Raw genomic sequence first — 60,288 nt, 5'->3', positions numbered from 1 at the left:
TTGCTTCATAGGATTGGAGCCTTCATTGATATCAATTCTGTGCTTAGCCAACTCTCTTGGGACCCCTGGCATGTCGGCTGGCTTCCAAGCGAAGATATCTTTGTTGTCTCAAAGAAAGTTGGTGAGCGTGAGTTCCTATTTTGCCGACAGGTGGCCGCTGATGGTTGCCGTTTTTGAGGGATCATCGGTGCCCAGATCGATTTGCTTGACGTCGGCTTCTTTTGGTGGTGCCAGGATGCTGGGTTTTTTAGCTGGTATCTCTAGCTCTTTTGGGCTCATTTCTGCTGCAACAGTGGTTATTTCTTTTCTTCCATCATTTGCCTGTGCTTTTGCTGCAATTTGGATTGCCTGAACATCATAGTCAAATGCGCGCTTTAAATCACTCTGAAGAGAAAGAACACCATTAGGCCCTGGCATCTTAAGCAACAGGTACGGATAATGTGGTATTGCCATGAATTTTGCTAGTGCTGGGCGCCCAAGGATTGCGTGATATGATGAGTCGAAGTCTGCGACTTCAAACTTGATGAACTCTGTGCGGTAGTTCGAGGGAGTCCCAAAAGTAACCGGTAGAGTCATTTGTCCAAGTGGCATTGCTGCCTTGCTGGGTACTATGCCATAAAAAGGCGTGTGTTGGTGTGATCATCCCAACGAGTTGTAGTCCCATCTTTCTTAGAGTTTCTAAAAAAATGATGTTGAGTCCGACTCCTCCGTCGATTAGTACTTTTGTAACAGTCATACTGGCAATGGTCGGATCTAGAACCAGTGGGTAATGGCCTGCGTTTCCTATGCTGGTCCATTGGTCTTCTCTTAAGAATTGGATTGGATACTCTGACCAATTGAGATATCTTGGTGTAGCGGGTTCTGCTACCATGATGGTTCGTAACGCTAGTTTTTCTTGATGTTTGCTTCTGGAATCTGGAACCCCGACAAAAATTACTGCCACTGTCCCTCTAGATTTTTGGAATCCCTTGTCTTCATGGTCGTCTCCTTCTTTTTTCTGATTGTCTTCTTTATTTTTCCCCTTACTATCTTTTCTAGTGTATCTTTCATTGAAGGTGTAGAAGTTTCCAATGGTGTGCTTTCCATTGGGGTGCAAGGGGCAACGTATGTTCTCAATGTCGTCATATCTTCTGGGTTTTGAAAACTTCTTTGATTTGTCGCCATTGCTACTGTGGTTGTCTGGACATGCTTTCTTTCCTGATGTCTGTTGTTTCGAGGATTTTGCCTGATCTAGGTTGTCTCTGTTGTTTCTATGCAGGAATCTTTTCTCATGTCTTCTCCTCTGCAGTATCATCCTTTCCACTGTTCGTCTGAATTCTTCGTTGTTTCTTGATTTTCTTTGTAGAAGTCTTGAAATTGCCACCTAGCCATAATTCCATGAGAGAAACCTTCGATTACTTCTTGTTGTGTGATGTCATGTACTTGAGCTCATAGTTCGCCAAATCAGTCGATAGTAATTTCTAAGACTTTCACCTCCTTTCTGCTTGAGTCCTTTAACTCTGTCGTGGGTGATTGGGTGTGTAATAATACCCGCTGAAAATTTTCACAGAAAGCTCTTGCACGTCCTCCCAATTTCTGATTGATCCTAGATTCAATTTGTCAAACCATTGAAGTGGCATGGTTTCTAGGGCCATGGGAAAGAACAAGGTTTTGATGTCATTGTCTCCTCTGGCCAATTCAATCGATTGCGAGTAAATCCTAAGCCATTGCTTTGGTTCGGTCTTGCCATCATATTTGGAGTGGTTGGACGCTTGAACTTGTGAGGTAGTCGTATTGAAGCAAGTCTGTTCGCAAAACAGGGGAATCTATCATGCATTCTGGCTTCTATGTATTCTGATTCAGTGCCCCTTCTTGCCAACTGTTGTCTTGGTGAGAGTAGCTTTGCGTGGCAGTCCGAGTAGGTGCTTTTCTTCTAGCCTTTCTTAGTTGTTCGACTCGGTCGTTTTGACTATGATTTCTTTTACTTTCTCTGTTGTGACTTCCACTTGGTCCAAGTCTCTCGAAGGCGGACTTCCTTTGATTTTGATCTTCCTGTTCATGAGATATTGCCCTTCCATCGTGCGTCCTAAGGACTATTGATCAAAGGAAGTCCCAGAGTTGTTCTTGTTTTTCATTGGGATATGAAGTAGCCTTGAGTTCTTCTAGTGCTTCCCAAATCTTATCGTAAGGTGTATTCGTTGCTCGTCCTTCTTTGACCTCTCGCTCTGATCTTCTTCTATTGTACTTGGCTAGGTCTGACTCATATTTGATCCAAGTGTCCTTTCGCTGTTTAGCACGATGTTGACATCCTTGTTTCAATTTGTTCTTTCTCTCTGGCTTGCCTCTGACTCTCAGTCTCACCATCGTGCCCCTGGATAAACAGTGATATGTTGGATTCAGATTCATCTAAAGACCTGACATCGGGTGCCTCTAGGGGGACTAATGGTGATTGAGGATGGCGAATCATGAATACTTCTCTAGCGTGAGTTGTTCTATCATCATCTTTGGTTTCTGTATTATCAGAGTTGTTAATAACTTCAGAAGGAGCTTCAAGGTCACAAATCGAGTCTCCTTGGTAGGGTAGAGCTGTTGTTGATGCGTTGTCGACTAGTTGAGTGCCACTATCCTCAGGAATGGAACCTGGCCGGTGGACGATGCAGTGTTGGGAGGTTATAGTTAAGACGAGACCTTCCTAGGCTCCTTTCAGTGGCATTCTAAGCACGGGATAGGTGGATCCTTCGGGCTATGTCTGATAAGATGTTGTCATGTTGTGGAGTCCGAACAAAAGAGGACCCGACTTCTTTGAAGTACTCCGAGTGCACTCCGAGTAGTATTCTTGATAGGTCGATGTCGTGTTTCGGAGCTTTGTTAGAAAAAAACTCGGTTTTCTAAAAGAACTCGGACAAGACTCCGTCTCAGAAGCAGAACTTGAGTTTGAATTAGATGTGTGAAGTCGCGAGATTTGAGTTGGATCACGAGCTACGCGAATCTTCTAGCAAGTTGATCTGTCGTTGTCGCCGAAATGAGAAAGTCCTGATGATGATCTGAATCTTCGAGGAGACAGCCTTGGATCTTGCCATCATCGTCTGCCTCGCAGATCCATGAACCCTTTGAGAAGATCATGTTGTCGAGGTCCATCGAGCTCTCAGGTGCAAAGTCACTGAAAGCCCCTACCTGGCGCGCCAGCTGTCGATGTTTGACCACCGATACCCTGCCACGGGGGTCCCTGGAGCAGTATGTTCGGGCTTTAGCGTATGTAGAACTCGACGGTTAACGCAAGAGATAGTCGATTTATCCTAGTTCGGACCCTCGATCTTTGATCAAGTAATAGCCCTATGTCTAGTCGGAGTTAGCCTTTGCGTTGGATTGATTGTCAAGTGTTGTGTTGTGTACAATTGTTCTCTTCAACTCCCGATCCAAGGAGCCCTGCCCTCCTTTATATAGTCAGGAGGCTAGAGTCCTAGTCGATTTACAATGAGAGTTCCTAGTAGGATTACAGAGTAATACTGCTACTAAGATTATAGGGGAAGAATCATAATTAGACTAGGTCTTCTCCCTTCCTTGCGGGGTATCCTGTGGGTCCCGCACTGATAGGTACATTGAAACTAAAAACAGCATCATGACTTAGAGAATTTTTTGAAGTTCCAAAACAGTATTTTGTTAATACTTGTGAGCTATTTTTGAACATGCTATGCACTGAATTAGACCTTGACCCAAAAATAAAAGTTGTTACCCTAGTCAAGTACTACAACTTTTATTTAGGTCACACAGCCATGCAAATAATCTAAGCTACTGTTCAACTTTAGTCAAACTAGTATCATGAAAATGGCATTTCAAATGAAACCAACAGTTAGAAGCAACTTTGGCCTATGTCATGAAAACAAACATTGTTCCATTTACCATCCTAGATGTGTCTAAGGTGTTTTCATGACCTCACAACCATCTCATAAATTGGTCATACATGATTGCAAGCATAAACACATATATAAATCAACATTTCATGTGACAATGTATAAGAATGAGATGAAATTTCATATGCTCATGTTCATGAATGCTTGGATGATGCTTGTACTCATAAAATGTAGATGTCAAATGCAAAGCTTAACATTAGGGTGTTACAGCCCCTCCCCCTTATAGAAATCTCGTCCCAAGATTTGCAACACCTACCATTCTTCGTAAAAGGCAGGACAAACCTCACGTAAGTAATTCTCCCGTTCCCACATGGCATCTTGTTCATTGTGGTTATTCCACACCACTTTGTAGAACTTAATGACCTTCTCTATGTTACCCTTTCCATTTCTTCTAGCAAACGGATTGGTTTCTCTTCATAAGTCAAATCCGATTGGAGCTTAATGTTGGTGGGTGCAATGGCTTCCTCAGGTATGCGAAGACATCTTTTCAACTGAGAAACATGGAAGACATCGAATATCGCACTCATTTCTAGAGGAAGTTGTAACTTGTATGTGACATTTCCTTTCTATTCAATAATCTTGTATTGCCTTACATATCTAGGCGCAAGCTTTCTTTTACTCCAAATCTCTGCACTCCTTTCATGGGTGACACTTTTAAGTATACATAGTCTCCCACTTCAAACTTTAATGGTCTTCTTCTTTTATCAGTATAACTCTTGTCTTGATTGAGCTGCTTTCATATGCTGTTGGATAATGCGTACCTGATCTTCAGCTTCAGTGACAAAGTCAATGCCAAAATATCTTCTTTCCTCGGGCTCAATCCAATTCAAGGGAGTTCTACATTTCTGACTATACAAGACATCAAAAGGAGCCATCTTGATGCTCGCTTGATAACTGTTGTTGTAGGAGAACTCGGCCAAAGGTAACCATTTCTCCCATGAACCCTTGGAAGATATAACACGGGCTCTCAACATATCTTCTAAGATCTGGTTCACTCGCTCGGTCTATCCGGAAGTTTGTGGATGATATGCTGAACTTCTGATTAGTTTAGTTCCTAAAGCTTGGTGCAAGTGCTCCTAGAAACAAGCTATAAACTGTGGTCCCCGATCTAAGATTATGGTCCTTGGTACTCCATGTAGTCTCACAATCTGAGAGACATACAGCTCAGCGTACTTCCCTGTGTGGTACGCTGTGTTAACCGGTATAAAATGTGCTGACTTTGTGAGGTGATCTACAATGACCCATATGGAATCGTGACCTTGCTGTGTCATCGAAAGGCCGATAATAAATTCCATACTTATTTCCTCCCATTTCTAGCCTAGATTAGGCAACGGCTAAAGTAATCTAGTAGATTTCAGATGAATGGCCTTTACTCTACTGCAATTATCACACCTAGAGACATAGGCGGCGATATCTTTCTTCATCTTGGTCCACCAAAAATGGGTTTTCAAATCTTGATACATTTTGCTACTACCCGGATGGATAGACAACTTGGATGAATGAGCTTCATCTAAAATTTGATTTCTAAGCTCATGGTCTTTTGGTACCACAAGTCAGTCCTCAAACCATAGCACACATCTTTCATCCAACCTAAAATGGTTGGTTTCTTGTTCTTTCATGTTTCTCTTGATGTGAAATACACCTACATCTGTCTTCTACAGTTCTATAATTTTGCTCTCAAGTGAGCAACTGACAGTGATATTGTGTAGCACAACAGGATGTAACAAATTAAATCCATCTTCCAATAAGGCTTCCAAAGTGTTGCAATGAGATTTCTGACTAAGTGCATCTGCTACAACATTGGCTTTTCCTGGATGGTAGTGCACTTTCAAATTGTAGTCCTTGATCCGCTCTAACCATCTTCACTGCCTCATGTTCAGCTCAGGTTGGGTGAAGATATATTTGAAACTTTTGTGGTCAGTATATATGTGACATACATTTCCCAACAAGTAGTGTCTCCAGATCTTCAACGCATGAACAACTACTGCAAGCTCTAAATCATGTGTAGGGTAATTGACTTCATGCTTTCTCAACTGTCGAGAAGCATAGGCAATAACTCTTCCTTCTTCCATGAGCACACACACCAAACCTATACCCGATGCATCACAGAACACATCGAAAGGCTTTTCAATATTGGGTTGTGCTAAAATAGGAATTGTGGTTAACAAGGTCCTTAGGGTGCGAAAAGCAGCTTCACACTCTAGCGTCCAACTAAACTTTTCATCCTTCTTATGTAGTCTGGTCATGGGCTTAGCTATCTTGGAGAAATTAGGAATGAAACGACGATAGTAGCCTGCTAACCCTAGAAAACTCCAAACTTCATGAACCAAAGTCGGGGCCTTCCAATCCATAACCTCTTGTACTTTAGAAGGGGCTATAGAAATTCCATCTCTAGATAAGATGTGACCCAACAAAGGTACTTTGCTCAACCAAAATTCACACTTGCTAAACTTGGCATATAACTTATGCTCCCTCAATCTAGATAAAACAACTCTCAGATGCTCTGCATGGTCTGCCTCATTCTCTGAGTAAATCAAGATATCATTGATAAACACAACCATGAACTTGTTGAGCTCAGGCATGAATATCAAATTCATCAAGTACATGAAGTAGGCAGGAGCATTCGTCAGTCCAAAAGACATGACCAAATACTCATACAAGCCATACCTAGTGGAGAAAGCTATTTTAGGTATATCCTCTGGCCTGATCTTAATCTAATGATAGCCTGATCTCAAGTCAATCTTAGAGAATGCCTTTGCTTTTGCCAATTGATTGAATAAGATATCAATACAGGGCAAAGGATACTTATTTTTAATGGTCATAGCATTAAGCGGCCTATAATCCACACACATTTTCAAGGACTTGTCCTTCTTTACAAATAAAGCTAGACATCCCCATGGAGATGAACTAGGTTGAATGAGAACTTTGTCCAACAGTTCTTGTAACTGAATTTTAAGTTTAGCTAACTCATTTGGTGGCATCCTATAGGGTCTTCTGGAGATAGGTGTCGTACCTGGCACTAACTCAATCTTAAATTCCACATCCCTATCATATAGTAAACCCAGCAACTCATCTAGAAATACATCAGGAAACTCACAAACCACTGGAATATCACAAAGGGTAGTGGCTTGGATAGCACAAGAGAAGTTTTGGAGATCAAAACTTCAAGGAAGTGGTACTAGAAAAGCATTACCTCCCTTTGGTTCTCTCAACATAATTGTCTGAGTGGATGTGTTAAGGAGAACCCTATGATCACTCATTCAACTCGTGCCTAAGATCACATCTATGGCTAATCTGGGCAATACTATCAGATCCATCGTGTACTCCCTCTCTTGTATAGAGATGAGCACATCCCTGACAATCTAATTTGTAGAGATAGTAGCCCTAGCTGAACTTATACTATAACCACCCATGTTTACCTCAATTATTTTTTTATCATACTTAGATGCAAATGCTCGGCTCATAAATGAATAAGAAGCTCCCAAATCAAATAAAACAATGGCAAGATGTTTGTTAATAAGGAGCATACCAGCGGTGACAACTTCTCTCACAGGAACTTCTTCAATAGCGGTGTAATGCACGTATCCAGGATGTGCTTTAGGATTTGCCTATCTCTGATTGCCCTAGTTTTGATTGTTGTTCTTCTTAGGATGGGGGCACTCCATGGCCCAATGACCCAACTGATTATAGTCGAAGCATGGCTGATTCTCCTAGGTCCTGCTGAGCTTCCTTGCCCTCCGTTCCCCTTGGGTAGGGCAATGGTGAACGCCTTATGAAACACCTTCTAAGGTCAGTTGGCCTAGGCTTTTGGCAGAGGAGGCTTAAACTTAGGCGCTGGTGGACGAAACTATGGCCTAGCCACCACTAGAGCTCTAGACTGGGAAGATCCTAAGGTGCCTACCTCAGCTGCTCTCTTGCGGCCCTTCGCCGCTGCATGCAATTGTTATGGTTCTCCTGGGTCAAGGCATCACTGATGAACTCATTGTATGTGGTGCACCTCGAGTTAGCCATAGTTTTCATTAGCTTAGTGCTAAGGCCTCTCTTAAAGCTTTCAATCTTCTTTTCCTCTGTATCGATGAACCCTAGGGCATAATGGGACAAATTGTTGAATGCATGCATGTACTCTGTAAGGGTCTTGGTCCCTTGTGTGAGTCATATGAACTGAGCTGCTTTCATGAGCATTAGCCTAGGGGAATGTGATGTCCCCTAAAGGCCAACTTAAATTGCTCCCATGTGACCTAAGAGTTGGTAGGTAGAGATGACAGGAAATGGGTCCACCATATTCTAGCCAGTCCCTGTAGCTGATGGGATGCATATTCTGCCTTTTGATGCTCTGTAACCCTCAATAGATGGAACTTTCGCTCGATTGTGTTAAGCCATTCATCCACTTGAAGCGGTTCTTCGGCCACCTTGAAGATAGGAGGCTTGGTGTCCAGGAAATCCTTGAAAGAGCTGTATTGATTCGGTTTAGGCCCCTATTGTTGCTGATGGGCGCGAGCAGTGTTCTACGCAATGAGGCACAGTGCTTCCTCCATTCTTCTCTGACTACCCAAGAACTATGTGAAGAATTCATTCGCAGACGATGGTGGCGGTGGTGGTAAGTCACCGTCATTGCCACCTTGGCTGTTGCCTTCTCCAACACGAGTGCGAGTCATCTACAAAGTTGCAACAATAAGAGATTATTGGATGATGTCAGGAGATTGCAGATGAATTGTATAATCATGCCAAACTAAAAGTAATAGAGAGAATCTTAAATTCATACAATAAAACAGAGGCATAATAATTCATTCTTGCAACATGGCATCACTAATTTGATCACTTATCATGCTCGTAATGCGTTAACATGCATGTCATAATCCACCAGTAAAATGAAACTAGAATTTCATTAAAGTTCAACCCATAATGTAACGACATGCAAGGTGTCAATATTACATGGAAGTCAAATCACGAATACCAAACTTCAGGCTTCAAGTCCATTACATGAATAACAAGGATACATCTAGCGCTTTAACTAGTCACTAGGTGACTCTAATCTTTCGCATGCTCACTGTTGAGGTCGGAGATAGGATCATCCTCATCATCTAGCTCCACTTCTTCCTCCCAACCGTCATCTTCAACTAACATCTCTGGATCTTCTTCTTCCTCATCAAGTATCGGGTGCAGTTGGTTGTTCAGAAAATGCACCTCATGCTAAAGATCAACTACTATGTTCTAGATCTGTGCAAGCTACTAGCGCAAGTCCCTCTCAACACGGTCCTACTGTATGCTCAAGGCATGGGTCCTATCTCATTCTGCTTCTGCCATAGCTGCACAGTTGTCTGCTAGGATCCGCTGGAGCATAGCTGTGAGTGCCTTAGCACGGGCAACCTTTAGCTACTCCTATAGTCCTACTAACACTACCTGATCATCCGCTCTTGCCTCTTGGGTGGCAGCTCTTTGTTGATCAACTTGCTCTATTTGGGTGTGGAGATTTCCCAAAGCTACCATAAGCTTGATCAGTTTCCCAGCGAGCCTCACTTGTTGCCTTTGTGTGCTTGCGCACATGCTTCTTTAGCTTACGCTGTGTAGCTTCGGCTCTCATGAGCTTATCCATACAGGTGGTATAGGACTCCTGCTAGAAGTCCCTAGTGTCTTGACGAGTGTAGAACATCTTCATTACTACAAATATTGCGCTCATAGCAGGACTAGAACTGTCTGTCCGCTCATCCCGGTCTTGGATCAATGCATTGCTATTGCGTAGTGCCCATACTGTTGTGGATGGATCCACTCAAGGAAAAGTACCAGCGGCACTACCAGTAAGCTCATCCCCGTGCTACTGACAAATCAGACTCAGCACCTCAAAAGCCACTACTTGGACAGCTTCCCAAGGAGTCCTTCCTTTAGATTCCGCCTTCCATTCCTGGCAGAAGGGTGCTTGGTTACAAGCTGGTATGGTCAGCTGTACTTCATACCATGGTTGTCCCTCCAGGTATACTTCATTCCAGTAATAGAGGGGCGATTCGTAATACCCTGCATAATGCAAGACTCTCCAAAGTAGGGCAGGGGTACCAAACATCAACAGGAAATTCTCACTTTTAGCCGGTGCTGCCATCTGTACCAACAACATGGTGCAACTCTCGTGAGACAAAGTCATAATGGATAAGAGTTACATAACCAAGTAAGAGATTTATAAGGGAATGAACAATGCAAGTATGAAATAATAATTTATCATGATGCATGCACGTTCCGTACGTTCTCACAAACTTAGGAAAATTAAAGCTTCTAACGGCATACATGGTGGCATACATACGTTCTCTCATATATAACGTAACTAGTCGGTCTACATGTTTCGCTGTTAGTGTACCTACACAAGAATTTAATTTTAGCCCAACCCCACAAGTATATATGTAAAATGTAAATCTAGGCTCTAGGTTGCAATCTAAATACTTTCATATATATATACCCATATATATACTTCTATATCAAAGATACCCAAAAATAAATACGTCCTATATATACATATAAATATGCTTTTATAGTCGTATCAAAGCTAACCCTCAATATGCGTAGAGGCATTTGATCCATACATTACCACTCAAGTGAATGGCATCCATATAATAGCACGTCGTATGGATGATGAAATTTAAAACCCCCCAAGTTAGTAATTACTTAGCCACCTAAAGTCCTTAACTGGGCATAAAGGAAGTGATCACTGGCATACTTTAGATTCAAACTCTAGGTTTTAAACACCTATATATATATAACTACAAGTTGCTAAAAACTGGTTTTGGAAAACAAAAAACCTTTATTTTAAATATACATGTGGCAATTAATGTTGAACCTTGCTCTGCTGCTAGCTGTAGCAGAACCGACCAATTTATAAGAGCACAAGTATAATGGTAGCCCGCAAGCGATCGTACTGTCATACTTGAGCCCATATAAACCTGGTAGTCTATCGAGTACCACGACGGGTCTCGATTAACCATCAACATACAACCAAGATCGTACATGATTCAACATACATGTCACATGTTACATAAGGTTCACAAATACAGTTCATTCATCAGAGTACGAATTAAGGTTATTACAAACTAAGTTCAGTTAATAGTAGCGAAAGCAAATTAAAGTTTGAAGCTAACATCTACCATCATAGTTCAAACATAGTGCCGACTCATGATTACACTCCCACAAAAGCATGTAAGAAGGATTAATAAGGGATGCCTGCCCAGGGCTCACTACTCATCCACTGTGGGACAGAAGCAGTTCTTGCAATAGCCATAAAAAACTGTGCCATCTACAACAATGGGAATAAAACCATGAGTATGAGAAGATACTCAGCTAGACTTACCCGTCATAAACCAAAAATCAAGTGACTCCAAGGATTATGCAAGGTTTTATAAGTGGAGGTAGCTTGACAACATTTTGCATAAAAAAGCAACTAATTCAGTTGTACAATTATAATTTGGTCATCAAGTTAATTATAGCTATTCACCTCTAGATTAGCAACTAACCTGTGCCAAACATGTGGTATATCATCGTAACCATAGCCGGTGTAGTAATTCCATGTTCATTCGAACCATCATATTCCATAACACAGTTACTACGATGTTGGAGCTAGCCAAGTTTCTCACTGTCCGGAAGAGACAATGATTCGAATCGATTTCAACCAGCTGGGAATTTATTCCTAACACAAACCCAGGCAGACTAGATCAACAGTCACCTTTGGTACAACTTAGGTCCATATTTTGTGGGTTCACCCAGTGCCGCATAATCAGGGACAACCAGCTGCCAGGATGTTCAGGCCCGGCCTGCCCTTAGGCTCACATCTAGCTCCCCGCACATCCTTACTACCATCCAGAGTGCGTACTCTTACAGAACAGGGCCCGACCTAAGTTGAGCTACTCAGCTTCACGGTCAGAACGAGTTATCCGGCCAGCTAAGTGAGAGACATGCGTTCAATCTTGTCAGAAGTGCCAACAACGGTATGGTCCTTAACTAGCATAGACAGAATCACATGAGTCCACCTACATATAGACTCCGCTCGACCTCCTACACTACCCCATGGTTCTTTTCCACGATAGCAAATATAGCCAACCGTGCTTTGGTATCCACCTATATCTCATAGGTGACAGGAAATCACCCGACTTCTATTGGTCTTAGCATGTCTAAGCATATATTCGATCCTAGACCTACATAGGGTTAAAGGTATATGTAACTAGACAAGGTAGTTCTATGCATCAAGTGTTTCCAATCAACTCTTATAACCAAATGCATCAAACATAAATGACTCGAGTGATATTTTGTAAAACATGGGAAACTTAGAATGCTCCGGGGCTTGCCTTTGAGGAAAGAGGTTGGCCGGTGATCTAGGCACTCAAGGAGATCCTCAAGAGTTTGTTCCTCTTCTCCTGGAGCTACAGCTTGAGGCATCTCCTGATGATCCTCCTCTTCTTCCTCGTTGAACTCCAAAAGAGTTATCTCTTTGGACAATCCTATATGCATGAGCATGAAATAAGATATCACGAATGCATATATGATGACATGTATAATATGATATGATGTGATGAATGCATCCTCATAAGTGTTTTCAACAGCATGGTATTAGGATGATAACAAGTTACATCTTCTTTTACTTAGTAGGTGCATATCTCTTCTCTAGTACATAAGCAAACACTTATGTAAATCATTTTCTAGACTACAAGATAACAACCACTTATTTTGACCATAACTAGAGTTATAAACATCAAAATAATATGGTTCTAGACATTATTGAAAGCTTATGAAATTGGATACAACTTTATTTTAATACACTTAATGTGATTCAATAGTTATCTAAGTCAAACAATTCAATCTTTCAGATCTATCCAGAGAGCAAGCATTTCTGATAGCAGACTTCTAACAGCCATAATTCTTAAACCATAGGGCCTATGACTATGAAAATTTAACAAAAGGTAGATAAGTAAATTATCTACAACTTTGTTATTAACAAGTTTTACAGAAAAGACGATTATCATCACGATATTATCATCACAACCGAAACTATACTTGTAGCCATCTAGTTGAATTATAAAGCAATAATTAACTAGTTGTATATAACCAATTACTTTTCAACCTAACTAATAACATCAACATATCATATGCATCATAAGAACCATGGAACACATCACGGTTAGACATAACTAATTTATTTATATCCATTTTTTAATTTCCTTATATAATAAGGTATTTTAAAGGATAAATATTTCCATTCCTTAATAAATTCTAAGACAATTATAGTAGCCTACAAATGACCTTAATAGTCTACTATACAAATTTCATGCCATTTGGATAAATATAACTACCTCTACAAAAATGACAAGTTACATAGGCTTATTTTAGCAAAAAAAAATAGTTTAGCATAGTGAAAAGTGTCAAGCAATAGATTTAATATCTTTCTTACATTCCTCCAAGTATAAGAATACTGTCTAAAAATTTGCATGATCATTTATTATGTATTTTTACTCCAATTAATTCCACTAGGAACTAATAATTAATTAGGATTAAATATGAAGACCATATTCAAAGTATGCTTACTATAGCTTTAATATTTTTTCTAGCTAGACCATGTCAACACAAGACCAGAAAAATTGGAATCACAATTTAATCAACTTTCTAGCTCAAGTTATGCATTTTACAAGATAGAAACTATTTAAAAAGCATTTATCTAGCTACATTTTATTCTCCTAGAAAAATACCAGAAATAGTGCATCTCATATTTTTATCAAATACTATACTTCATGAGGAATCCAACAAAATTTAGTTCACCAAAATTGAACACTCCTAGCTTGAGATATGAATTTTTGAAACATGCATTCAAATCTGGAAAAATAAATTAGAAAATTAAACACCACACGGACTGACAACCGGGGCCCGCGGTCAACGGGGACCCACTTGTCAGCGAGACTATAAGGAAAATTGACCCTAGGCCCATTTACTTTGGGTTTTGGTATTTGATGACCAACACAACCAAATTGGACTAATGAATTTGAAAGTAATTGTTTTATAGTTCAATAGGGTGCAAGACGTGACTTGGACGAAGGCGACATGATGATCCCACGATCAACACCATAAGCAAGACCCTATAAGTACAAGAGAAGACCTAAGATATCAAGCAAAGTCCAAGTACGAAGATGAGAACCAAGCCGAATGCAAGATCGTGAAGAAACAAGCTTGGCAGAGGTGACCGGACGTGGCCCTATGAGGACCAGACGCGTCCGATCAGTTGCTCGGCAACAACAGGCATCAGCAGCAGTGATCGGATGCTGAGCAAGGCAGTGACCAAACACACGCACTTCACTATTCATCATTGCGGCAATAACTCAGTGAGGATCGGACTCAGTGGCATTGGATGACCGGATGCACAAAGTGTAGCGTCTGATCATGTCTAGAGAGGTTCTAGAGCGGCGCAAATGCGACCGGACATGACCGGTCGATGATGATCGGACTCAGGAGTGCATCTGATCTCTACATTGGATGACCAGACGCACAAAGTGTAGCATCCGATCATGTCCAGAGAGGTTCTAGAGCGGCGCAAATGCGATCGGACACGACCGGTCGATGATGACCGGACTCGGGAGTGCGTCTGATCTCTACGCACGTGATGACCGGATGCACAAAGTGTAGCGTCCGATCATGTCCAGAGAGGTTCTAGAGCGACACAAATGCGACCGGACACGATCGGTCGATGATGACCGGACTCAAGAGTGCGTCCGATCTCTACATTGGATGACTGGACGCACAAAGTGTAGCGTCCGATCATGTCCAGAGAGGTTTTAGAGCGGCGCAAATGCAACCGAACACCACCGGTCGATGATGATCGGACTCAAGAGTGCGTCCAATCTCTACACATGTGCTCAATGGTTGGGATGACCGGACGCATCCGGTCGGGACGACAGCAGCGTCCGGTCAGTAGTAGAAAGCTGGGTTTCATCCCCAACGGCTACTTTCTCCATGGGGCTTATAAATAGACCCCCCCAACCGGCCATTTGATATGTGGAGAGCTGAGGAAACATACCAAGGGTGTTGATACACCATTTTAGTGATCTCCATTTGTATAGTGCTTAGTGATTCATTAGGTGATTAGCGTAGGTGCTTTTATGAAGTGCTTAGGTTGATTAGAACACCACTTATGCGCTTGCTCTAGGTTTAGGCTTATTGTTTAGTGAGGTTTGCACACCTCTTATCACTCGGTGCTTTCATGCATCATTGTTGTACATCGGAGGGGCTTGTAGTCTTGCAAGATCATACCAACTGTGTTTGTGGTGTGGCCGCCACCGTGTACCAAAGGGAACAAGACCCACGGTGGTTTAGCCGGAAGCTTGATAGTGAAGAGGCTTGCCAGAAGGCACACCAGAGATCGACTTGCACATGGGGAAGGCCCGGGGCTATCCATGGAGTTACTCGACTAGGAGCTTGGCCCTTATGAGGGATTCCTTGCGAGGGGCTCCAACGAGGACTAGGGGGAAGCTTGAGCATTTCTCGATACGTCGGTAAAAATACCAGAGTCATCGATGGGAGTTTGCACCTCTACCTCATCTTTACCTTCTACATTTACATTGCTACCTTGGTTGTGTGCTTTACTTCCCTAGCTTAGTTGATAGGATTAGAACCTAGGTTGCATCATTCTTTTGCGGTAGAGATAGCAACACACCTAGCAAAACCGTAGTTACACATTTAGATAATTACTTTCCTACATAGGTTTTGACTAGGTGAAATTAGAGGCCTTAGTTAGAAGTTAGAGTTTTAAGTTGCCTAATTCACCCCCCCCCCCTCTTAGGTGTCACAGTCCCTTACAGAGACCAAAACAGGGGATAGCGCTGACCGGCGAGAACTCACCGATGGCGAGGTCTTCGGTCGTAGCGTCTTCACCACTGCACTCCTCCCACCCACGCGCATCGACTGGTAGGCTTAGTTGGCTTGGTGGCTCACTGGAGCAAGCTCGACGGCGGCCATGGCGGATGGCAGAGGTCGGTGGTGGTACGCCGGGCCTCTCTGGCTATGGCACGCTCAGGCGAGGATGGCTACTCCATCCTAGTGACCAAGTGAAGCTACACGGTGCAGGTGAGAGCTTGAGGTGGCGTCGGTGAGCTTGGCCACGTGCATGGCCGTGCGGCGGCGCATGGAGCACGGCGGTGCTCACACTGTTCTGGCTAAATGGCGGTGAAAGGTGGGTCTCCATCATGCCACTAGCTATGTCTAGGGTTACTCGACCTAAGGCACAAGAGAAAGGAGGGAGACAGTGAACCAGCTCGGCGGCGGTGAGCTTGAGTGCCATGGAGGCCATGGCGGACGCAGGCGGAGCGGTGACTTGTTCTGGCGCCATCAAGATGTGGTGTCATTCCTAGCCCAGCCTAAGCATATGGACTCTAGCGTGGTGCTGGACCAAAGAAAATGAAGGCAAGTGGTGCAGTGGAATGGTTGGGCCACGTTGAGCCGTGAGCGCGGCGGCGCTCCGGTGACAACGGTGGCTGTGGCGAGGCGAAATGCCACTCTACCTAGGGTTGGTGGGTGGTGCTGGTGGCTCAAGGAGGTGTAGGTGATGGCACAGCAGTTGTGGCTGAGATGAATTGGCCGACGAGGCGGTGGTGCTACGGCGAGCTCGGCGCTGCGCTTTGGAGAGGCAGAGCGAGAGGGAGAAGGTGAGAGTGGGAGAGTGTAGTGAGCAGCAGGGGCATGGCGCTTAAGTGCTCGCTCTAGCCTAACTAGCTGAGCCAACACTAGCGTGCTGCCGCCACATGGTCCGGACCACTGCTGTGCGCGTGGACGCGGGTTCAGATGCCGCAAACGAAACCTGACAGTGCGTTTTTAACCCCATGTATCTCCTAATCCGTCCGTCCATTGCAAAAACTCCATTAATGAAAGTTGTAGAGCTACATGCCATCTACAACTTTGCTTTAAGAACCATCATGTAATTCTATCTGGTTAACAAACTACATTGCTCCAAATTGAGGTACATTGAAACTAAAAACAGCATCATGACTTAGAAAATTTTTCAAGTTCCAAAACAGTATTTTGTTAATACTTGTGAGCTATTTTTGAACATGCTATGCACTGAATTAGACCTTGACCCAAAAATAAAAGTTGTTACCCTAGTCAAGTACTACAACTTTTATTTAGGTCACGGCCATGCAAACACTCTAATCTACTATTCAACTTTAGTCAAACTAGTATCATGAAGATGGCATTTCAAATGAAACCAACACTTGGAAGCAAATTTGGCCTATGTCATGAATACAAACATTGTTCCATTTACCATCCTAGATGTGTCTAAGGTGTTTTCATGACCTCACAACCATCTCATACATTGGTCATACATGATTGCAAGCATAAACACATATATAAATCAACATTTCATGTGACAATGTATAAGAATGAGATGAAATTTCATATGCTCATGTTCATGAATGCTTGGATGATGCTTGTGCTCATAAAATGCAGACGTCAAATGCGAAGCTTAACACTGGGGTGTTACATCCTACACCATAGTCGAACATGGGGGATTACAAGGGATGGATAGGGCTATCACCACTTGCCGCCTACCCCTCAATCATGGAAAGGAACAATGCATTCACCTGTCTCTCCATACCCAAGCACCATGCTTGCGTATACAAAAACTACCCAAATATCCCTGGGTCCCCGACGCTATGGATCGACAGGTAAAGAACTTGGGCACACCTAATGGCACGATGAACCGCCACCTCAACTTTGCTCTAGTTTCGATTATATAAGTTATATGAGTGTTTAAGCATAAAGTTAAGTGTGCTACTTTCATGACAATAAATTATAGACTAGTTCATATATCAAGATTATAACATAATAACTATACTCTAGTTCATAAGTATGACTATAAATATCATATGAGAGCATAACTTTGAAAGAACTCATATCTCTATTCATACCCAAAGGTCTCTTCTTCCAAGGAGCCAAGCTCTCCAAGGTAGCTTTGCCTTGCTCTAAAGCTACTAAAAAGTAAAACTACAACTACAAGAGAGTGAGGTGTGTGAGGCAATGCTCAAGTGAAGTGTGTATTTTAGAGGGAGGGGTACCCCTCTATTTATACATGGACCTAGGCGGTGCTGGAGGCTATTCCTGGTGTAAGGAGCAGCTCCCACCGCCATAGCATGGAGCCATGCCACCACCTGTCGAAGGGGTGGCTGAGTAGCGCCGATAGGGGGCCTGCCCCCTGACTGAGCCGTCTCGCCACCGCCTTCAGGTGGTAGGCTCTGGGCTGGACCTTGATCAGAGCCCGGTGGTGCTTTGCCTGGTTTGCACTAAGTTGATGGGCGTCTCCCTTGTTTCTTTGTGCAAATCAGCGTCGGAAAGCACCTTTCGGTGAATTATTCCATGTATTTATGTTTGTGACTTGCAAAATAATGTTCTCTAAATACATGTGGAACTTGGTTAGTAGTAAATGCATATGTGATCAAAATTGCTTATTTCTCCTCTTTTTGTGTCTTAATTGGCAGTCGGATTTGATCGGTAAAGACCGCCAACAGTTACTAGTTAGGCGCTTATTTGCATACTCTTGCTCTCTGTTATGTTGACATTCGCTAGAAGCTTTAGTTGATAAATACCTTTGTAATATGGATGAACAACCACTAACTGCTTTTGAACGAGAGCGGGAGGCACAAGTCACAAAGAATCATAGCAAAATGGAAGAACCAGGGGTGGTTGTTGAGGGATTTGGTGATACAGATGAAACATATTCAGATTTATAAGATGAGCCAGTGGCCCTTGCAGTTGAGGTGCTTGTTCTACCTTATATTGAGTTCGGGCGAGAGGGGCTGAGGGGGTGGGGTGTAGATAGCAATGCAATGCTTTCCTATCTGGATAGCAATGCAATTTATACATGCTTCCTGCTTAAATTTGTTTCTCTAATTTCAGCGTCTGGTTCGAAGAAGCCGTAGAGGAGGCTTCGCCAATAGGACAAAAGGCAGTGCTAATATCAGTCCTAGAGGAAGTCAGTCCAAAAGAGTGAAGTCAACATGACTTGAAGAGTTGACTCATGGATCTGAGAAGAACAAGCAAAACTGTGCAAAAGTGAAGTGCCACCATGCTACAAAATCTCGCTCCTATGCTGTACAACTACAATCATTTATAAGTGATGGTTGTGTTTTATTATTACTCTAGCCTTTGTATAAACAAAAACTCATGTGTACTGTAATAGAAGTAATAGTGGCAGGAGCCTAAGGCCCCCTTTGGAATGCAGGATCGGAAAAACATAGGAACAGGAAAAATACAGGAATATGATTGGAATGCATGTGAAAAACAGAGGAATTTTGTTAGAAGGGGTGTTTGGTTTTGTACAAGAAAAAACATAAGAAACCAATACAATGAGGTTTCACTGGATGTTTTTGCCTTTGTTTTTTTTATGAAAGTTGAAGGATAGGAAACTTTTCTAAGGTTTTCCTTCCCCCATTTATTCCTGTGAACCCAAGGCCTTTACGGTGTTGATTCCATAAGATTACTGATTCCTATATTTTTTCTTTGGAAATCCTATGAACCAAAGGAGCCCTAAATTGAGCATCATCATTTAATTTTGAAGTTGCAATACCTGTGTATTGTGCTGATGTAATCCATATTTGTAACCTATTGTTTACTACTTGAATTTCACAGTATGTAATCCATATCAGTACTTTGTGCGTTGTGCTTATGTCGAGGGTGTTTTGTTGAGGGCCACCAGCTGCCATGCCACAAACTGTGGCTCGCCACGGGAACCAGAGCAGTTGTTTGGTTGCTGACTTAAATGAGGCTACCACAGCTTTACTCAATAGAGAATGAGCAACAAGAGTGTGGCGGATGAAAACCCCACCACCGCCACAACTCACAACAACGTGGCTATGTGTGGCCAAGATCCAAACAGCCCCGTAATCCATATCAATATGAAACCTGCGTCACTTGTTATGAACTAATCTCTTGGGTTTTCAATTAAAGTCCACTTCCATTATCTGTAACCTAATGTTTACTGCTTGAATTTCATAGGAAGCTATGAAAACTATGCGAGCAGAACCTATTGCTGATGGACATGAACCAATGACAAGTGCTGATGTTGCTCCCACAGTCCTTTGCCTCTCCCATGGCTAGGTCCACTCCTAGGTTAGTGGCAACACCCTTTTTCGAAGAATAATAGTATCCCGACAGCTCCGCTAGAAGAGAGACATCGGCGGAGAGAATGCTTCGGGAATAGCTTGTTGCTGAATAGGAAAGTTTCGCTAACCACGTCGAACAAGTGGATGAACTGAAGAGGAAGACAGAAAAGACTGAAAGGGAGTTTGCGGAGTTCAAGATATAGCAACACGAGGAGTACAATAAGCTACGTGAGGATATCATGCACTTCAGCTCTTCTTCTGGTAACTCTCAGTCATCAACTCTGTTGGCTTGATGCAGTGAACATTTGTGGTTTGATGTGTGTACTCGTGTGCTGGTTTGATGTGGTGAAACTGTTAGTGGGTTGCTACTAATGTGTAAACTGTAATTTGTTGTATTTGATTGTCATGTTGAATCATTATGTAGACATCGTCGAATAATTATGTAGTCAATCTGTGCAACAGTGACGATCTTGAATTATTTTTATAATAAATTAATTGTTGGGCACGTGATAGAACCTAGGCAGGCCATGTGATTAAATAAAAATGCAACACGTGGATGAACCAGTGCATGACACGTGAAATAACCATGGTACGACATGTGGGCTAATAAAAATCCGACATGTGGAAGGAAGCCATCAAGCCACGTGGCCGAATCAAAAAATAAAACATGGATGGACAGCACCGTGACACGTGGTCGAATACGAAACGGCCACGTGGACCAATAAAAATATGACACATGGTCCAATGAAAAAATAACATGTGACCCAACCGCAACACAACACGTGTGCCAATAGAAAATAGACATGTGGAAGAACAGGGGCCCGACACGTGGTCCATTTAGAACCTGAAACATACAAGAACCAGAGATGGCCACATTGTCCAATAACAAGGTGACACGTACCTAAACCATCTTCAATGCAACCGGCTATAGTAGGTACACGTGGAAAGCATGTCCAATGGATGAAACTACCAGCATGGATGCCCCCTGCCACGCATGCCAAAGCAGTTCTATGACGTTTAGTTTTTGTCATATTTATCCACATCTATGACGAATTTCTAAAATTGTCATAGAATATCAAGAACGATGCGACTTCTATGATGAACCGTTTTTCATCATAAATTCATCATAAAACTAAAATTATGACGAATTTGGCTCCTTCAATGATGAAAGTTGTTCGTCATAAAAGTGGATATTCCTAGTAGTGTTAATTGGGAACAACCTGATTACAATATACAATGGCAAAAACCGCTACAAGCACCACCGCCGCACCCGCCAGCGCCACGATTGCTCGGTCGAGGGTGGCACACAAACAGGCACAGTGAAGGCTAGGCTAGCCTCCCACCCCACCTGTGCTTGGGAGTGCGCTGAGTTTGGGGGCGTCACCGCGCCAGCTGACCTTCACCTCGAGCCAGTGGCTCCCGACCAGGCTCACCGGCGTGAAAGACCCGCTGAGTCCCCAGACCGCTGGCTCTTCCGCTGATAAAATGGAAGGACCCCAGGCGACCCATGTCATAGGGATCCTTCCATTTTCTAGGGAAGGACAGCGGGATAGGGACTCGGCGGGCCTCAGAATCATGTGGGAAGAAAGAGGACAGGGCCAGACCAAGTCTACAAGCCACCACCATCATGCTTCTGAAAGCACAATGGGGGTACCGAGACATCGCAACATGTCTCCCGAGACTCAGGCAGCTTCCCAAGAGCATGAAACGGTCCTCACAAAGGACCATAGCCCGTTGCCAAGCTGCCTACGGGTTCTGGGAGGAGCTGATTGTAGCCCTCGGAGCTTGTGGTTCAGCGACCCCAAACCTAAGGGTTCGGGGAGGCACCAAAATTGCAAGGCCCAAAGGTCGTCCCGAGCACCGCCTCAAGCCTCCGCTACTCGCAAGACTCCTTCTAGCACCAATTGTTGGAGGGAGCAACGCCGGCTTCCAGCCAACGCAATCAACCCCTAGCAGGTCGCATGCTCAAAGTTTCACTACCTAGAAACTCTCACTATCTACCTAGAAACGCCTTTCTTCTCAAACTTAGCCTTTCAAAAAGTCTAAAAACAATTCAAAGACATGGATACAAGTGGTTCAAATGGTAGGAGGCCTCTATTTAAAGGCTCAAGGGTGGACTGAGCAGCCTGGGACCTTCGCGCCACGTGGCGAATTATAGGAGGTCACAGCCAATGTCAAATGCCCACGTGAGGTTGGAGAAATCGAGATCCTCCTAAAGGCAGAGCCGGTACAATGTCAACGAGACCACTTGGCCCTGCCTGGATCACGTACCCTGGCATGCAGCACACTAACACGGCCAGACTCGGTAGAGCAGTCGTGTACCACACCGTTAGAGCGGCCTAATAGGACGGGATGTAACAACCACCTAACGCATCGAACGCACCGGCCTGCAAGGGGTCGAGCTCTGAGTTTAGACCAGTCACGACTTCGTACCCTCACCCGATACGCGCAGATATCAGTGCCTTCATGATCATTTTGAGATCATAAAGACGCTCAGGGGCTACTATTGGGGTTATGATACCCCGAATATCTCAAGACACCGATTAGTTAGCCGCTCAGGCGGCCCACGACAAACAAGCTAGTACAAGCCAAAGCAACCGTGACCCAACTAAGCCATGCAGGCCTGGGCAAAGTGCTGAGACAGGGAGACGGCCACAACCTCTTCATTCTCCTTTCACCGCATGCTGCTCAACTCCACACGACCTCTCCTCCGTCTCGACCCCTAGAAGGAATAGAGAAGGGTCAAGCCCCGCCAAGTACACCTGCCCTGACAAGGACATGCAAGCCTACTCAGTCCGCTAGGACCGAGGAGACATCCACCTCGGAGCAGGCGCCATCCCTGCGCCACGCCGCAGACAAGACAGGACTGTCAGGTGGTGACGACAGGTACGGTAACCACCGTCCAAATACGGCCCAACGGGATAGGCGTACAACCCCACCCACTATGGGATGGGGCTCATGGCTACGGTCTTGACTTCCAAGGCCAGCCAAACCAACGAAGGCCATGACCCTGGAGCCCAGGATCGTGGTCGATGGCTCCACAACCAGCAAGACAACCAACGACCTGGGACGACTACCTATTCCTGTACGACACCCCCAGAAGATAAGGAGACAATGACGAAGGCCACGGTGAGATCACGTCGCACGGGACGGCTAGCGAACCACCAACGTGCCAATAGTGCCATCACGACCGGCACTGTAGCACCATGCCACCCCATGCCGTGACGTGGACATAAGACCGTGACGACAACCACGCCCAGACATGCGCTACACCAAGACAAGACGGCCTTCCTTGCCGCCAAGTTAGCTAGTTTCCCTCCCTCAAGCTCATGACTGCATAGTCAGGAGAACCTATCTTTGTATGTGGCCTGGCTCTAAACTCTATATGAGGGCAGCCATGGCACCCCTCCAACGAAGATGAGATCCATCTTCTTCAACACTCTCTTACCTTATTCACCCTTCTTCCATACCACATCGTAAGACCTTTAGAGCATTGAACCGAGGAACACACACTCGATCTTTCTCTGAGAATGAACGTAGGGCTCCAGCCTGAACCAGTATAATTCCTTGTCTTTGGATGCTACCGTCGTCTTCCTGTAGCAGCACGACATTCATACAAATTCACTAGTCGGTTGATGAAACACTGACAAATGGTTATCTAGTGACACTAAGTGTGAGTCTAATTTGCATATGCATTGAGCTCAATGATGAGGTGAGGTGCAAACGAAAAGTCCTTAAAAAATTATTGAAAAAGTGCTAACATGAGAGGAACACATGTCACAACTCTTGTACATGTTGAGCTTAGGGTTCGTTCTTTGTTGGTATGGATAGCCCTCTGAATAAGCTTTTTGAAATGTTCAAGATCATCGAAATTGAAGTTTAGAACTAAAAGTTATGGCGTTTTAGTTTTAATGCTGAATTCTAAGAGCCCGTACCGGAGCTCCGGTCTAGAAACCGAAGATCCAGGAAATATCGGTTTTATAATTGCTTCAGGCTAAGAGCTTCGATCGGAGCTCCGAATGCCAAACCGGGGGTCCGATTTTCTCTCTGGAAATTTCCGGTCGAGTCTCCAGTTCTGCGCGAGACCAGATGTGAGAAAGGGAACGCACTTTCGAGAGAGAGAGCAGGCGCCGTGTGCTACATGTGTGCATGCAGCTAGGCAGGGAACCCGGCGCTGCTGCTGTCTTTGCTCTGCCGCTCATTTATTTCCGGAGGACCAACGCTTTTGGTTTTGTAACTTTTTTCCTCGTGAAACAGTTAAGCCGAAGCACAGTAAAAAAATAGTTTTCAACTATTTTTTTTCTAAAACAAGTAAACTGAAAGTAATGATCCTCTTTTACTTTCACCATTCTCGGTTTGAGTTTGGAGTTTGTCCGAACGCTGAGTATGAAGCTACAAACTACAAAACCCTTCTACCTGCCCAAACCTATTCGTGACACGTGTGGGCGTGTGGCTCACCCTTAACCTTTCTTAAACTCACAAAGATTGATCCGTTAATGAGCTAACATTTATTTTGGGTCTTCGATTTATTTGTTTTAATGTTGAATCAAGCTCATTTAAATATGTCCTATAAAAATAACTAGCTCATTATCAGCACGAGCACCATGTAACAAATCGTCACCATGTTCGCTTGTTGGTTTCAACCAGTCCAAACCAGCCAACCAACAGTGTTTTCCTCTCACAACAAACCAGCACCAACCAGCCCAAACCAGCCCAGAAACCAACCAGCGAACAGGCCGCGTATGTTCCGTTGCATCGTAGGTTGAACCCAATGGCTCTAATACACAATGAAGAACACTAGCACACCAAAAATGTTTTTTACAACAAAAAAGAAGAGGATTTTACCGTTGGTCTAATGCCAGTTTTCTCAGACTAGTGTAGTTTTCTCTTATTTGAAATGATCCAAACATCAAATCCACAAAACATTCCACGCTTAATAATATTTTTATACATATTGACATAAAACAGGACAATACGATAACTGCATTGGTTTTGATAGTCAAACCCGTCTCTTGACCCTATTCTAAAATTAAGTTGTTTAGAATCATGCATTGTAAAAAGACATGGTTTGAGAATGCTCAAGTATAAACGGTTTTAACGCTGACATGATCCACAGTTTGACAAAGCTACCATAATAGGTATACCTGAACAAATTGTTTCTAGAAAGAGCAATACAAAAGATCTAGCCATGTACATGAACATATCTCACAATTTCAACAATAGTTCGACCATCTTCTGCGCAGCCGAATTCTCTGCATCCTTCACTCTTGACATAGGATCACCTATGGTTACAAAAGTGCCAGTTTTGGTATCTACCTGAACAGAACACACAAAGTTCCTTTCATGTGCAGGGCCACCTTCTTTTTCTAACCTGAAAAGAAATATGATAGTTTGTTCACTAACATGTAGATGATAATAATCACATAAAATAATATATGAAAGCAGGAAGGATTGGGAATCCATACTAACATGTAGATGATAACCATATAAAATAATATATGAAAGCAGAAAGGATTGTGTATAATAAATATAAATACATGGATGCATCGCATTGAACTCTCAACATATAAATACGAGATTACAATATCCCTAACTACCAGATATACTCTAACATCCCCTACAATCATAGCGGGAGCATGGACAAATGGTTCAGCGCATGGATGCACTAGCAGAAAATGGGGACAGTAATGTCATGGGTCGATTCATGGCCAAAGGACACGGGCCCAGCGAGGCCCAGGGCCAGCCGCACCCTGGCACCGTGCCTGGAAGAGGTGGTGGCTATCCCTAGCCGCCTGACTCCCTCCCCTACGGAGGAGTCCGGATCCAACAAGGATTAGGAAAAGGAACGGGATTAAATAAAATCAGTTTAGGAAAATTGAGTTTGTTTAGGAGAGGGAGATTCCAAATCTAGGACTCACCTATAGATTTCTTGGGAGAATATAGAGGTCATGTACTCATCAGAATCAACAAGAAAATAGAGGATTTATCATCCTATTCTCTCTGCCTCCCAGCCCCTGCACCTCCCTTTCTCCCTGGCGCAAGCCCCTGCACCCCTGCTGTCACCGCTGCCCTGCAGACAGCTTCCCTAGCAGCGGCAACCAAGGGCCGCCGTCATCCTCGCCCTCCAACCTCCTTCCCATACAACCTATGCTTCCCACCACCAACAATCTAAGCCGATCACATATACATACGCACATTGTGGCGACCCCGACACCAGGACCCTAGCAGCGGCAACCAAGGGCCGCCGTCATCCTCGCCCTCCAACCTCCTTCCCATACAACCTATGCTTCCCACCACCAACAATCTAAGCCGATCACATATACATACACACGTTGTGGCGACCCCGACACCAGGACCCATAGCACACATCGTCACCTAGGTGACACCTCATAAACCATGAATCATAGTGATTTGTCACTCAAATCCACATGAGGCACTTGCATGATCCCATCAAAATGATGGTTTGCTCAACATTGTTGTAAAAAGAAAATACCACAAACATTAAAAATTTTGCAAACTCATCAAAAAGCATAGCTAGAAGCTTTGAAAAAAAATTTAATTAGGCATAGCTCTAGATGATGTATTCACGTTCAATACATACAAAAATGACAAATTTCATGTGTGTCTGCAATCCTCCAGTGCATAGCACATGAATTCAAAGTTCAGCTAGGCGCTAGGCGGAATCTAGGCACTGACCCATTGCCTAGCGCCTAGTCGGGAGTACTCGGTCCTAGGCGCTCCTAGGCGTTTTGGCAATATAGCCATAAATTATATATATATTATGTATATAACTATATATATATGTATATAACTACTATATATGAGTCACAGACTCACAGTAAGTATAAAAAGAGGGGCCAGTAGACATCTGATTCCTAGCTGGCTTACTCTGGCATGTTCCTAGCTCCTGCAATACATTTTAACTATAAAAAGAGGGCCAGTACTCTCGGATGTCACCCTCATCCATCCCACCTCCCTCCGACAGAATAGCAAAGAGAAAAGAAAGAAAAATCCCCCACCACGCGTCCTCAGCGGACTCCCCCGCTCCTCACCGGGTCGCCTCGCCCTCTCGACGCCGCTGTTCACCACCGAGCCTCTCGCGCCGCTGCCGGCACCTCCAGCGTGCGTGCCGTCCCACCCAGTCCTGGGCGAGCGCGGGCCACCCTGCGTCGCCCCCCCCCCCCTGCCTGCGCGCCTCCCCGTGTGCCGGCGACCGCCGGCTATCTGCGTTCGCCCAGGCGCTCCCGCACTCGCGTGAGCCCGCCCCAGCAGCGCCTAGCCCGGCCGGCGGCAGCTCCAGCGGCGCCAGTGCGGCGCCCCTAGCCCCCTTCGCCCCGCAGCCATCTCCTTTCTCTTCTTCGTTGCAAATTCACAAGTTTTCTGACCCCTAGCGCCGCGATGCGCGACTATGCCCCTAGTCGCGGCGACGGGCTTCGCCCAGCGACTAGGCGCGCGTAGTCGCCGAGTAGTCGCCGCCTAGCCGAACTTTGCATGAATTTGTCATTTTTCATCTATTTAACTAGATCAAGTTTGAAATTTAAATTCTGCGTAGATTTGTAACATAGTCTCACCTATAGGTGTGCCAAATTTCAAACCAATTCAAAGCATCTAGGTACTATTTTTTTAATTTAAGTCACAAGATTTCCAATTGTGGTGTTTCCACCTGAGATGCATGTGCATGATATGACCATATTTGTTTTAGAAAGGTACTATGACAAAATTTGAATACAAGGTTCAGAATAAAGTGATCAAATCAAAGTTATTAAGGTGGTAAGGCAAGGTGCGGTGTCCGACACCCTTCCAGACGCCTAGGCGTTTAAGGCGCAAGGCGAGGCGACACCATACAAACATAAAAAGGGCGTACCCAGTGCAGATAGCTCCCGCTCTGTGCGGGGTCTGGGGAAGGGTGTCAGTGGCAAGCCTTACCCTCGCCTGTGCAATGCGAGGAGACCGCGACTCGAACCCGGGACCTTCCGGTCACAGACGGTAAGACGCCATACAAACATCTTAATATATAATACTACTAGAAATCAGAAGCAAGGCATACCATATAATACCATAATAAATAGTGCTGCTAGAGTAACAGGGCACAGCATAAAGTAGCAAAATAGCAAATCTGAAATCTCTCATCTCTCAATAGGAGCAAATTAGACTCTAGTGACATAACTTAATTACTAGTACTACTAGTGCAAAATAAATATAAGTAGCATAAGTGCTGATCTGAAATCTCTAGTCAACAAACTCAACATCATCTAGGCATGTCCATTCAAGCAGTCTCTCATCTCCATTCTAATTGCAGTGGTAGTTTTGATGCACATTCTTGTGTCCCTAAAGCCACCTGCCAGATGTTTCTTCACCCTTTTTATCCCTCCATAAAATGAAGTACCACATAGGGTGCATGCTACCACATCTTTGTTTTGAAGGTTTGGCCAGTATGCATACTTCCATCCTGGATCCTCAAGAATTCCCTTCCGAGCTAGATCAGTCTTCGGATCATAATCACTGGTGATGCAAGATGAACTTGCCATTGTGCTATCTGCTGTAAAACAGAGCAAGCAACAAGGAGGAGAGCAGAGGCTCAGAGTAGAGCAGAGCAGAGGCGCATCTAAGCGCAATAAGCAGAGGAGAGTAAAACAGAGCAAGCAGAGGAGAGTAGAACAGAGCAGAGAAAGCGAAGTAGAGCAGAGGGGTACAGGAAGGAGCAGAGCATGGGAACGAGGGGGAGGAAGAGCAGAGGAAGAAGGGGGAGGAAGAGCAGATCCGCAGAGTAGCAGAGGAAAGAGGAGGGGACCTGCCAGTCGCGCAGAGCAGAATCACGGTTGCGCCGTTGCGGACGGGGCCAGAGTCAATTGCGGCAGACTTAGCAGGAGTCGGTCGCAGACAGGGCAGGAGTCGCGGACGGGGTGGACTCGCGCGAACAGGCCGGACTCGCGCGGGGCAGTCACCTGCACCGCCGCCCTCTTCTCTCTTCCTCTCTCCTTCCTTTCCCTCTCCCTCTCCCTCTCTCAATTGACGCAATGGGGATTCGAGAGCCTTTGGCAGGCAGCTCCTTTTCCCGCGCGCGCAGGAGCTTCTTTTCCAGCGCGAGCCCGCAGCGCCGCTCTTTCCCACGCCTTTTCGTCGCCCGGCGTCCGCCTCAGCGAAAACGACAACTAGGCGACGCCTTCAGCCGCGAGGCGACACCATACGCAACAAGGCCACGGCGACCGCGACGCCCCGTTTGAAAAAAACGCTCGGAAGCCTAGGCGACGCCTTAATTACCTTGGATCAAATAATTAACAAGACTGATAAGACTAGAATCTTTATAATCTGCTACAATATTTAATCTGCAATCTAATATCATTTGAGTTTGGAAAATGCATATGCATATCATGCACTCACCAAACATAATAAACTCATGAAGCTCTTATTCTTGATCTAATGGGAGTGTTCGTGATCTAATGAGAGATAAGATAGGTGGAGATCGTATGAGGCCAGCTGTAACTCGCTTTGCTACTTCATTTCTAACATTGGCAAGCATGCATAAGCTCAGGAATGGATTGAGGAATTTAATTGCTAGTGATGAATGGCATCCTTGCAGCATCTCTACCTCTCAAGAAGGCCGGCAAGTTGAGAACATTGTCCTTTCAATGCCATTTTAGAATAAATTGGAATGCCTAAGAGCTTCACAGCCACTTCTTGTTGCTCTAAGGATAGCAGATGGAGATGAGACACCAGCAGCTCCTGAGATTATGGCAGCCATGGATGTTGCAAAGACCACAATCAAGGGTTCTTTGAAAGACAAACCAAGTTTACTTAAAGAGGTACTAGAATACTGACAAGAGATGGGAAAACCAAATAGAGCAAAAGTTGTATGGGGCAGCCCTATTCTTGAATCCAAGCAAGTACTTTGCCATAAGGGAAAAAGATAGGAGACAGGCAACAAGGCTGAGAATCATGTTTAATGAAGTTATGTGGAAGATGGTGAGTGATGATTGGGGACAGAACAAGATAAGTAAGCAAGCCAATGACTATGAGAGGGCTGAAGGCAACCTTCTCAAAGCAAGGAGCAATAAGAGAGAGAGAGAGAAAAATCCTAGTAAGTTCTGTATAACTATTTCCTTCCCTTTTTCTCAAAGCAATGAACTAATAATGGAATTGTATGTTTGGAATACAAATTACAGTTCTTTGGTGGGGTGCATATGGTGGCCTGACATATGAGCTCCAATGTTTAGCAAAAAGAATTGTTAGCCTTTGTTGCGCTGCACCTTGATGCGAGCGTAATTGGAATGGATTTTCTCATGTAAGTACTACTGCTAAGTAATTGGAGTTTGGTAGCAATATTCCTTGCATGATATGGGATTCTACATTGTATTTTGTGTAGGTCCATACAAAAGAAAAGAAATCCGTTAGAGCACCAAAGGTTAAATAAGTTGGTATATTGTCAGCTACAACCGGAAGATGGAAAATAGATTTAAAAAAAAATAGGGAGCTGGGTTCGAAAGGAAAGAAATGCAATCCACTCTTACTTGAAGAATTTTTTTTTTTCGAAACAAAGGCAGGAGCTTTGCCGCTCAATTAAGACAGAAAGAATTTATGTACAAGAGGGCTAGCCAACGGGATGTCAAAAGGGCACCCGAAGGCTAACCAACCCACACGACGCAGCTGAGCACTAACACGGCACACTACCATGGGTTATCGTTGCCGAGCATGGCAGAAGACGCCAGCAACTCCGACTTCTCATGGCAGTCCACACACAAGCCACCCACCAACGAGCCCGAAGCAAGCGGCCGCAACCGGTCATCGTTGCCAAGCTCAAGCACCCCGCAAAGAGCAGCTCCGACTTCCAATCACGGCCACCCGCCTCGCCTCCAGCGCTTGCCGACCCCTAGCAGACCCCAGCCAACGATGAAGGAGAGTGCTCGCCGCGTGTCATCGTTGCCGAGCCACGTCCCTGACGCAGCAGCTTCAACTTCTCGCAGCAAGACCCACCTCCACGCGCCATCGAGGTGCCAAGAAGCGGAGAACAATCACCGAGGAGACATCGAGGCCACGACGAAATCCAAACGCGACGCCTTCAGGAAGGTAGCGACGCCGATGGCGCCACCGTCGCACGTCCAAAGTGGACCGAGCTTTCACCCTTGGATGATAGTGCTAGAGGGGATATACGACGCCCCCAACAGGGAAAGCGGCACCCACAGGTGTCGCCGTCGCTAGGCTTTCGCCCAAGGAGTCCTCAAGCACGAACGTCGGGCCAAGAAGCAAGGCCCCTTGCCATCCGTCACTGCCTTCACCGTTGTCCTGCCGCTCCACAGTAACCCCTTCAGAGGGGCCTCGACGCGCCGACTGCACGCAGCAGCCGCACAGCTGCGTCGGCCGTCACCCCCTCCGGCCGGGCAACGCGGAAGCCAGACCTGACTCCGCTGCTCGCGAAAACACCGCCGCACGACCAACGCCTCAGGTGGCCACTGTCGCCGGCTCTTGGCACGTGCTGCCGACGCTGCGATCCGACGTCAGCCACCACCAGACACGCGCCCCACCCCCGTGGGCGCCGCCCCCTGCCCAGCGGCGTCAGAACCGGTAGTAGAGCACCGGTGCCGACACCCTTTGCTGTCGCCGCCGCCTCCGCCTTGGCCAGCCACCGCCCTCGCCAGCCCTTCGAGAGAGTGCCGGGTCCAGGTAACGAAGCTCCAGATCCAGCCGCGTGGGCACCGGATCCAGCCGCCCCGGACCCGATCCAGCGATCCGGGCCAACGCAGCCGCCGCCGCCAAGACTGGAGGAAGGGATGGGCGAGGGAGAAGGGGATCCGCCGCCGTCCCCACACGCCAGCCGGGCACCAGCCGGCACCGCCAACAGCCGCGGCGGACGCCCCCGCCGGGCTCCACGCAGCCCGAGTGGGAGGAGATCCGCCGGCTCGCTGTCACCTGCGCCACCAAATCGCGAGGAGAGGAGCCCCGCCACCACCATCCCGGCGAGCCGCGTGGCCATGCCAGCGGCCAGCTCCGGCGGCAGCGTGGCAGGGGGAGGGGGGAAGGGGCGGCTGCTAGGGTTTGGGAGGGCGCGGCCGCCCGTGTCGCCCGCGTGGGGGAGCGACGCGGGGGCGAGCTGCTTTTGAGATTGAGGTGAATGATGTAAGCCTGAAAAAAAAAAGAGAGTGGAGGAGGTTCTAACCAAGACAACTCTTGCTTGAAGAATTTCATTGGGAAAATGACTAGGTCGATGAAAATTGTGAACCAGTTCATGAAGATGGTGGTAATGCTATGACTTGGGCTAATGTGGATGATGCTATTGGTGCAACTCTGAGTCTACAGGGACACAACTTGCCTAGGGCTGCTGCTGCTGCTCGTGCTGCTGTTGCTGCCCCTGTGAGGCATACTTATGCTAGGAACAGGAAGCATCCAAAGAAGATAGTGGCTCAAGATACTGATGAAGAAGATGACGATGAAGACCAAGATCAGCTTGTAGAATCTGATTCAGCAACAGCAATGGAGGAGGAAGAAGAATCTATTGATACTGCTGATGGATCTGCACCAACTGCAATTGGAGATGGACATGGAGGCTTCTGTTTGAATGATGATTTGCTTAATTAGATGGCTAGTTGCCTACTTGTGTTGGACTATTGAATGTTAATGTTTGTGTCACTTGAACTTATTTAGGTGGCTAGCAGGCTGCTTATCAGCCTATGTAGTATGTACTGAAGTACTGAACTAGTTTGGTTATGTAATATGCTGGCTGTGTGGTTGTTATGGTCTGCTAAATGCTAGTTATTTGCTAAATGCTGCAGTGCTGTTTTTGAGCTGCTCTACTTATAAGTTATTCAAGATCAATACTACAGCAGTGTTGCTAATTATGGTCTTCTTTGGTATTCCAGCAGCAAGTCAGCAAAGAAATGGAGTTTGGGACAGGAATATGGAGTTCTGGACAGTGCAGAAAACAACTCTCACAAGTAAGTCACCAGCTAAACACTAATGTAGTCTTGATGCTTGCTTTATTGTGTATACTTATATAGGTATATATATGTAGTAGGTATATGTCCTGATATATAGGACGACTAGGATCGACTAATAGGCCTAGTCCATGACTAATCGTGATTAATCGCCTGGTCAGTCCCATGGCGACTAGGTTTGACTATACGATTTGTAAACATTGGGTGTTTCCATCTGAGATGCATGTGCATGATATGACCATGTTTGTTTTAGAAAGGTACTACGGCAAAATTTGAATACACGGTTCAGAATAAAGTAATCAAATAATTAACAAGACTGATAAGACCACAATCTTTATAATCTTCTACAATATTTAATCTGCAATCTATATCATTTGAGTTTGGAAAATGCACATGCATATCATGCACTCACCAAACATAATAAACTCACGAAGCTCGCAACGAGGGTCAAAAACTGAAAAATCAGTCCATTATTGATTCATAACAACAAATTGACATGAGTTAAGAACCTTACTTAAAGATAGGTTTTGGCCAATGCTTTCCGATGCACAGCTCAGTAAGTTTCTGTTTACACTCCCTGAGCTCTCCAATCTCATCAACCAATCCATTGGCAACGCCATTGATCAACACTTGCTGCTTTGCACCACCGATAAGCTTGCCCAATGCATCTCGTGCAGCATTGAGCTTAGCAATTACCTTCTGCTCCGAGGAGCCAAGTCCAACCATCTCCCCACCAACAAATACATTTACCATGGTCATCCCACCCTTCTGCCATGTCTCGAACTGTGCAACTTTGCCATGTTTCTGGCATAATTCATGCAATGTAGTCACAGGTTGCTCATCTATTGTTTCTGCTGTGATAATTGGCTCAAAGAGCCACCTTGTAACCTGAACCATACAATACAAACATAATCATATAGTATATATACTAAGATTGCACAGATAAAATTCTGACCGTGACTGTAGGTAAAAGATTTCATACAAGACACGTGGAAGTAATATAAGAATAAGTTTTCATTAGAAATTACAAATATTTAGGAATATATTTTTGTGTGGATTACGTAAACTTTGAACAAACAACACTTTTGAACCAATTTTCAGGACATACGTGTTGCAAAATTACACTTTTAACAATTTCCTGTTCCAGCGAAGGGGCTCTAACTAACAAGACACAGGCTTGTAAGGGACAAATGGTCATTTTAAATGGCTGTTATGCCACATGGGCAAAGTGATTACTTATCATCATTAAAGTGACACACTGAGGACTAACATTCTACCCCAACTTGTTTGGGACTTAAAGGCTTTGTTGTTGTTGTTGTTGTTGTACTGAGGACTAACATTCAAGGCCTCCTCTACTCCATCTTCTCAATGTTAAACAGAAGTCATACACTGATGTGTATAGCAAATGGTGGTTAAAAACAGCATGGTCCTTGGCTAGTGAGCATGGTTGTTTAGAGTCTATTGATTAGACCAAGAACTGATCACAAGTGTGGCTTTGCAATAGGTATGTCAGAGAATATATAGTTTTATCATCTTCATTTCAAATGTAGCTTTACTAAACAATGAAAAGGCACTCTATGCTGTAGTTTTTACTAATCTATTACTCCCTCCATTCCAAATTATAAGACGTTTTGGTATTTCTAATTACATAGATTTTTCTATGCATTTAGATATACATTTATGTCTAGATACATAGTAAAATCAATGCATCTAGAAAAGCCAAAACGTCTTATTGGAATGGAGGGAGTATTAGTCAAAGTTGTTTCTCAGTCTACATTAAAGTCCAAAATGGCATATGTTTATTAATGGGATGAGTAATAAGCATAACTAATGAATAAAAAACCTTCCAAAGCTTCTCAAGGTCAAATTTGCAATCAACGTAGACAGCAGCAGCGATGGCCTCAACAATATCCGCAAGCACCTTGGGAGCTTTAACCACACTACCACCATAGGGTGCAGTGGCAAGGTCATGCATTACTTCTTGTTTCACTGATTCAATAAACTGGCCTACCTGCATATGGTATGGCCAGGAAAAACACAATCATCAAAACATTTGGTACAAAGAAAATATCAAGTCGAGATGAGATACAACATGACATTTAAAAAAAAACAATGTATTTATTATGAACTTGAGTCAGAACTGAACAATGTACCAAGCTTATAGATAATTTGCTTTTGCTAAGAAAAAAAAAAGATCACAAAGCTTCAGAAAGATGGCGTACCCAGTGCAGAGAGCTCCTGCTCTGTGCGGGGTCTGGGGAAGCGTGTTAGTGGCAAGCCTTACCCTCGCCTGTGCAATGCGAGAAGACCGCGACTCGAACCCAGGACCTTCCGGTCACAGGCGGTAAAACTCTACCGCTTGCACCAGGCCCGCCCTTCACAAAGCTTCAGAAAGATGGGAACTTAAAAAATTAAATTTCAGTGTATTGTTAAGAGAGCAAGGTACATTTGATTTAATCTATTTCGTTGTATCTGGACTCATTCTTATTTCTACATACAGTGCCACACAATTCTAATGCATGTTCAAAACAGTTGTGTATGTTTAAGAGGTCGGAAACAAAGATGTCCAACTGTCCATATTTCACGTAGAAAACAGCAGGTCGAGCCAGGAAGTTTTGGTAAATAAAAAACAGTAAATGTGGACATATGTATTAAAATTCGTTAGAAACTTACTAGCTACTTCTGCACCATTGTTTTTGAAGCGTCGCCTAATCGTCGCCTAGGCGTCGCCTAGGTGCCAAGGCGTGCTCGAGGGCCTGGGCGTCGTCCTCGCCACGACCTCAGCCTGTATGGCGTCCGCCTCAGCAGATTAGGCGTCGCCTAGGCACGAATGGCGTCGGGCGGACGCCTAGAGCTCTCCAGCGGACGCCATAATCTAATTCGCAGGGGAGGGCGCGAAATCGGACGCGGCGCGGGGAAGGGCGCGAAAATGACCGCGGCCCGCGGTAAATCGACCGCGCGGGCGCGGGAATTGCGACCTACGCGCGGGAAATCGACCGCCTGAGCCATTACCGCGAGGGGGGCGAGCTGCCTCCGCTCGCCAGCTCGAGCCCCCTCCAGCATTTGCCTCCGGTCATGCGCTGCCGCCTGTGGTATGCCCCTGCCTACTCTGCTTCTGTGAATATAGTAATGCCTCGTATGCTTGCTGCTCTGCTTTTGATCTGAATATTGTATGCCTCGTTCTCATGCTCTGCTATTGACCTCAATCGGAATATTGTATGCTCATGCTGGATGCCTGTCCCTGCCTCCTCCCTTCTCTAATATTTATTCTGCACTTTGCTGTCTGCTCTGCTTTTGCTGATGCTTGCTTTTTATATTATATGGGTACTCACATATACAAATGCCTGCTTGTGCTTGGGCTGTCACACACCCTGCTACAACACAAAGCACAGATCTTTCTTTGATCCCAAGACTGATCCAGCAAGCAACATGGCAAGCACAATTGAAGTACCTGAGTATGATCCCAAGACTGATCCAGCAAGGAAAGCAAAGTCCAATGATCCAGGCTGGAAATATGGCTACTGGCAGGACCCTGCTAGGAGAGACTGGGTGACTTGTATCCTGTGTGGACATGAGGGTTCAGGAGGCATAAAGAGGTTCAAGCAACATTTGGCTGGTGGATATGGAGATATTATCCTTTGTCCAAAAGTTAGCACTGAAATCAGGAAAGAGATGGAAGCTTACTTGCAAAAGAAGAGAAGGCCTTTGTACTTGGATGGTATTGAGGAGGATGGGGAACCAGAAGATGAAATTGTGGAGGTGGCAGCTGCAGATGTACAAGCAGCAGCAGCAGCAAATGCCACACCAAAAGTGGCTGCAAAAAAACCAAGTTCTGGGACAGCCGCTAAGAAAAGGCATGCTATCTTCCAATTCAAGGCTTCAACAGCTAGCAGTGTCAATTCTACACCAAAGACACCAAAGACCAATGCAACAAAGTCAGTTGTTGGTATGCTTAGAAGAACACCTGAACAGATAGTAGATCAAAGGCGTGCAAAGGACTTTCAGCCCACCATTGAGTCCAGCACAAAGACTAAGGAGGAGAAGCAATATGTGGATATGCAATGGGCACTGTGGTTCATGGAGTGTGGTGTAGCCTTTAATGCAGCAAATTCAAGGCAATTTGAAATTGCTTGTGAGGCAACAGCCCAATATGGTTCAGGGTACAAGCCTCCAACTAACCAGCAGCTTGGTGACCCTTTGCTCCAAGAATGTGTTAAGGTGACAAGTGACATGAGGAAGGACCATGAGCAGGCCTGGAAGCAATATGGTTGTACACTAATGTCAGATGGATGGACTGATATGAGAGGGTGCCACCTGATTAATTTTCTTGTGAACAGCCGTGAGGGAACGTACTTTCTGGAGTCAGTTGATGCATCAAGTGAAGTTCATAGTGCAACAATGCTAGCTGATTTGTTACAGGAGAAGATTGAGGACATTGGAAGGGACAATGTTGTTCAAGTTGTGACCGACAATGGCGCTAACTATAAGGCTGCTGGTAAGATCTTGATGGATAGGATTCCCATACTGTTTTGGAGTCCTTGTGCTGCACATTGCTTGGATCTGATATTGGAAGAAATTAGGAACTTGAAGGCATTCAAGAAACCTATTGCACGTGCTAAGCGTGTCACCAACTTCATTTATAGGCATGGAAGGCTTCTTAGTGCAATGAGGGCTCAAACAGGTGGGACTGATCTTGTTAGGACAGCAAAGACTCGATTTGCCACATCATTTCTGACATTGAAGAGTTTGTACAAGAACAAGGATGCATTGAAGAGCTTGTTTGTTAGTGAAGCATGGACTGGGAACAACTTGTGTACAACTGCAGCAGGTCAACAAGTGCAAGACATTGTGCTATCTACTGAGTTTTGAAACTCAGTAGAAGATTGCCTAAGAGCTTCAGCCCCACTCTTAATTGTTTTGAGGGCTGTTGATGGTGATGAGAAGCCTGCAATGCCAGAGGTATGGGCTCTAATGAATCATGCAAAAGAGAGGATAAAGCAAAGCTTCAATATACCAACCAAGGATGGCCTACTCAAGAAGATCATGGAAATTATTGAGAGGCGTTGGGTGAAACAAATGGACCATCCATTGTATGGGGCTGCACTATATTTGAACCCGGGAAAATTTTTTCCTCTGATAAAAGCAAATGATGATGTCACTGTTGGGTAGCTAAGAGGTTGTTTTATTGAAGTGCTTGGAAGAATGATACCAGATGTGGAAACACAAATGAAGATCAATAGGCAGGCCATTGAGTATGAAGAGCAACGTGGAGAAGCCTTCTCAAACAAAATGGCAAAGGAAAGCTATGACAAAATGAATCCTCGTAAGTGTTGTTTATCTCAGCTTGTAAATTTCAGCAACTTAATTGCATTCCAAACACCTAATATGTGTTGTCCTTTTCATCCAGTTGATTGGTGGCGTTCTTATGGTGGCCGAGCCATTGAACTACAAAGACTTGCTAAGCGTATAGTTAGTCTGTGTGCTTCATCCTCAGGATGTGAGAGATGTTGGAGTACCTTCAGTCATGTGAGTATCCTTGTGACTAACAGTTTATATTTAGATGCATACAATCTGATTTTTTGTTTTGCTTCCCATCTGATTTTTTTGTAGATGCATACAAAGAAAAGGAATAGGCTGCTGCACAAGAGATTGAATGATATTGTCTTTGTTTCATACAATCGGAAGATGAGAACAAGGTTTCAGCTTAGGCGTGAGAAGGCAGGCAAGAAATATGACCCCTTGGTCGTTGAGGAGTTCGATTGGGACAATGAATGGGCTGATTCATTGCATGTGCCTGTTCCGGGTGCTCGAGGGTCTGATGCTGTTGATGACCTCACATGGCAGCATGTTGATGAAGCCATCGGTGCATCACAAGCGCTGCAGGGTCGTAACCTTCCTAGGAGAGCTGCTGCTCCTGTTCAGTATTATAGACGCTCCAGAAATGTTCCTGCTGCTGCTGCTGCTGAAGATGGCGAAGAGGAAGACGAAGTTGAAGACCCACATGATGATGCAGAAGTGAGCGAGTGTGAAGAAGCTGGCAATGTTCCTGCTACTGATCAAGACGACGCTGCTGATCTTGATGAGTTTGATGATGGATTTTGAGTGCTGAAACAGAGATTTGCACTCAGCCCTTTTGTGTCCTACACCCTTGTCCTGCACTCATGTTGTATGGCTTTGGTGTAGTTGACTAGTAATTAGAATGCTTTAGAGTCCAGTACTTCAGACTTTCAGTCTCTAAGTTTGTGGACTATTAGAGACAAACTATGATGTGATTTGTCATGCTCATGCATGAACTAATGCACTAAGCCACTAATGCTTGCTAATTTGTTGTATTGCCTCTTGTGTATTGTTTCTTATTTAATTCTCAGCAGCTGGTAACAATGTAACATGTTCATTTACATTTCTTCATGTCATAGATTGCTGAATTTTTGAATTGTCATGTAGTTTGCTTCAAGGGGGATGGATGCTACATGGGAGAAGAGCTTTTGGAAAGGGAAGAAAGGAACCTGGGCTCCAGAATTGGGAACAAACCAGGTATGTATGTGCTGCACTTACTATATAAAACTCTAGCTTACGGCGCCTTACAACGTGTGTATGGCGTCGCCTAGGCGTCCGCCATAAACGCCTAGGCGTTGTGAAGGGGGTCGGGCGCCGCGCCTCGCCGCGGCGCCTCAAAAACATTGTTCTGCACTTTTAAAATAATGACATTTGCTTGGTGCACAGCAGATGATAGGTAATAATGAAAGAATATGGCTTGAGCCCACTACTTCGACTTTTCTATACATGTCCTGAGCCTGACAGTACTTCAACTTTCCTATATATACACGATGAAACTTAAAAGCAACATTTGTGTCATTCAACAACATATAGTGATTTTTTTACAATCAGTAACAGCCAAAAACTAACAGCTCTTTGAAGGGAAAAACTGGGTGAGGCTACTCGATGGGAGACCATCAATTTTTTTATATTAATTTTCAAAACACATGTTTTTGATATATATTTATCAGTTGAAACCATTAGTCTGGAGTTTTATAGAAATACCCTCTGACAGGGGCGGACCCAGGCTTGGCCAGTAGGACCGTGGCCCTAGTGGGTTAATTACACCATGTACTTCCTCTTAATTTTGGCCCACATATGAGGCCCAAGTCGGCCAACTAGGACAGAGGGCACGCAACAGCACAACATACATGCCTAGACAGGCGTCTTGTGTGTCGCAAACTCGCATTTACTTTCTATCATTCGCACGCTTGCTTGTTCGCCTAGCTGCTGATGGCTGACGTTGTTCGCTACATGGCCGTCGAAACTGTCCATCTGTGGCCCAATGGAGTCCCATCATCAGCTCTCCTTGTTGCCCCAGTAGTACTCAGCTCCATGCTACCTCGCGACTCACCCCTTCCCAAGGCATGATGGCAGCTGCATTGAAGCTTGCGGTACACGTCATGCCCCTAGGCGATGACAGTTGCGCCGAGCGCGGCACATCGAGCGACAGCAACTGCACGCTGCGCTCCAGTCACTAGGTACTCTCTAGGCTCCAATCTCCGAAGGTGCTAGAGCCAGGCCTCAACTAGCGAATATGCAATTTGACGTTTTCTCCTCTCTCTAATTTCCCATCTAGAAAGGTTCATCATTTCAATTGGATTGGAGGTTGAATGACAATTAAATTTGTGCCCAATTTTATACAGAAATAAATCAGACTTTGAAGATTCTAATCATGGATAGGAAATTAGAAACAAATTTACTCATGTCATATAATCAAAACAGAACCAACCTCATGAGTAATCGTCAAAAATTGAAGTTAGCAATGCTAATACCAAGCAAGAAGGTTCTGAACATGAACTTCTAGAAGAGATTATTGCTGATCCTGAACAAGAAACAATAGGAACATAGCAAGTAATGCTAGTCATGGTTTTGGAAAACAATTGTGGAAATGCATCCAAATGTTAGTGTTGATGCCTCAAGGGAGTTTATTTTGCTATAGTATTCGGTCCATGCTAACCAAAATTTCATATACGTCTTATTTTTATCTAGTAAAAATGCTAGTCATGGTTTTGGAAACCAATTGTGGAAATGCATCCAAATGTTAGTGTTGATGCCTCAAGGGAGTTTATTTTGCTATAGTATTAGGTCCATACCAACCAAAATTTCATATACGTCTTATTTTTATCTAGTAAAAACATGGAGTTCAATTATTGTATCGATCGCAAATTTTTCCTTTACTATGCTATTTGTTGATGCATGAACCGGTATAGGAACTTTTTATACTTTGTTTTTGGCCCTAGTCTTGGAGAAATGCTAGATCTGCCACTGCTCTCTGCTACATTACCCTCAGGGTATCCCATTTTTTGCACTGCCGGACTATGTAGAAACTAAGCTCAGAGCATCTAAGCAAACAACTAACAGTACAGTAGATTAGACCAACAGGGACTACAGTTATTAGGATATCTCTAATGGTCAGCTCTAATCTAATATTTTTTTTCTCGAACAACGCGGGAGAGCTGCGTGTCATTTCATTAAGAAGAAGGAAGAACCAAAGGGCCGGCAGGAACCGGCCCAAGTACAAAAACTCAACCCCCACTCACACACCACCAATGTTTTCCTAAACGGTAAACGGTCTTTACACGGTCGCCCTTCGTTTAGCGTTTAGGCTGTTTACACGGTGTTTAAACGAAGTTAAACGGTCTAAACGGTTTTGTACTTTTAAAAAAAAATGCATATAATTATATATGTGCATGTAAAAAATCAAGTATTCTAGCATTTATACATATTTATCCCAGTAAAAATCAATTATTTTGGTATGTATATATATTTATGCATGTGAAAAGAATCAAATATAGATATTTATGCATATAACATATCAAGTGTACACATTTATAAATATAATAAACTTAAGTATACAAATTTATCCATACAAAACTGAACTAGATTTACCTCGTGTTCGTCTGAACGGCCGTTTAAACAGCTGTTTAGCCCGTTTAATGTTGTTTATCTCCGTTCCGTTTAGGCCGTTTAGGCCGTTTTTTCCCGTTTTTTTACCGTTTAAACGGTCAACCGTTAAATTTCCGTTTACCCCCTAAACAAAATAGTTTACCACCGTTTACCATTTACTGGCCGTTTAAACAGTCGTTTAATTCATTTAGGCGAACACTGCACACCACCAACAGGTAGCAAACTCTTTACAGAAACAACAACAAAAACCCCGACCAACCTAGCCACAGATCTAAGCGGCCAAGGACAGCGACCTGGCAAGGAACTCTTGGAGTTTTGAAGCTCCTGCCATCTGCCAACCCCCATAAACCGCATTCATCAGCTATCACTTGGAGCAGATCTGGTATGCTAGGCCTGGCATGCTCAAAAACACAAGAGTTCCTGTGTTTCCAGGTTTCCCAAGCTACTAGAATAACTAGTGCTTGCCCCACTCAGAGGCTTGTCCTTTTTATGATCAAGAGGAAGAAACCATACAGCACATCCTTGTGGGCTGTCTTCACCAGGCAGGTTTGGTTTTCAATTCTCCAAGCCCTACATCTACCTGCTCTAGTGCCCTCAACATAAGACACAAAATTTTCGACTTGGTGGAGGAAAGGTCTTTGGCTCATTCTAATCTAATATTAAGTACCACATAGAGGAGAGAGGCCAAAAACATTTTAAGCTAGCGTGAGAGAAAAGGCTAAGCTCTTTATACGCCCAATACATGAGATTTGGCTCACTGAAATTTGGCTGTTGTTGCTGCTGCTGATGCTGATTTGTTGTGAGAGAAAAACATTGTCCCTTCGCTGAAAAGTAGTGATGATAAGTTCAAGCGAACAGGGCGATAACTCCTCTACAATGTTTTCAAGTCGTCCGATTAATCGCGATTAATCGTCCTAATCGGTCCATGCTGACTGATTAGGGGTACCGTCGACTTGTACAATTCGTCCGATTAATCGCGATTAATCGTGATTAATCGTCCTAGTCGGTCCCATGGCAATTAGGTTCTACTGGACGACTTGAAAACATTGCTCCTCTATCACTTGAGGGGAGAGAATATACTAATAAAAAATATCTTACATGTGAGAGGTACGAGATAATATCTAAGAGTCAGCACCAAACTCTTAAAGCACCTCAAACAGGAGCCCTCAAATCAAGGCCCCTATTTTTATTTGAGGGCTCTCCCTACTCTTAAGGGTCTAATTTTTTTTGAGTTTTTTGGATTCTTACCATTATAATTTTTGAAGTTTGGAGAAACACCATTACTATTCACCTATTTTGAAGCGTACCATTACAATTCTTTGTTTCCCACAAAAACGCGTATGGAGATAGACTTGGGCACTAGTGCGTAGTGGAATCCTAAGCCAGGATAGTAACGTGAAGAGAGGCAGAGGAAGACCGAAGTTGACTTGGGTAAAGGCAATAAAAGGAGACTTGAAATGATGGAATATACCCAAAGACTTAGCCTTAGATAGAAGTGCTTGGAAAACAGCTATTCACGTGCCTGAACCTTGATTGCTTCTACTGGATTTCAACTCTAGCCTACCCCAACTTGTTTGGGACTTAAAGGCTTTGTTGTTGTTGTTGTTGTTGTTGTTGTTGTTGTAGACAAACTTGGGCCCAGCTGCAGGCATATACGACAACGTACATTTCATTGTAGCCCCTCTCCCCTATCACAGACGCGCAGGCCCCACATGTCATCTTCTTCCTCTTCTCATCTTCCCTTGCTGAGCCGCATCCGCCGGCAGCAGCACGGTGGCAAGGAGCTCCACGCCGGCTGGGAACCATGAGCTCGCCATCGACAGGGCCACGAGCAGCAGCACACCGGAGCAGCAGCAGCTCACCATCGACGGGGCCACGAGCTCCACGCCGGCTGCAAGCTCCGCGCCGCCGCCCGGGTCGCGAGCTCTGCGTCGGCTGCGTGCTCCGCACGCCGCCTAGACCGTGAGTTCCATGAGCACGCCCTGATCGCGAGATCCACGCCGCCATGTGCTCTACGCGCCGCCCAGGCCGCGAGCTCCATGCGCCACCCGGACCGCGAACTTGGTGCTCCGCTGGCCGCTCACCCGCGTGTTGCTACTGCTCGCCATCGACGGTGTCGGAGGCTGGTCAGCAAGGAAAGATGAGAAGAGAAGGAAGAAGATGACATGTGGGGCCAGCGCGTCAGTGATAGAGAGGGGCTGTAATGAAACATACGTTGTCCTATACGCCTGAATAGTAATGGTGTTTCTCCAAACTTCGAAAATTATAATGGTATGAATCAAAAAAAAAAACCAATTTTGTTACATCTACTTCCAACAGGACCCTCAAATCCATTCTAATATACACTGGCATATGAGACCCACTCGTCATTCGGCCACATCCACCGCCGCTCCAATCAACCAAGCTATGGGGCACGAGAGAGGAGGGGAGGAGCACCAGACACACCGGAAGATCCAATCGCTTACTTATCAGCCGGCTTATCAGCTAGAATCTACAGTATTTTTCTCTTGCAACGAAACAGCTTCAGCCGGCTTTAATACCAGCCGATCAGAGGATCCGCATTGAATGGGCCTCACCGGGACGGGCACTGTCGAACCCGGGAGGGGAGCCGCGACTGCTTCACCGGGGAAGCGCGCCGGAGGAGGGGGATAGGGCGGTGGCGCGGGAGAGAGTCAGGACAAAATATTTCCCGACCAAAATTAGGGAGCCCCCTGCGCACCTGGCTGGGAGATGAGGCTGAGGGGGGCATTTTCTTCTCTGGCACAAAAAAAAAACAGAATATGACAAGACAGTGTTACCACGTATGTAGCCCCTGACAAGTTAGAGTAGACTCATGCTCATAGCCAAGCCAACCGCACAAACACCAAATCGACCCTAGGAGATTCCAAAACGCTCAGAGATTCACACAGTTCTGGGGGGAGTCGATGACAGGTATGCTTACTAGTAGGTCGAGGCGGGCGCACTTGCGCCGGAGCAGCGGGTAGAGGTCGTGCCGGACGGCGACGCGCGCGAGCTTCTCGGTAGAGATGTTGGCGGCGCGGAGCGTGGAGAGCGCGCCGGGCCCAAGGGTGGGGTTGGTGAGGTAGAGGAAGTTGGAGAAGGCTAGGCCGAGAGCGGCGTCCCCGACGAACTCGAGCCGCTGGTAAGAGAGCGCGCCATCCGAGAAGGATTGGTGGGTCAGCGCCTCCTCGAGAAGGGCGCGGTCGCAGAACTGGTACCGCAGAAGGCGCTCCACGCGCGCCGCGGCCTCGGCGCGGTCGGCGACGAAGCCCGGCAGCGAGAGCGCCACGGGCGGGGCAGGTGAGGCCGAGGGTGGAGGTGGAGCCAGATGGCCGCGCTTGCGGGGGTTTTGCGACGGCGTCATGGGAATCGGTGGGAGGGTGCCTATTTCGCTTTCGAGACCTGGAAGGGTTAGAATTTCTTTAGGTTTTGTAATTCGGAAGTGACACGGACAAAAAGACGGAATCTAGATGTGTTTGTCATGTATCTAAAGAGTCCCTAATTTAATTCAGTCCTGTAGGAGAGTTCTTAATTTTCATCCCAAAACCATAGTTTTTTTAAAAAAAATAAATAAGATCATCTCTAACCGTTTTTAATAATTTACTCCTAAAATATAAAACACAATTTTATATAAGGAATCCTATATTATTTCTAAATTATCTTAACCACTTTTATATACTGTTTCTCTTTTATACATTTGCATCGGAAACACTTTCGGCTCTTTATTCTTTCCCGCCCCTCCATCTTCGTCTTTAGATTGGGTGAACGATACGCACATTTACGTGCGACCTGGAGTCCGTGTATCTTTACGCGTAAGGGAGAGTTTTTTTTTTCAAAGTGCCAAAAGATTAGGAGATGGGATTATGAATTGTTGGAGATAAATTTTTCATATCCTGTCAAAAATCCTAGATTGAGAGAATGTTTTGGATATGGTTGAGGATGCTCTAACTAGGAAGCGATACGGAAAAAGGTCGAATCTTGATGCCTTTGGCAGGTATTTAAACAATCCCTTTTTTCGAAGCGTATCTAAGACTATCTCTAACAGGTGGCCCATATGGGCACACTAACCCAAAATGGGTAGCAGGATGCCCAAAATCGGCCTACAACATAATACCTATACGGGACACATATTTTGGATTGTCTGAGAGGCATAACCTAAATATGAACATCATCTCTCTCCTAGAAACACATTTGCAGAAAGGATTATCTTTTGGATCTAGTTGTTGAAGACGTCGAATGGGTATTGAATCATTTGCTTGTAGCGTTATCCAAACGTTGAATGGGTCTTATATTTTGGATGGTTGCATTGGAGATAATCTAAGTAGTCCCTAATTGCATACAGAGCTGGATATTGCGCATCCTTTGTATCTAACTATATATATGTCACGTTGGTCATGATTTTTCAGACTGAATATCAGTAATAAGATGCGGAACGCGTGAGCTTCATGGACTTCGTATCGGACGCGGACATGTGGATCCCTTTGTATCAGACCCGCTCAAGAGCGGACATGTGAGCTCCAAACGGAGAATGATTCATATCGGCCGTGGATGTGTGAGCATGGATTAAGGTTTGGTATCACTAGGTAAACGATGGTGTTACCGTCTTTTTATGAGGTGTAGAAATTCTTCGTATTGGGTTTAACATTATTACTTTGAACATGATTCTTCCTCTAGCATACAAAAAGTTATCATATATTCGACCAGCAATTTTTTAATGAAGCATTGCACAACACATACGCTCATACATATCTATATACCCACTACTATGAACACACACGCTTTACCCCATATGAGCACCTTCCACTCCTACGAATGCATGCACATACACACCTTATTTGGATATTAACGAAGTTACCTCAGGCGCCTCGCTTGCAAGGGTTCTACGATCGTGCCATGGGAATTGGTGGACGGGTGGCTATTTTGCCAGAAGTGTTAGAATTTCTCTGAGCCCTTCAGTTGGAATTGAGAAGTGACCGAAAAAAAGAGGTGAAACAAGGGTGTGTTTGGTAGGTATCCAAACAGGCTCTAATTATAGTCAGAGTTGGATCACACAACTTTTCTATTTATTTTTTCATGCTCGGTTTGGCATTATTCCTTTGCACATGATTTGTGCTCGAACATGAAAAAAGTTATCAGATATTCTCCATCATCATGTATTCAACCAACAACTTGTTTATGAATCATTGTACAACACAATAGTTCATACATATTTCCACACCGACTCCTATGAACGCGCACACATACACCTTATCCCTTACAAGCACTACCACTCCTATGAACTCATGCGCGCGCACACCTTACCTGAAGATTAATGAGGTTACCATAAGTGTCGTCACTTGGGAGGGTTATGCGAAGGCGTCATGGGAATTGGTGGGCAGGTGCCTATTTCGCCGAAGGTGTTAGAATTTCTTTTGGCCCTTTAGATGGAATTGGGAAGTGATAGTGAAAAGAGGCGGAACCTGGTGCGTTTGGCAGGTATCCCAACGACCTCTAATTGCCGTTGGAGTTGGATCGCAGCCTTTCTATCTATTTCTTCATCTTCATTTCGCATTATTCATTTGCACATGATTTGTGCTCCAGTATACAAAAAAATATCCGTTGTGATCCATCATGTACTCAACTAGCAATTTGTCAGTACAGAAAGTGACCAACACGTAAATATTTGTAGTTTTGCCGTACGTTGTGATCGGATGTGGCCTAACACTCAATGACACAGGGTTTATACTGGTTCAGGCAACATGCCCTAAATTTAGTTTGAGTCGGTTGGTGACTTTATTTCTGAGCCCAGATGCTCAAAGTTTGTTGTGGGGTTACAAACGGAAGGAAGAAAGATGGGGGATGCAAGAGGTCCGGTCGGACTCTAGTCTGAAGGGCCGAGAGTGATGGGAGCTCCGCTGTGCACTAAGTGTTCAAACGTCTGTTGTTCGTTGGGATCCTTGGTCGTTCGGATCGTGTGTGTGTTGTTTGGGTTGTGAACTGATTGATTTCTTGTTGGGAGAGAGCATGTCACCTTTTATAGATGAAGGGGATAGCCTTACAAGCGAGAGAGAGAGAGAGTACGTATGCTACTAAGTCTTGTTGCCCATGCCGTCGGGTACAAGATGATTGTAGGCGCCCATAACACTGTTGATGTGGGAGGTTTTTACCGTGTTCTCCATGTAGGGCAAATGATGGCGCCTACAACACTGTTGATGCCCAGAGGCATGTGGGGGGAGCCTTACCGTGTTTGTCTGGTAAGGGAGTTGATGGCGCCCACAATACTGTAGGGCAAATGTCGGTGCCCACAACACTGCTTGGGTTCTGACATGCCTCGAAGGTTGTAGGGCACCCTTTTTGACATGTCCTATCGGTACTGTCCTACAGGTGTATAGGGTATAGTCCTTGGTTTTGCGGTTGACTTGAGCGCCCTGCTTAACTTGCTCTACCTGTTTCCTAGTCCTCACCGAGCGGACGTCCCTGGTCGGTTGGTCCTAGTCTTCTCCGACTGCGCCCGTCGGGAAAGAGCTATAAACAGAGGTTTGGTGTATCCCTGGTCGGAGACGCGGGTCGGAGTCGGAAGCAAGGCCTTCCGGTTGGAGAGGCGGGCTAGAGTCGGAAGCGAGCATTGTTCCTCCTTGGCCAGGCCCTTTGGTCGGAGAGGTGGGCCAGAGTCGGAAGCAAGCGCTGTTCCTTCTTGGCCAGGCCTTCTAGTCGGAGAGGCGGGCCAGAGTCTGAAGCGAGCGTTGTTCCTCCTCGGCCAGGCCTTCTGGTCGGAGAGGCAGGCCAGAGTCAAAAGCGAGCATTGTTCCTCCTGGGCCAGGCCTTTCGGTTGGAGAGGTGGGCCGGAGTCGAAAGCGAGGCCTTCCGGTCAAAGAGGCGGGCTAGAGTTAGAAGTGGGTGCCGTTCCTCTCTGGCCAGGCCTCTTGGTTAGAGATTTGGATCGTCCTTCTATCCTGTCGTTAGGTTTTTGGGCTTGCCCAGGAGTTGCGCATTGTTCGCAATATCGTCTGCTTAGGGCGAGCTTTTGTTGGGAAGCAGGTCCATGAGGGACCCCAAGTTTATGAACCCGACAAGAGCCCTCGAGCCCCTGAGCCCCCGGGCGATTTGGGTAGAATCGTCTGGGGGATTTTTGTCTTGACAGCGGGTGCATGCGAGCGCACCCCCAGGTGTAGCCCCCGAGCCTTTGGGTGATTTGGGTAGAATCGTCCGGGGGGGTTTCCGTGTTGCCAGCGAAGGAATTTTTTTGTTTCGACAGCGGGTGCGTGCGAGCGCACCCGGGGGTGTAGCCCCCGAGCCCCCAAATGATTCGGGCAGAATCACCTATAGGGTTTTTGTCAGCGGGCGTGTGTGCGTACATCTTGGTGGGCGCAGCTTCTTCTTTCTGGTTTCTGACCCATCGTTTCTAGGAGCGTGGTTCTAGGTGTTTGGTCGTGGCCGAGGGACAGCCAAGGGATCGTGCGAGATGGACTCACGAACCCAGGTGTCGGGCACAGTCGAGGGACAGCCTAGGGATCGGGTGAGTTGGAGTCACGGATCCAAGCACTGGGCGCAGCGAGGGATCGGGCAAGTCTGAGTCGTGGATCTAGGCATCGAGCGCGCCGAGGGATCAGGCGAGTCGGAGTCATGGATCTAGGCGTTGGGCGTGCCGAGGGATCGGGCGAGTCAGAGTCACGGATCTAGGCGTCAGGCATGCCGTGGGATTAGGCGAGGTGGAGTCGCGGATCCAGGCGTCGGGCGCACCGAGGGATCTAGCGAGTCGAAGTCGCGGATCCAGGCGTCGAGTGCGCCGAGGGATCGAGTGAGTCGGAGTCAAGGATCCAGGCATCGGGCACACCGTGGGATCAGGCGAGTTAGAGTCGCGGACCCAGGCACAACCGAGGCATTGGGCGTCTTGAGCCCCTAAGCCTCGTTGGGCTTGGTAGGGCTTGGTTGAGTCTCATGTGTTACCCCATCCGTGGTTTCTCACAACCGGAGGGCCTGAGCTAACATCGCTTGCCTCGATGGGTCGAGTGATGTGCTCGGTGAGCTCGCTAACGGGCACGTTTGAGTGAAATCCGGGTCCATCGTTCGTGACGGGGTCGGTATAGCCCTCATGTGGCATTCCACTGCTCCTTAACCCGTGTCCCAACTGATGCCTGGGTCGTTCCAAAGACCAACCTAGGTGGCCCGCTGGCCTCTCCTCGATGGAGATTCTATGGGATGGCTCATGGTTAGGATCGAACAAGAAGGTTGAGATGACCCTGTCTGCTTCAGGGCAGACTGGGCGAGGGCTGCTCAGGGCTCATCTGCATTTTCTCCCTTGGCTCTGTTTGACGTGGGGCGGCCTTCGAACCTCGGTCGGTCATTGCTCATGTTGAATGAGGCAACTGCCGCTTCGTGATGCAACACGGAGCATTGTGATACATTTAACTACATATGCGATGCCTCAGATGTATGGGATGAATGCATGTATGGATGAATGTGTGAATGCGTGCATGAATGACAGCGGATGAATGAATGAATTATATAAAGAAATAGTGGGGGTTGGTAATGTTACCTTGATGACTCGAGTGATGGGGTTTGAGGAGCTCCTATCGGATATGTTCGACTAAGATCCGCGTTCGTCGTTCATGACAGAGTCGGCATGGCCCACATGGGGCATCCCTCTGCTCCTTACCTGTCTCTCGGTGTTTGCTTGAGCCGTTCGATCGACTCAGGAAGCCCGTTGGTCTCTCCTGGGCAGAGATCCCATAGTTGGGCCTTTCCAAGTCCCACCTGGGAAGGCAGAGGGCCACCTACGCACAGTGGCGCCTTGTTTCTCGCACCTAGCATGCGGTAGTGGTGGGCCATACCTAGGCCACGTCTCATCTAACCAGGAGCCGTTCCATTAGGCAGGGTGCGTCCCATCAGTTAGGGCGTGTCTTGTCATATCCCATCCGCATTTTAAGGGGGAAGGGAGAGGGTTTCTCACCCTGATCCTTTTGCCTTTCCTCAACTATTGTGCCTCCTCTTTAAATAGGGGAGGGGAGAGGGCTTCTCGCCACAATCCTTTGCCTATTCTCCAACTGCTGCCTCTCCTCCTTCTTCCTTCTTGCCAAGAGTGCTTGTGTGCCGCGGTGGTTCCTAAGTGAGAGAGGGTAAGCGAGGGGGAGAACTCACAGATCTGTTTATGAATCCGAAGCGCAATGTCAAGCTCGAGGCCACCCGAGGCGGTGCTGGCCACCTTCGCCGAGAAGGGGCTGCTTCCACCGAAGGAAGTGGCACACTAGAGCCTGCGCGGGCTCCTTGATGAGTGGGGCTTGAAGCTGCTGCGCCTCAATCTGACTGGGGTGTTGCGTGTCGCTAACTTTGTCACTGTCTGTGAGGCCTTCTTCGGGATGGAGCCATACATGGATTCTTTCTGGCGGATCTCCCCTAGGCGAGCCTTGTCGGAGGGGAAGTCGCATAGGACCGTGCCGGTGGGGGTTTCGCCCCTGCAGCTTGAGGTACCCGTTGTGCTTCACTGAAATCAAGGGAGCGGAACCGGGCAGGGCCCTTGCGAGCGTGACTAAAGGCGTGCGTCAAGAAGACGTCACCCAGCCTATGGATGGAGTGGAGGTCGGGTTAGAAGCTTTGTCCGAGCCGAGCGTTGCCCCGTCGGAGGGCGAGCAACCTTTTATCTTTGCTGGTCTTGTCGTCAGCCGATGCCGCCGAACGGCTATAGTAGAAGTAGCCAATAGATGTAATAGTTTAAGTTCATGGGGGAGCCCCTGTGTGAATAGTTGTATTGACGAATACATCAATTTTTGTTTTGTGATGAATTTACTTCGTTCGGGGAAGCTTGTCCTGTCTGTTCCTTATTTTTACCTTAGCATAGCTTTGTTTTTGTTCTTTCCTCTTCGCACCTGCCCGTTCGTCCCGTAGGCTACAACCTTAAGAGCCTGGGCGTGGCCTACGAGGCTCAGCTGCTCATAGCCATAGGTAGAGGTGGGGTGTGATCGGTCGGAATGTTGAAACAAAGTTACGTAAGATAATTAAAGGAATGGACTACCCTTTTGTTTGGGTAAAAATGTATTTACCATATGATAGTAAACAAGAAGAGAGGTGGTACCGCACCTCCATGGAGCCCCCGAGCAACCCGGGTCGGGGTGCTCTGTAGGAGCGAACGTTGAATGAAAAAACGGTAAGACCAAATTTTTAAGGGAAGAAATGACATAACTGTTCGATGTTCCAAGTGTTGGAGAGAACGTCGCCGTTGTTGTCCTTCAGTCGGTAGGCACCTGGTCAGATCACTTCGGTCACTATATAGGGTCCTTCCCATAACGGAGAGAGTTTGTGCTTCTCCTTGGTCGATTGGGTCCTTCGAAGCATGAGGTCTCCGACCTCAAGGATCCTTCCTCTGATTTTCCTCTTGTGGTACCTGCAGAGTGTCTGCTGGTAGCGAGCGGAGTGGATGACGGTCATCTCATGGGCCTCCTCAAGTAGGTCGACTGCGTCTTGTTGAGCCTCCATGGCTCGGTCATGGTCGAAGGCCGTCACTCTTGGGGCACCGTGGTCGATGTCGGAGGGCAGCACTGCTTTAGCTCCGTAGGCCAGGAAGAAGGGTGTGAACCCTATGGATTAGTTCAGGGTCATTCTTAGGCTCTAGAGGATCGCTGGGACCTCTGCAACCCATCGCTCGGTGTACTTGTTGAGTCAGTCGAAGATGCGTGGCTTAAGTCCTTAGAGGACCATGCCATTGGCACGCTCGACCTGGCTGTTAGTACGTGGATGTCTGACTGAGGCCCAGTCGATCCTAATGCCGTATCCATCACTAAAGTCTAGGAACTTCTTCCCGGTGAAGTTAGTTCTGTGGTCAGTGATGATACAGTTAGGAACGCCGAACCAGTAGATGATGTCAAGGAACAACTTGACTACCTTCTCTGAGCGAATGTTGGTGATGGGCTTGGCCTCTATCCACTTGGTGAACTTGTCGACTGCTATGAGCAGGTGAGTGAAGCCACCTAGGCCTATTTTTAGGGGTCCTACCATGTTGAGGCCCTAGACCATGAACGGCCAGGTGATGGGAATGGTTTGGAGCTCCTACGTCGACAAATGAGTTTGCTGAGCGTAGAATTAGCATCCCACGCACCAGCGGATGACCTCCTCTGCATCTCATAGTGTGCTGAGCTAGTAAAAACCTTGGCGAAAGGCTTTTCCGACCAGCAACCTTGGGGCCGCATGATGTCCACAGATTCCGGCATGGACCTCAAGGAGGAGCTATTTCCCTTAGTCGGCAGGGATGCACTTCATGAGTACCCCCGATGGACTTTGTTTGTAAAGTTTGTCACCGAGCGTGATGAACATTTTGGCGTGTCGAGCGATCTGTCGTGCTTTAGTCCTTTCAGGTGGGAGAACTTCCTCAAGGAGGTAGGCGAGTAGCGGTGCTCGCTAGTCAGTTTGATTGAGTGCCAACACAGCGATGTCGGTGGGCGATGTCGTCATGGAGGCACTAGGGTCAGAGCCCACGAGCACCGATTTGGCGTCGAGGTCGGAGCTCCCGAGCGTTGGGTTGGCATCGGGGTGTGTCTGGATCGGACCTTCTAGGATGTGGGAGGACGGCTCGTGGAGGTCGTTGATGAAGACCCCGCTCGGAGACGGATCCCGCCTGGTGTCCAATTTTGTGAGAAAATCGACAGCATCGTTGTCCTTTTAGGGGACATGATGCAGCTCGATCCCCTAGAATTTGTCCTCAAGCTTGCGCACCTCTTGGTAGTATGATGCCATGAGGGGGCTTTTGTAGGAGGACTCCTGTCGGGGACCTAATACCGGGGTACCACAGAAGGTCGAACCAATAACCACCGAACGTTAAAAACTTCTGGACGCACAAGAGTGTTGCTTCACCCCTTACTGGGGTAACAAGAGCTTGGTTCCACCTCGCTCGATGCCTTTGGGGTGGGCTCAGTCTCGCCCGAGGGCCGAGGATTAGTCTCCATCTTGCCCGATGCCTTTAGGGCGGGCTTGGTCTCGCCCGATGGCTGAGGGATAGTTTCCGCCTCGCCCGACCCTAGAGGGGCAGGGTTGGTCTTGCCCAGGAGATAGGGATTGGTCTCCGCTTCGCCCGACGACAAGGATGATAGAGATAGGGCAAGACAAGACATTCGGGTCAACCATGGCTCCAAGAACCATACCCTACGCCCTAGCAGGAAAAGTACTGCCAGGGGAGGACGGGACGGGTGCTTTAGACCCTTCCGGGTGCAGCAGGGCCTGAAAGGTTGTATAGGTGCGTGCTCCTCACCCTGTAGAATTGTAGGCGCTGCCTTCAGACCTAGGACACGGAACCCGATGAAGATATACAACAACCGCTACACTCTAGAAGAAGATTTGCTATCTCCACGAACAACGGGAATTCCGTCACCACGCTGTAGACCTGAGGGAGCAGTGCCCGCTTCTTGACCCCTCAGGTCCAAAGCTAGAAGGCCTTGACCTCGGTGTTACTCTAGACCTCGACCCCTCGACACTCCAACGAAGACTCACAAGAACCAGAAGACGTGCGGAGCAAGGCTGGGAAAGGCTAATAAGTCAAAACCACTGTACTACAGCCCATACCCTGAGTAGGATAACATTCTGTAATCAACCTGACACACTATAGGGACATCAACAGTATTGTAGACACTTATCTTTCTTAGCACTCATCAGAATGAAGGACCAGGCCGGGTAGACGTGAACCACAAGATTAGATAAAGCCCTCATCCTTGTAAAAGCCACCCCCTTGATCTATAAAAGGGGATGCGCCTATCCCATAGAGGGGGACCAAAAATAAGACCAAACAAGAGAACGCACTCATACACATAGTCAAGCGGCTACGAAGCTCTTGACCACCTTTCAACCCTTCCATCAGAGACTTGGGACCAGTCCCTCTCTCGATCATTTGTACCCCTTACTATAGACCGTTCACGGTGCTAATAACACGAGTAGCAGCAAACTAGACGTAGGGACGTTTCGCCCGAACCAGTATAAATCTTGTGTCCTTTAGCGCACCATCCGAGCCTAATGCGCATTACTATAAATTTACTTGCCGGTGCTTGTATGAAACACCGACAGTTGGCGCACCAGGTAGGGGTCTTGCGCGTTCCAAATAAGGCCTCGGATGGCCACCCACGCAATCACCTGGGCCCTAAACGCACACGTGTGTTTCGGTGACCTAGATTTCATCATCACACTAGGAAGAGAGCTGGCGCTGACGGACTCGGCCGCCCCATCTCTCCCTTCCATCAACCTCAGCCGCCTTAGGCTTGAGGGCCCGCCGGGCAACTCCTGGGGAGTCCCGTCATCAAAGGAGGCCTCTCACAACACCACCCTATGTCCGGAAGGGTCCATATGGGGTGCCCTGACAACATTTCCATTTAGTCTCCACAACGCTACGGCGACCGCTGGCCGCCTTCTGGTGCTACATATGGTTCAATCACCCACGGACATCGAGTTTGTGGGGGCGATTGAGCGGGATACGGAGACCCTCTATGAGCTCCTCAATGAGGACCCAGGATCGTTCTCTAGCTCGGATTCCAGTAGGGGGAGCCACCACCCTTCTTGGGAGTGCTTCATGATGCAGACCCCCGAAGGTCACGTTGAAAGCGCCTCCAGGGAAGAGGTCACCCCTACAAACAACCCTAACAGTGGATCCGGGGAAGAGATGACAACCCCATCCCACCTAAGGATGGAGCAGCTGAGGGCCCAACAGCAAGAGATCGATGAGGCCGGGCAAGGGCTCATCCAGGAATACGTGGACATCAATCGCGAGATTGAACGCCGCAAAGACGGGGGGCGCGCGCGCGCCACAGCCCGCACCATACATCAAAGGATCCTCACCGACGATGGGGCCCTTCCTCACTTTGCCCGAGCTAGCCAGAACATCACCGCAGCAACCACCTTGCTGCATGGCCTTCCGGAGGCCGTGACGTCCGAGGATCACCGTGCTTACCGGGAGATTCGCACATTGCTCGAGCGTGCAGCGGCGCAGCAGGCGGAAAGTTTGTTGTCTCGACGACGCGAACCCAACACCAGCCAACGTGCGTCCTCAGTGCGTCCCACCAAGGATGCATCCATACACCAAACACCGCTAGCCGACGGGCAGCCCTCCGTCGTTCCAGTACATCAATGCCTCAGCCATGGCCGCGACGTATGCAGCATCATCGACGCTCGGAGACGTGCCCACGGTGACGATGGAGAAGCAGCACGCCACGGCTATCATCCCCGACGTGGTGGGCGCTATGACAGCAACAAGGACCAAAGCCCGAGCCCTGGCCTGCCAGGCCCTCAGGCCTTTGGCTGGCACATCCTCAACGCTGTGTTCCCCCTAAGGTATCAACCGCCTACCAACATTCCTAAATATTCTGGCGAGATAAATCCTAGGCTTTGGCTCGAAGACTATCGACTTGCATGCCAGGCCGATGGTGTGAGTGATGACAACTTCATCATTCGCAATCTCCCGCTGTTCTTGGCCGATTTGGCTCGAGCCTGGCTAGAGCACCTGCCGTCCAATGCTATTCAAAGTTGGGCAGATCTGATGGAGATCTTCGTGGGTAACTTCCAGGGCATGTACAAATGCCCTGGAAACCCATGGGACCTCAAGAACTGCCACCAGAAGGCCGATGAAACCCTCCGTGGGTACATCCGGTGTTTCTCTCGATAGTGCAATGAGCTCCCGAACATCGCCGATGCTGACATGATAGGAGCCTTTCTATCTAGGACGACCTGTGAATCCCTGGTCCACAAGCTAGGATGCAGGGGCCCGCAGACTACCAAGGAACTCCTGGACATCGCCACCAGTCATGCCTCTAGAGAGGAGGCGGTCGGAGCCATCTTTGATCGCTCCGACGGAAAGACAAGGCGAAACGAGGATGCCGATGAAGGCGCCTCCAACCATCCTGCCAAAGGGAAAAATAAGAAGCAACGGCGCGACAACTCACTCATGGCCGCTGCCGACCGCAAAGGTGGCCGGAAGCCCATGGAGGGCACTCCGAACCACTTCGAGAAAATGCTCGAGGGGCCATGCCTAAACCATGCCTTCCTAGCCAAGCACCTATACAAGGAATGCGGCCTTATGCGCAAATACTTGGCTGGGGGCCTTAATAAGGGGGAGCAGGGGAAGGAGCCTGTCCCCACCACTGATGACGCAGAGGAGAAGGACGACACCTTCCCAACACTGACCGGTGCCCTCATGATCTTTGGAGGATCAATGGCCTACGACTCCAGGCGCCGCCAGAAGGTCGCACGTCGTGAGGTCTATACCGCCGGACCGGCCATGCCAGCCTTTCTCTGGTGGTCGGAATCCACCATAACCTTCGACCGGACTGACCATCTGGATGCCATCCCACACTCAGGAAGGTATCCACTTGTTGTCGACCTGATCGTCGGACCAAAGCAGCTCACCAAGGTACTGATGGATGGGGGCAGCGGCCTCAACATCATGTATGCCAAGATGCTCGACGAGATGGGCATCGACCGAACGCACCTCCGTCCCATCCGAGCACCTTTCCATGGCGTCGTGCCTGGAAGGCAAGCCGTGCCACTAGGGTAGATCGACCTGCCCGTCACTTTTGGGGATCGGTCCAATTACCGGACTGAGACCCTCACCTTCAATGTGGTGGGGTTCCCGGGGACTTTCCACGCCATCCTGGGGCAACCATGCTACGCAAAGTTCATGGTTGTACCCAATTACACGTACCTAAAGCTGAAGATGCCGGGTCCCCGTGGGGTCATCACCATCGGCACCTCCTTCCAGCGCGCTTACGAGTGCGAGGTCGAATGCTGCAGACACGCATCCGCAGTCATCGCATCCAAAGAGCTCGCCACCCTTAGGGAGGAGGTCATTGAAGGGACACCCGACACAAAGAAGTTGTCCGGATCGTTCGAATCGGCAGAAGGCTCTAGGGAGGTCCTCTTGGATCCCAGCAGCTCTGAGGGCAAAAAAGTCCATATCGGGACCGCACTCTCCTCCGAATAGGAAAGCGCGCTCGTCGACTTCCTCCGCGCCAACAAGGACATCTTTGCGTGGAAACCCTTAGATATGCCGGGCATCCCGAGGGAGGTCGCCGAGCATACTCTCCAAATCCTCCCGGGCTCCAAGCCGGTGAAACAACGCCTACGCCGCTTCGACGAGGAGAAACACAGGGCCATCGGCGAGGAGATAGCCAAACTACTGGCCGCAGGATTCATTAAGGAAGTATACCACCCAGAGTGGTTAGCAAATCCTATTCTTGTTCGAAAAAGAGCGGGAAATGGAGAATGTGTGTCGATTACACTGGCCTCAACAAAAGCATGTCCAAAGGATCCATTTCCTTTGCCACGAATAGACCAAATAGTCGATTCCACCACGGGGTGCGAAACCCTCTGCTTCCTTGACGCATACTCCGGCTACCATCAAATTGCGATGAAAGAGTCCGACCAGCTCGCAACATCTTTTATCACGCCCTTCGGATCGTTTTCCTACATTTCAATGCCATTCGGTCTGAAGAACGCTGGGGCAACATACCAGCGCTGTATGCTTAATTGCTTTAGAGACCTCATTGGGCGAACCGTTGAGGCCTATGTCGACGACATCATAGTCAAATCCAAGCGAGCTGACCACCTTGTCGCCGACCTTGAACGAACCTTTGTGAAACTCCGGGCAAACAGCATCAAACTCAATCCCAAAAAATGTGTTTTCGGGGTCCCGAAGGGCATGCTGCTCGGCTTCATCGTCTCCGAGCGTGGCATCGAAGCCAACCTAGAGAAAATATCAGCCATCACAAGGATGGGCCCAATCCACAACATAAAGGGGGTTCAGCGGATCATAGGGTGCCTTGCCGCCCTCAGCCGATTCATTTCATGCCTCGGCGAACGAGGACTCCCCCTTTATCGACTCCTAAAGAAAACTGACCGCTTCGAGTGGACAGCCGAGGCTCAGGAGGCACTTGACATGGTTAAACGATTTTTAACTAAGCCACCGGTCCTAGTTCCTCCATGCGACGGAGAATCTCTCCTACTGTATATATCGGCCACCACCCAAGTGGTTAGCTTCGCCTTAATAGTAGAGCGAGAGGAAGAGGGGCACGCCTTCAGGGTGCAGCGCCCTATATATTTCATCAGCGAGGTATTATCCGACTCCAAAACCCGCTACTCCCAAATCTAGAAACTTCTCTACACCATCCTCATCACCAAAAGGAAGCTATGCCACTACTTCGAGTCACACCCCGTGACAGTGGTGACGTCGTTCCCCCTCGACAAGGTCGTCCGTAGCCATGACACTATGGGAAGAACCGCAAAGTGGGCACTCGAGCTGATGGATCAGGGCATTTCTTATGCCCCCCGAACGGCGATCAAATCTCAGGCACTAGCTGACTTCATCGCGGAGTGGACCGAGGTCCAGATGCCACCAGCAGTCGTCGATCGAGAGTACTAGACAATGTATTTCGACAGATCACTGATGAAGAAGGGCGCTGGGGCAGGACTAATCTTTGTATCCCCCCTTGGGTCCACATGAGGTACATGGTTCGGCTTCATTTCCCCTCATCCAAAAATACTGTAGAATATGAAGCACTCATCAACAGCCTACGAATCGCCATCGAGCTGGGCATCCGACGCCTCGATGTCAGGGGCGACTCTCAGCTGGTCGTCAACTAGGTCATGAAGGAGTCATGCTGCCATGACACCAAGATGGAGGCATACTATCAAGAGGTTCAACGTCTAGAGGATAAATTCGACGGCCTCGAACTCAATCACATCCCCAGGCACCTCAACGAAGCGGCCAACACGCTCGCAAAAGTAGCATCCAGCCGAGAGCCAGTCCCAACAGGCATCTTTGCCAGTGATCAATACAAACCCTCGGTATGCTATGCAGGATCAGAACAAGCCGATGATGGCCCTTCTAGTCCGACCCCCGGGGCCAATCCGCCAACTGCTCCGCCCGACCCTGAGGTCATGGAGCTTGAAGAGGACCCAGCAGTGGAGTCCGATCCTCCTAATGACTGGAGAATGCTTTACTTCGACTATTTCCTCCATGACATATTACCGACCGATAAGATGGAAGCCCGATGGCTCGCACGACACGCCAAGTCCTTTGTTCTTATAGAGGGCAAACTCTACAAATAAAGTCACATCAGAATTCTGCAACTCTGTATCCCTGGCGAACAGGGAAAACTTTTGCTGAGCGACATCCACGGTGGAGCATGCGGTCATCATGCCGCACCAAGAACCTTGGTTGGGAATGCATTCCGACAAGGTTTCTACTGGCCCACCACAGTAGCCGATGCCGAGCAAATTATACGCACCTGCGAAGGGTGCCAATACTACGCTCGGCAAACACACCTCCCGGCCTAGGCTCTCCAGATGATCCCCATCATGTGGCCCTTCGCGGTCTGGGGGCTCAACCTAGTTGGGCCACTCAAAAAGGCGCCCGGGGGCTTTACCCAATTGCTTGTCACCATAGACAAGTTTACAAAATGGATTGAAGCTCGACCAATA

The 60,288-nt window shown here is 46.9% G+C and overlaps 1 protein-coding gene and 1 pseudogene across 1 annotated transcript; one reads left to right on the top strand and one right to left on the bottom strand.

Annotated features, from left to right (window-relative positions):
• Positions 1–25,077: 25,077 nt before the first annotated feature.
• LOC136513468 (ribonuclease 3-like protein 2) lies at positions 25,078–45,278 on the bottom strand. Its single transcript, XM_066507474.1, has 4 exons — positions 44,810–45,278; positions 34,766–34,933; positions 33,437–33,810; positions 25,078–25,367 (listed from the first exon to the last, which is right to left on the bottom strand). The coding sequence occupies exons 1-4, from the start codon at positions 45,230–45,232 to the stop codon at positions 25,202–25,204; spliced, it is 1,131 nt and encodes a 376-aa protein (XP_066363571.1). The 5' UTR covers positions 45,233–45,278; the 3' UTR covers positions 25,078–25,201.
• On the top strand, positions 36,608–39,024 carry LOC136513511 (uncharacterized; annotated as a pseudogene).
• Positions 45,279–60,288: the final 15,010 nt, after the last annotated feature.

This window comes from Miscanthus floridulus, chromosome 16 (genome assembly GCF_019320115.1).
Source record: "Miscanthus floridulus cultivar M001 chromosome 16, ASM1932011v1, whole genome shotgun sequence".
Classification (NCBI taxonomy): Eukaryota; Viridiplantae; Streptophyta; class Magnoliopsida; order Poales; family Poaceae; genus Miscanthus; species Miscanthus floridulus.
Note: the sequence above shows the minus strand (reverse complement) of the source record. Positions and strands in the feature narration are given on the sequence as shown.

Coding starts and splice junctions, on each gene's coding strand:
- LOC136513468 (XM_066507474.1), bottom strand. CDS start 45,232: ATGACGCCGTCGCAAAACCCCCGCAAGCGCGGCCATCTGGCTCCACCT. Junction 34,934..44,809: donor GCGCCCGCCTCGACCTACTA/GTAAGCATACCT, acceptor TACCATATGCAG/GTAGGCCAGTTTATTGAATC. Junction 33,811..34,765: donor ACCTTGAGAAGCTTTGGAAG/GTTTTTTATTCA, acceptor TGTATGGTTCAG/GTTACAAGGTGGCTCTTTGA.